General features: G+C 43.8%; 2 protein-coding genes and 1 pseudogene across 2 annotated transcripts; 1 reads left to right on the top strand and 2 right to left on the bottom strand.

Annotated features, from left to right (window-relative positions):
• Nucleotides 1-10,771: 10,771 nt before the first annotated feature.
• LOC112267081 lies at nt 10,772-15,436 on the top strand. The gene is made up of 4 exons (XM_024445144.2): nt 10,772-11,399; nt 11,532-11,664; nt 11,850-11,984; nt 12,823-15,436. The coding sequence occupies exons 1-4, from the start codon at nt 10,829-10,831 to the stop codon at nt 14,717-14,719; spliced, it is 2,736 nt and encodes a 911-aa protein (XP_024300912.1). The 5' UTR covers nt 10,772-10,828; the 3' UTR covers nt 14,720-15,436.
• An 822-nt stretch (nt 15,437-16,258) lies between these two features.
• On the bottom strand, nt 16,259-47,488 carry LOC112267080 (transcription elongation factor SPT6). The gene is made up of 37 exons (XM_024445143.2): nt 47,316-47,488; nt 46,732-46,798; nt 46,401-46,580; nt 46,104-46,174; nt 45,734-45,923; nt 45,535-45,619; nt 45,026-45,278; nt 41,434-41,535; nt 39,827-39,940; nt 39,642-39,731; nt 39,406-39,548; nt 39,054-39,199; nt 38,846-38,965; nt 38,472-38,601; nt 38,138-38,288; nt 37,115-37,269; nt 36,604-36,799; nt 36,211-36,356; nt 26,827-26,944; nt 26,500-26,576; nt 26,178-26,313; nt 25,792-25,929; nt 24,491-24,658; nt 23,671-23,798; nt 23,263-23,470; nt 22,932-23,079; nt 22,594-22,736; nt 22,282-22,422; nt 22,002-22,197; nt 21,485-21,723; nt 21,179-21,292; nt 20,852-20,976; nt 18,842-18,954; nt 18,643-18,720; nt 17,978-18,156; nt 17,646-17,869; nt 16,259-17,400 (listed from the first exon to the last, which is right to left on the bottom strand). The coding sequence occupies exons 2-37, from the start codon at nt 46,787-46,789 to the stop codon at nt 17,214-17,216; spliced, it is 5,190 nt and encodes a 1,729-aa protein (XP_024300911.1). The 5' UTR covers nt 46,790-46,798; nt 47,316-47,488; the 3' UTR covers nt 16,259-17,213.
• Nucleotides 47,489-48,020: 532 nt separating this feature from the next.
• On the bottom strand, nt 48,021-53,603 carry LOC112267593 (annotated as a pseudogene).
• Between the last annotated feature and the right edge of the window lie 12,379 nt (nt 53,604-65,982).

The raw sequence follows: 65,982 nt of genomic DNA, 5'->3' as shown, positions 1-65,982 counted from the left end.
AAATACATTTCTTTAAAAATGGAAGGCATTCGAGAGTAGGCCAAATCAGGTGGGTCCATTCTAGCCAATGAGATAGCTGATATGCATGTGAACGACAGACACAACTCTGATATAAAGTGTTTTTTCTCAAAGTTGTCAGGATGTCACGCATCCTAATTATATCAGTACACTCGTAACAACCTAAGCATTACGAAACGTATAATCGATCGAATAAGTCACACCAAGCAAATAAACCATTACATGTTTATTAACCAAATTCAACATTCTCATTGACCAACAAGGAAAACAACATTGAGTCCCCTGACGCTTATGATGACTTTGTGCAATTGCACCGTCCGCAATCGCAGGGCTCTCCAGAGGGTGATGCGGTCAGCCTAACGAATCACCGGGTGCAAACTGCCTTCCCTCCAGGACATCTACAGCACTCGGTGTCACAGGAAGGCCAAGAAGATCATCAAGGACCTCAGCCACCCGAGCCATGGCCTGTTCATCACACTACAGCTACAACCCCACAGCCCCTGCGAGGCAGGGGGGTTGGAGGCCCCCTGAGCCCATGCTGGGGTGTGTGGTACACCAGTGGTAGTTCGGTGAATAGGCTGTGACTCGGGTTCGCTGCATCTACAATAACATCTGCAAATATGTGTACATGACCAATAAACTTTGATTTGATTACAAAAACTCCTCCCTTGGTGAGCTTAAAAAAATAGAAAAAATGCCACCTGCTGGAGAAGCCGAATTTTGGTTCCTGTTATCGCTCTTGCTTCGCCTCTTCCTCTCTGCCTTTCAGCATTGAGTTGCAGAGGCAGTTGCAGTGCATTCTGTGTTCTGTGGACCATAAAGATCTATCCAACGTATGCATCAAATTGTAAGCGTAGAGTTAACAGAAATAGTAGCAAAAGGTGAATGTTGAACTTCTGTTGCACACATATCCAATAACAATTTTGGATTACATAATGAAAAAAGTTTGACTTCAGAATTTATTAGGCAGCATTGATGCAATTATGCTGTTGGTCTGATCGAAGCGTGACTTCAAGAGACTGGCGAGGGAGATCAACAAGCCTTTACTATTCTGCTAGCGTCACTTTTCTATGGTAATGAGGAAACCTTCAAAATGAAAGCCAGCATTTCAAAACATCTGTCACGCCCTGGTCTTAGTATTTTGTGTTTTCTTTATTATTTTGGTCAGGCCAGGGTGTGACATGGGTTTATTATGTGGTGTGTTTAGTCTTGTTTTTTTTTGTAGGTATCGGGATTGTGGTATAGTGGGGTTTTCTAGAAAAGTCTATGGTTGCCTGAAGTGGTTCTCAATCAGAGGCAGGTGTTTATCGTTGTCTCTGATTGGGAACCATATTTAGGCAGCCATATTCTTTGAGTGTTTCGTGGGTGATTGTTCCTGTCTCTGTGTTAGTTTGCACCACATTAGTCTGTTTAGGTTTTACATTTATTGTTTTTGTACTGTTCGTGTTCTTATTCTGAAGCAAGCTTCCAGAAAATTGGAACGGAAATGGCGCCACACCAAACTGGAAGTCTTCCGACTAGCTTGGAAAGACAGTACCGTGCAGTACCGAAGAGCCCTTACTGCTGCTCGATCATCCTATTTTTCTAACTTAATTGAGGAAAATAAGAACAATCCGAAATTCCTTTTTGATACTGTCGCAAAGCTAACTAAAAAGCAGCATTCCCCAAGAGAGGATGACTTTCACTTTAGCAGTGATAAATTCATGAACTTCTTTGAGGAAAAGATTATGATTATTAGAAAGCAAATTACGGACTCCTCTTTAAACCTGCGTATTCCTCCAAACCTCAGTTGTCCTGAGTCTGCACAACTCTGCCAGGACCTAGGATCAAGAGAGACGCTCAAGTGTTTTAGTACTATATCTCTTGACACAATGATGAAAATAATCATGGCCTCTAAACCTTCAAGCTGCATACTGGACCCTATTCCAACTAAACTACTGAAAGAGCTGCTTCCTGTGCTTGGCCCTCCTATGTTGAACATAATAAACGGCTCTCTATCCACTGGATGTGTACCAAACTCACTAAAAGTGGCAGTAATAAAGCCTCTCTTGAAAAAGCCAAACCTTGACCCAGAAAATATAAAAAACTATCGGCCTATATCGAATCTTCCATTCCTCTCAAAAATTTTAGAGAAGGCTGTTGCTCAGCAACTCACTGCCTTCCTGAAGACAAACAATGTATACGAAATGCTTCAGTCTGGTTTTAGACCCCATCATAGCACTGAGACGGCACTTGTGAAGGTGGTAAATGACATTTTAATGGCATCGGACCGAGGCTCTGCATCTGTCCTCGTGCTCCTAGACCTTAGTGCCGCTTTTGATACCATCGATCACCACATTCTTTTGGAGAGATTGGAAACCCAAATTGGTCTACACGGACATGTTCTGGCCTGGTTTAGATCTTATCTGTCGGAAAGATATCAGTTTGTCTCTGTGAATGGTTTGTCCTCTGACAAATCAACTGTAAATTTCGGTGTTCCTCAAGGTTCCGTTTTAGGACCACTATTGTTCTCACTATATATTTTACCTCTTGGGGATGTTATTCGAAAACATAATGCAAACTTTCACTGCTATGCGGATGACACACAGCTGTACATTTCAATGAAACATGGTGAAGCCCCAAAATTGCCCTCGCTAGAAGCATGTGTTTCAGACATAAGGAAGTGGATGGCTGCAAACTTTCTACTATTAAACTCGGACAAAACAGAGATGCTTGTTCTAGGTCCCAAGAAACAAAGAGATCTTCTGTTGAATCTGACAATTAATCTTAATGGTTGTACAGTCGTCTCAAATAAAACTGTGAAGGACCTCGGCGTTACTCTGGACCCTGATCTCTCTTTTGAAGAACATATCAAGACCATTTCAAGGACATCTTTTTTCCATCTACGTAACATTGCAAAAATCAGAAACTTTCTGTCCAAAAATTATGCAGAAAAATTAATCCATGCTTTTGTCACTTCTAGGTTAGACTACTGCAATGCTCTATTTTCCGGCTACCCGGATAAAGCACTAAATAAACTTCAGTTAGTGCTAAATACGGCTGCTAGAATCCTGACTAGAACCAAAAAATTTGATCATATTACTCCAGTGCTAGCCTCTCTACACTGGCTTCCTGTCAAAGCAAGGGCTGATTTCAAGGTTTTACTGCTAACCTACAAAGCATTACATGGGCTTGCTCCTACCTATCTCTCTGATTTGGTCCTGCCGTACATACCTACACGTACGCTACGGTCACAAGACGCAGGCCTCCTAATTGTCCCTAGAATTTCTAAGCAAACAGCTGGAGGCAGGGCTTTCTCCTATAGAGCTCCATTTTTATGGAACGGTCTGCCTACCCATGTCAGAGACGCAAACTCGGTCTCAACCTTTAAGTCTTTACTGAAGACTCATCTCTTCAGTGGGTCATATGATTGAGTGTAGTCTGGCCCAGGAGTGGGAAGGTGAACGGAAAGGCTCTGGAGCAACGAACCGCCCTTGCTGTCTCTGCCTGGCCGGTTCCCCTCTTTCCACTGGGATTCTCTGCCTCTAACCCTATTACAGGGGCTGGGTCACTGGCTTACTGGGGCTCTCTCATGCCGTCCCTGGAGGGTGCGTCACCTGAGTGGGTTGATTCACTGTTGTGGTCATCCTGTCTGGGTTGGCGCCCCCCTTGGGTTGTGCCGTGGCGGAGATCTTTGTGGGCTATACTCAGCCTTGTCTCAGGATGGTAAGTTGGTGGTTGAAGATATCCCTCTAGTGGTGTGGGGGCTGTGCTTTGGCAAAGTGGGTGGGGTTATATCCTTCCTGTTTGGCCCTGTCCGGGGTGACCTCGGATGGGGCCACAGTGTCTCCTGACCCCTCCTGTCTCAGCCTCCAGTATTTATGCTGCAGTAGTTTATGTGTCGGGGGCTGGGGTCAGTTTGTTATATCTGGAGTACTTCTCCTGTCCTATTCGGTGTCCTGTGTGAATCTAAGTGTGCGTTCTCTAATTCTCTCCTTCTCTCTTTCTTTCTCTCTCTCGGAGGACCTGAGCCCTAGGACCTGAGCTCCAGGACTACCTGACATGATGACTCCTTGCTGTCCCCAGTCCACCTGGCCATGCTGCTGTTCCAGTTTCAACTGACCTGAGCCCTAGGACCATGCCCCAGGACTACCTGACATGATGACTCCTTGCTGTCCCCAGTCCACCTGGCCATGCTGCTGTTCCAGTTTCAACTGACCTGAGCCACCATGCCCCAGGACTGTGATGACTGCTGTCCCCAGTCCACCTGGCCGTTTCAGTTTCACTGTTCTGCCTTATTATTATTCGACCATGCTGGTCATTTATGAACATTTGAACATCTTGGCCATGTTCTGTTATAATCTCCACCCGGCACAGCCAGAAGAGGACTGGCCACCCCACATAGCCTGGTTCCTCTCTAGGTTTCTTCCTAGGTTTTGGCCTTTCTAGGGAGTTTTTCCTAGCCACCGTGCTTCTACACCTGCATTGCTTGCTGTTTGGGGTTTTAGGCTGGGTTTCTGTACAGCACTTTGAGATATCAGCTGATGTACGAAGGGCTATATAAATAAATTTGATTTGATTTGATTTGATTTATTCATTAAACATGAATCTAAATAACCACGCTGTGTTTTGGTCCTCCTCTCCTTCACCGCAAGAAAACCGTAACAACATCGCAGGGTGGATAACGCATTAAAAACGATATTACATTATAATCAATTTAGATTTTTATTGTGCTTAATAGCAAATGCAAAAAGGAATTTATGGAGAATTTAAGGAATTTTAAGACCACTTGAGAAATACAATGTTCTGACTGGTATGTTGACAATATTGGGCTTATAGTGAAAAACATGTTTTCATTGTGCCCATATAAAAATGGGGTTGGGAGTACACAGTAGGGTCTGTATAATCTATATATGGTGTTATTTCATGGGGCACTGAATAATAAGCCAGTACGAAAGAGAATTTTTGAGGATAAACAACTTCCAATTCAGAAATACCTGTCATTACAGTATCTGGCAATGCATGGGGGTTGTTGTGGTGGATGTGACACTATACTATGAATTTTCTCATCAATGCCCCCATAATAGGAAACAGTCAGATGGTAGTAATTGTGGTGTTTATGTGTGTTTGTTTTCTAAAGCAGTCAATGTGAATACACTTTGTCACGGCATACAAGACTATGTTTTACATTAGTTATCAGACAGGAAATGTCTTTATTCATAGAAGTTAAGGTTTTAAGCTTTAAGAATATAACAGACTCATGTAATGTATTTTAAACTGTACATAAAATACCTTTGCTGACCTTGATAGATAATCATCACAATATAACATGAAAATAATGTTGTCTTTGTTATTGTTTTTGAAATATAGTTAATAGGCGTATGCCTGTACTCTACACAATAGCTGTGAACATACCAGTATTGGTGTAAACTTTCTAAAGAAATGCTGGTATAAATGATTGGTTGCAATGCTGTATAAAACAGTTTTTTTCCGATATTCACAAAGTTTAGCATGTCTTTGGAGGGGAACCTAACAAGATATACATTTCAGTAACAGTTAAACATCTTAGGCTTTTGTGTGGCTGCTCGGCCATAGAAATCCATTTAATGAAGCTCCTGACCAACAGTTACTGTGCTGACCTTGCTTCAAGAGGCAGCTAGGAACTCTGTAGTGAGTGTTGCAACTGAGGACAGATGATATTTACGCACTACCCACTTCAGCACTCGGGTGGTCCAGTTCTGTGAGCTTGTGTGGCCTACCACTTTGCGGCTGAGTCGTTGTTGCTCCTAGATGTTTCCACTTCACAATAACAGCACTTACAATTGACTAGGGCAGCTCTAGCAGGGCAGAAATGTGACAAACTGACTTGTTGGAAAGTTGGCATCCTATGACGGTACCACATTAAAAGTCACTGAGCTTTTCAGTAAGGCCATTATAATTTCAATGTTTGTCTATGGAGATTGCATGTCTGTTTGCTGGATTTTATACACCTGTCAGCAACAGATGTGGCTGAAATAGCCAAATCCACCAAATTGAAGGGGTGTATTTCTGTGTTTTTTATTTTGCTAGGCAAATTCTTATTTTCAATGACAGCCTAGGACCAGTGGATTTACTGCCTTGTTCAGGGATAGAACAACAGATTTTTATATTGTCAACTCGGGGATTCGATCTTGCAACCTTTCAGTTATAAGTCCAACACTCTAACCACTACTAACCACTAACCACTATTCCTGCCGTTGGGATAGCATTTTGCTCTGGAGCCTGCAGCCTTGCTGGCTTGGTCAGAGGCTGTCGAAGGGCCTAATTAGCCCATACGCATGCAATAATTTTCATTCCCTCAGCTTTGGGACATTTGTGCAAATGGTGGGGCATGTGAACAAGCAAATGGAGGCCCGAAGTGCCTGAGGAAGGAGAAGGGGGTCATTTGGGTCTCAGCCTAAATTCTCTTACTTATACTTTGGTTTAAGAATGTTTCATTTTCATTAACTCGAAAGTTATTAAGACTGCAAAACCCCTTTTGGTGAGTGAACCAACCCTCTTGCGTTTTTTTATATAATAGTAACCCCTTTAACTTTATCACACACATCATAAATTGATTATGGATGGGGGAAAGAGCAATCATATAAACTGTGAGGCAATAAGGTCAAACATATACTGACAGAAGTAACATTTCAAAGAAATGTATAAAAAAATGCATTAAATGTCAAGCAACACTCATCTTCTCTCCGTTGTGTCAAGCAGGGTTGTATTAGTGATGTCTCTGAGCTTTGATGAGGAGGCGCATCTGACTCCTCCTTGACACATCATGTCTTCATCTGGATGCTCAGGAATAGTCTGGACATTTGGTACCTGCAATACCATGTGTAAATATACTGTAGGTCAAAACCATTGGTAGAAATGTGAAAATATGAATTAATGAAAATGGTAATGCCATAGAGATCCTATTAATCTACTAGAGGGGCTTTGTCATACACCCTCAAAGTTCTAGAATGAAGTGAAACTGGCAGCCGTATTGGTCAGGGAGATATCCAAACCAGTCTAATTGGAATGAATGGCAGTGGAGGCATAATCCAGATTTTACTAATGCAGGGAGGAAACAAGTAAGGCGTGCGATATATCAGAATGTATGTCATATAATTATTGACACCCTAAAATATTGTCATATAATTATAAATACAGTTCATACAGATTTTATACCAATGTTCTGTATAAATAGCCTTTATAATATACGTAAACAGGCCATAAATGTTTTTTTTTCATTCTTGGAACACTTTGAGTGCTACTATACATTATATTTACAAAAGTATGTGGACACCCCTTCAAATTAGTGGATTAAGCTATTTAAGCCGTTGCTGACAGGTGTATAAAATCGAGCACACAGCCATGAAATCTCCATAGACAAACATTGGCAGTAGAATGGCCTCACTGAAGAACTCAGTGACTTTCCAACAAGTTAGTTCGTAAAATTTCTGGCCTGCCTAGCTGCCCCAGTCAACTGTAAGTGCTGTTATTGTGAAGAGGAAACGTCTAGGAGCAACACAAGTAGGACACACAAGCTCACAGAACAGGACCGTCGCCTAGTGCTGAAGCGCGTAGTGCGTAAAAATCGTCTGTCCTCGGTTGTAACACTCACTACGGAGTTCCAAACTGCCTCTGGAAGCAACGTCAGCACAAGAACTGTTCGTCAGGAGCTTCATGAAATGGGTTTCCATGGCCGAGCAGCCTCACACAAGCCTAAGATCACCATGCGCAATGCCAAACATTGTCTGGAGTGGTGTAAAGCTTGCCGCCATTGGACCCTGGAGCAGTGGAAACGCGTTCTCTGGAGGGATGAATCACGCTTCACCATCTGGCAGTCCGATGGACGAATCTGAGTTTGGCAGATGCCAGGAGAACGCGATCTGCCGCAATCGATAGTGCCAATTGTAAAGTTTGGTGGAGGAGGAATAATGGTCTGGAGCTGTTTTTCATGGTTTGGGGTAGACCCATTAGTTCCATTGACGGGAAATCTTAACGCAACAGCATACAATGACGTTCTAGATGATTCTGTGCTGCCAACTTTGTGGCAAGAGCTTGGGGAAGGCCCTTTCCTGTTTCAGCATGACAATGCTCCCGTGCACAAAGCGAGGTCCATACAGAAATGGTTTGTTGAGATCGGTGTGGAAGAACTTGACTGGCCTGCACAGAGCCCTGACCTCAACCCCATCGAACTCCTTTGGGATGAATTGGAACGCAGACTGCGAGCCAGGCCTAATCTCCCAACATCATTGACCGACCTCACTAATGCTCTTGTGGCTGAATGGAAGCAAGTCCCAGCAGTTATGTTCCAACATCTAGTGGAAAGCCTTATCAGAAGAGTGGAAACTGTTATAGCAGCTAAGGTGGGACCAACTCCATATTAATACCCATGATTTTGGAATGAGATTGTCCACATACTTTTGGTCATGTGGTGTATGATACAATATCACTACTTGTTGCATTTACAACTTGTCTAAGTCCTATCATCAACTGATTTCAGCCAGTGTATGACTGGGGGTTGACTGCATTTTTGCAAATAGAATGTTGGCATATTGGCAGTTAATTTGAAAGATTTATGGAATCTTCCCTCTAAAACTGACTGGCTAGCTAGCTAACAAATGTACAGTGCAGATAAATTCTTTAAATTAATTATTTTACACAATATCACAGCACTAGCAAACCATGGTTGACTAACCCCCTGACCAAAATGGCTGGCCTTTATGCCATCATAAGGTCCATGTCCATTCTAGTATTTTAGTCATTCCTAATTCTATGCCTAATAATGCCATCTTGTCAATAATGTTCCCTCACCTGAGAAAATATCCTTTTGCATCTCCATGGACAGTCCCTTATCAATCTCAACTCCTCCTCTCTGCTCACAGTCAAAGAGTGTCCTGAAGGTACACATCCCATTAGACTATCAGAGTATGAGAAGAAGATAGAATTCATTAACTCATTCATAAGGGGGTTTAGGTAGGCAGGCTGCACCTGTGCTATGCGTGTCTATGTGAGTATACACAGCCAAAGGGTGAGTGTCTCTAGGCCTACTCAGTTGTTTGCCTACTCTGTGACGCCATAGTAAGAATGGAGAAATCGACAGAACCTTCCATTTAATACAATTCAATTTAATAGAAAGATAAATAAATGTTTGTTGTAGGCAGATTGTATTACCGTGTCTCTTTTGTTTGTGCGTAACAGTGTGAACGTTTTGTAATACAACGTGTGCGTATTAGTGTGAATAATTTCGTTTTATCAATCATTTATTATTGTCACTTTCTATTAAAACTCTTATTCTGATAATACCAACTGTAACTATTTGCCTATTAAAAATGGATTATAAAGGCTTTGTTATATAGTCAATGGAAAGGTCCCAAGGCTATCCAAACGGATTACCAGCATATATGCAGACTTTTATCAATGTCAAAATGTAATACCAATGGAAACAAGCTATTTGATTTATAATATCTGGAGCACAGAAGAATTATTATTTTCCACCCACTTAATCTTTACAGTAATGAGCATTCAATTAACCCAGGGGCTTTTCCAAGGTTTAGTCGAATGTTGCCTCAGGTGATTTTGCATCATTTCTCTCCACCTTCTAATAACAATCCGATTCCAGTGCATTTGCGGAGAATACAAAAGGCATAACACTGGGCTGATTAGAACTCACCGCGGATTTTTGTCTTGACTACTGACTGCACATGCAGACCCAGCTAATTGGGTGAAATATTTAATAGTTCATAAAACCTAATAAAATGTTGCCAAAGAAGTATATGTTGCAATATTCAAAATGCATAGTCCGTTTTTGTCAAAAGAGTTCCATTACATAGTTAGCTACTTTAATAGATGAATTACCTGCCCGTACCACCATGCAGTGCCAGTCCAAGGGCAACATTTACGCTTGGCCCGGATACAGTAGTGCACCCTCTGACATGACCTCAACCTCAGCTCTCCATCCTCCATCGTTAGTAGGTTTCAACCCCCGAAAGAACATGATTTAAACCCAGCTTGCTCATACATGCTGCTGAGAGAGCGCGGATTGCGTGCACGATTTGCAAACCTTTCCATTCTAGAAAAAGAAAGACGTTTGTTTCGACATTCTAATTTAGGTCACCACCAATGCCTTTTGTGGAATCTAAAAGATGTCAAATCTCTTGGGTTGCAAGAATCACGCCATCCTTTTTACCATGGAAAGCGCCAGAATAACCTCCTCCTTGCTTGCAGCGTCACCAAATTTAAATCTCGATTATTTGTTTAATGAAAAGGGGAACGGGAAGGTAACTTGCGGTCAACGCACCGCAGAGTAGCCTAGGCTGGCAGCAGTAGTTCACCCCATCCTATTAACCCTATCGGTTCTGCTTTCTTTGATTATTCGCCTATAAATAAATTGAATGCGTATAAGAGACAAATACGCAAGCAAAAATGTGCCTTGTTAATATACCTTCCTGTAGTTATTGTCTCATTTGGATGTAACAAAATGCAGGCGCAAGTAGACTGATTATTTTCGTGTTGAACTTCTAGTAATTGTAGATTAGCCTTGTTTTTATGTTTAAATTACTAAACATCAATCTACGCACATTCTGAAATTAGACTGACCACACAGTCTCAATGAATTCTGTTGAAATAATGGAAAGTGTTTAATCGTCCACTCAAGGGGTACATTTTATGTGTCAGACCCCTCCCATTATTGTCAGTCATCGTATTAATAATCGCGCCACTAGAAGTGTCATTATAAAGCCGGTTTTGGCGAGAGCCCGGGAACAGTAGTGGTGCTCTCTCAGTGCGCGTGGTGCTGAAAGTGCCATCTGAAGTAATGTGGTCGGTATTTTTTTTCTTTCTGTCTTATCTGGACAGAAACTTTGTCAAAGGAGAATTCCCCAATTATTCCCTAGATGCAGAGAAACAGAGTAAAGATGTGTTTTTCATGCTCAACAGCACATTCTGTGCCAAAATGTCAGGCATGGGGGGAAATTGCTTTTACCAAGTGTCAGACGGAATTGAGGAGGTGCGCTCCGTGCGTGACCCGGCAGGTAAACTGGTGGATTGCTCAGTAACCATCAACCAGATGCAGGTGAAGTCGTTCATGCATGTGTGCAGATTAGGACTGAAGCACCAGAGAAATAACCCAGGAGATATGGAGTTTAGTTTTACAGACATGGCAGAAGCCAAATACAACTGTCAAGCGTTCCAAAGGACATCAAAGCGCACGACGGTCACCACGGAGAGGATAGCCGCGCCAACAGCACATACACCGAAGGAGACAAGAGAGAATTCTGTCCAGGAGGATGGCAAGCAGGTGATACGGAGATCCAAGCGAGGATTCACTTATCCTGGAACCCTGTGGTGTGGAGCTGGCAACATGGCTGATAATTATGACCATTTGGGTAGGTTGCGTGAAGTTTGATATTATTCTGCATTCTAGATGCATGATTAACTATTCTGAACTCATTTAGCCATTCAACTGTTTCTCTGATGCTGGTTTGTTGTGTTTTTTAATATACACTCTCTATTTGTAGGAGAGTTCACAGCGACTGACAGTTGTTGCCGCGTTCATGACTACTGTCCCTACGTCATCCATGCGTTTTCCTCAAAGTACGGCTATACCAATTTCAAGTGGCATCCCCTTAGTCACTGTGACTGCGATAATGCGTGAGTTGCCTACACTATAGTTGGAACGCATTTTTTTGTTTATGAGCTTCATACACTTGAGTAATTATATGTTAGACAGTTAAAAGGCTGAAACCAATTATATGATGTACTGACTGTCAAACCATCCAAACAGGTTACAGTAAGCTGGAGTGGCACATTTTCTCTTTGTCACACTGTCTGTGCAGGTTGAAGGAGTGTCTGAGGAAAGTCAATGACACCTCCTCCAGGGTGGTTGGTCAGGCTTTCTTCAATGTCATTGAGGTGCCCTGTTTCCAGTTCATATATGAAGAGCAATGTGTGGAGCGCCACTGGTATGGCGTGTAAGTACAGTATTTACTGTAGATTCCAATAATGCGCTTACAAATCAAATCAAAGTTTATTGGTCAGATACACAGATTTGCCGGTGTTATGGCAGGTGCAGTGAAATGCTTATGTTTCTAGCGCTAACATGCTGACCAGACCGGACACGTCACATGCGCGAGCGTCGCAAAATAAATTTAGAAATCCATATTATTTAATTATTGCACCCACACTGCTCTGCGATGCCAAGGGCTAAAATAGAACTCCTTTCTATTTCTATTTCTGAAAGTCCTGCCTCTCCCATCTCCTCATTGGTTTATAGACGCAGGTACCCACGTGCCATCTCCTCATTGGTTATACCCACGTGGGCGATTGAAAGTCGAAATGTTTTGCCGGTAGTCGTGGTAAAAGGGTAAGTTAGATGTCAACCACCATGTAAGTTCAAAGATAAAAAAAGCTGGAAGGAGGAGCGATGACTAGAAACGATTCGGCTAGGTAATTAACGTTAGCTAGCAAGTGTAAGCTAACAGGCTAAATTGCCATACACGTTTAATGCTTTTCGACCTGTTCCCAAATTAATGTCATTGGTTCAGAGTTTGTTTTGATATTTTAACCTGCCTGTCATGATCGCGTTTGGTGTGGGGGGGCAGAATACATTTATGCACGATAGCGCACGACCGCGCACGCGCGCAGCCAGTTTGGGTTCCGTGTAACAGTGAACTAGAATGTCTTGCAAATACAATTCAAATAATACAAAAAATCAAACAAGAAATAACAATCCAAGCATTTTTAAGTGGCTTTGTAGTACACTACAGGGAGCACATCTTAAACCTCTCTCCATCTCTGTTATCCACACAGGTGTAAAAAGTATGACAAGCTCCTGGTTGCAGTGCCCAGAGAGTCCATCCTGTATGATTTCGGAGGCATTGACGTTATTGATGTGCTGACGGTGGCTCCTCTGGTACAGAAAGAGACAAAGAAAACAGGCATAGAGCAGGACAATCCTGAAAGCACAACACAGTCCACTGTGTCCGGCTCCCAGACCACTGGCCCCGAGGAGCCCTCTCTCAGCAACATGGTCACCGCAGCTGAAGACTTCATCAAATTTCTGGCCACCGTCTCCACCTCTCAGGGCTCGGCTACAGACACCACCAAAGGAGAGACACAGACCTCAGAGAAGAAGAAGAGGAAGAACACTGCAGGGAAAAATAAGAAAAATAACAAGAAGAGGAAAGGGAAAGGAAAAGGGAGAAAGAGGAAGCAGAAAATCAACTCAGTCTCAAAAGGAGCAGAGGAAGGGACAATGGTTAGTCCTACCAAAGCAGCGGAAGCTGTCGACAAGAGTAACTTTGTGAATGGGCCTGAGAATGTTGACCAGTTGAACAGAAATGTCAACCGTTTCAGTGATGGTGAAGTAGATCGTGGAGGGAAAGAGGAGCTTTCTAATGATGTCATGAGAGATGAACCACATGTAGATGAAGAAAGTGCTGCAGATGCCTCTGTCACCTCAGTCACTGCTGTCAAGAAGGAGCAGACAATGCTGGAAATCCCGGCTCTGATGGATCCCACAGAAGCAGCGTCACTCTCTGCAACCACTGGCACACCCATTGTGACCACACAGAAATCCAAAAGGATGAGGTCAAGAAAGGGGGAAGGGAGGAAAAAACAGAGCAACGTAACGCCAACTGTCACCCCTGAAGGAGTTGCACACCATACCGCCATTAAACAGGTCCTCCCAACTTCCACAACAGAGAGCTCTGGCACCCAGACCATCCCTACCAGCACTTCCATAATCTCTGCAGATCAGTCTGTGCAACAAAGGTTAGAGAACCACAGTGAAAAGGGCCCTGTTACGACTACTGCCGGCACCCCCATTGTGACTTTTATCAAAAGCAAATGGCACAGGTCAAAGGAGAGAAAGGAAAGAAATAAAAGGAGGAAAATCACTTCCACTCTTCCCATGGTGGCTGTTACTTTCAGAAACCTCACTGAAGAGCATTTTGCAGTGATCACTACTGAGAGCACAAGTGCTCCAGCCATCACCACCATCACTACTGTTAGCACTGCAGGGCAGCCAGTGTCACACAGACCAGAAAGTCACAATGAGAAGAGGTCCAATACCACTACGACTGTAAGCTCGACTTTGAGTGAGACCAAAAGGCACAGGCCGAAAGAGAGAGAGAGAAGAAAGATGAGGGGAAAAATCATACCACCTCTTTTGGCTGCGGGAACATCTCTGCAGAATCCCACTGAAGATGCCCTTCGTACAGTTACTACTGACAGCACTGGTGTACTGAACATCCCCACAACCACCACTGTAGTCACTGCAGAGCAGGCAGAGACACTAACGCCACAGAGCATAGGGAGTCACAGTGAAAAGGGACTTCTCACCACAACAGCCAGCGTCCCAGTTGTGACTGGGAGAAGACAACGCTCAAAAGAGAGGGAGGGTAGAAATAAAAGTAAAAAAGAGGCCATAACCACTGTTGTCAAGGATGAGGTTCCCATCCATAATGAGAATGAAACTAAACTTGAAGAAATAATGACAAGTATAAGTCTGACACCCTCAGCGTCAGCAATTTCATCCAAAGTTGACGAAGTAGGAGAGTTCAATCTACAGGAATCTGAGAACTACAGAGAACAGGCCCTCTTCCCTGTACAGACCAGCACACCCACTGTAAGTCCAATAAATTCCACTGTCCAGAAAATAGGAGAGAGACTAGGTAGAAAGAAAAGGAGAAAACCACCACAATGAGACTCATACTAACTATATTTCTAGTATAGATTAAAAAAATGCAATGATGTCCTAGATGACTAGCCTAGCTCTTGACTATCAGAAAAACCTGCTATGCAGACTCAGACATAGGTGTATTATGTGTTAGTCATCATCTTGTGTGTTTTGTCAAATCAACATTTGTGCCACTATTCAACAGGAATTGTAACAAGTGCATGAAGGATCAGGATAATGTTTTGTAATAATGTATATGCATTTAAACACCAATGATTAATAAAATATTGGAAAGAAGCATATATTGAGTGCAATGAATTCTAAAAGTGATGATTTCATTAATAACACATTCCCTTTTGTACATGTAGGCATATACTGTACTGTACTCCCAAGACAACAGGGAATATTTAATAAGGAAGAAATTAAAGAATTCCAAGTTCAGGGAGTTTGCCATTTCATCTGCTTACCCGTAAACTGCTTACTTGTACTTTTCTGCAAACAATGCTTGCCATATTGTATACACAGACAGGCTCCAAGCCAAGAAAGCTGAGCCTTCTTCCAGGTTTAAATACTATTTCCTTTGTTCTGTGTGGGACTTTGGACCTCTAGTCTCTTCCAATGCGATATAAGGCATTTTGATGAAAGGGGTCACATTCTTCAAAAAGGATTACGTGCTCACTGTGAACTCTATTCTCCCCACCTAAATTAGGGTTGTAAAGAGCCTGTAACACTGAGGCTCAAATCCCTCAGCTGATTCTCACATGCTACTCTGAGGAGTTTTACAGAATGAGATTGACATATTATACTGTAGCTTACTTTAGAGAGTACAGACACATATGTTTAGAATAACTTCTGTAATTATGTCCAGCAGTTTATGGAAGGTGCACATCCTTTTTTGGTATTTCCCACTTAAAGAAAATGAACATAAACAGCGTTAGGCTTTCAAACATGCCATTTCTGTTTCTGTTGTTTGTTTCTTGTCTGTTGTTTCTTGATTTAATTGAGCTAATTTACAATAAATTGCCAGGATATGTTACAGACTGAAAACACCAGCTAGGGTAATAGTAAAACTGTTGGAGACTTCAGGAAGCAGTGACTGGTATTCAAAGATTAATAACAAAGGGGACTTTGATGCTACTGATGGTGTTCCAGACTGGGACTAGACCCAAGCATTCAGACCAGCTTGGTTTGGGGGGGAGGGGGCAGAATGTTTAAGCAGTACTGGCAACGTAGTAGGCTAGTTGGATCTGAGACAGTATAATCATTTCTCACCTCATACCACATAATATTAAATCATCTGCATTGTCTGTTTTTTTTCAATGGTCTTTTGAACGGAATCATACTGTATTTTGTATGGTCTACCTACTTGTGAGTAACAATTGTTCTCAGTTGGCAAAGAAACAAGAGGGTCTTCTGTATTAAACATTTTTATGAAGGAAAGGCATTCAACAATGCTAACATACAGCTTTAATTCGTACTGCAGGCTGGCACTGATAGATCTCTTCTTTGTTATGGCCTCATTTTGTTAATGGATTACATGAGAACATGATGAATACTGAAACTGACTGACACTTCTTACATGACTTTAATTCAACTACAGGAAGTGAATTTGATAGGTTTAAAATACATTCATATGGATTAAATGTTGATAGAGGATAACATTTAAGTGTACTGTATATTACAGGACAGTAGCTGTAATGTGAAGAGGCTGATGTAGCACAGTAAGCACAGACCGCAGTCGGCAATGCATTTAAAAGTACTAAAAACATTCTAAAAAAATAATACAATTAGTAAAAGTGCTTGAGGTCCTATACCTATTTTGTTCAACACGTCCAATTAAATACTGTCAATGTTCTCCATTGTGTTACACAGACTAGACATGTAGCTTGTATAGCTACTGTAGGCTAAAACCTATAACCAGTCGAGCTCTCATGCAATACACTAAGCAGCAACTTCATATGAATCCAGAAACTAACAAGATAGCTATTAAAATGGCCTAAGACCCATGTGACAAAGATAAAATAGTATACAGTAGATATAATATACATGGTACTAGAAATTGCCTTTTAAAACCCATACTGAGAGATGGTTAATATTCATATAGCATGTTACAGTAACCTCGTGTGTGATTCAGAAATACATAGTTTTCATTGGTTTTTGTTGCATCACATGCATTTGAAGTTAATACGCTTAAAACCTGGTTTAAAGAAGGCATGCAGTTGTCATTGTTCCCAGTACATTCCACAAAAATTGCAAGTGAGGAACAGTGCTACCAAAGAAGTGATAGTCAACATTTACAACCATCTTCTTTAGGTGAATTTGAAACAAACCACTGTTATCAAATACATTTTCCATGTGCAATTCAGTCATCCATGTTGGTCACCATCATCTTATCCTTCAATCTGACCAACTGAAGCAGTGAAGTGTATGCAGTATTATACAGTATAATGAGTCCAGTTCATATACAGTACAGTAGGGGTGAGTAACAGTGGGATCGGGAGAAGGAAAGTCTCCTCTGGACCTAGCGATCCATCTCATCCAGCAGCGGTGTGGCGTCTCCAGCGAGGGACATGGGCGTGCTCTCAATCATGGGGCTTGGAGAAGGTCGTGGGGTCATTCTGGGCCTCGTCTTCTTGCGCTCTGCCTCTTTCTCCTGGAGCCACTGCTCGGCCATCTTGCCCCAGTCCACTGCTGTGTGGGAAGTTGCCCTGAGGGTTGGGAACATGGAGAGACGATAAATCACTATTTACTTACTCACTCACAATGTAGCAGTTGTATGCTTCCTGAATAATTAGAGCTAAGTTATCGGCGGTTGGAAACTTCCGTAAGAAATCCTCTCTAAGTGCCCAGCTACATACATGAACTATAGTCTCTCCATTTGAATTACCCAAATTGAAATAGTTTCTCTATTTGGATAATTCTGTCTAAGAGTTAGTTTTGAGAAGTGACTTACTTTGGTGTTGGTGTCCTGTGGTGGCGGGAAGAGGATGATGATGTTGGTGTGGAGGAGGAAGGGCGGTGTCCATGTCCTTGTGAGCCGTGTGAGGACTGGGGAGTGCTGCTGGGGTATTGGGGTGTGGTGATAGTCTGCTGCTGGCTAGGGGTGGGGGTGGTGTATGAATAGCTTGGCGTCAGAAGGGGAGTAGCAATGGGCTGCTGAGCTGGTGTGGCAAACACCTGGGACAGAAAAAAGAAGGGCTCATGTTGAACAGAAACATGAAAAACTGATAGAGATTTGTGATGACATTCAGATATACAGTAAGCATCTGTGTATTCCAAACGTACGTGATAGGCGCTGCTGCTGCCCCCCCCACCGCTGCTGTCCCCAGTGTAGCCGTACTGGCTGGATGCCCAACCGGCAGGTGTGGTGTTGGGGTTCTGGCCCTGGCCCGTTACAGCGGCAATGGCACTGAACATCTGAGAGGTCATGTTCTGAGGGAGGGCGTTCACTGCACGAGTCAGATCTGAGTGACAGAGACATAGGGCATACACAACACATGCAACTTTATACATTAGGAGAAGATTAAACAGAGAAACTGCTTCTTAAAAGTTCTTAAACTGTTGATGATTCCAACCTTAGGATGCATGAAATGATAAAAACCAATTGAGGTAACATATAGTATATTATAGCCATAGAGATCCTGGTGAGTAAGTATACACAGTAACTGACCTAGGGCCTGGACGATACCACTATCACGATACTCGGTAGTATCATGGCAAGAAACAAAACACAAAGCGGATATAAGTTCTTTAGGAAAACAGCCCTGATGTTGGAAACAAACATCATGTTGACATCCAGAGTCACATGTATTTATTTTTCTAGCTATATCACACAATATTTTACTTACAGCATGTTTTTAAAGGACCAAAGAGTAAGATCTACTATGTGTTTTCATTTTTGCCATGGAAAAAATATGGAGATACTAGTATCATCCCGGCTCTAAACTGACCTGCAATGTTAATATTGGCTGGCGTGGCATTGACAGAGGCTGGGGTTCGTGTTCTACTGCTGCTGCTGGGAGTAATCCCTGTAGGAGAAATACCAGAAATCAGATAACAGAAGTGGATGTGTCGTTAGAGCACGATTACCCTGGACTGTATGTTTAATTGTGAAGCATTTCAAAGGCAGCATTCTGTATATGCTCTGACCTGCCACTGGATCCTGGAAATGATCTTTGAACCATCGGAAAAGTCCATTAACTGTGGGAAAAATCTGTCCTCTGTATCTGAACCCCTCAGGCGTGACAGTCACAAACTCAACCCTGCATGCCAGAGAAAAGTCATGACATTTTGATTATGACATTCTAACAATAAGACTATAGTGCATTCAGAAAGTATTAAGAACCCTTGACCTTTTCCACATTTCGTTCCATTACAGCCTTACTCTAAAATTGATCAAATTGTTTTTTCCCTCCCCCTCATCAATCTTCACATAATGCACCATACTAAAAAATTCTTGCAAATTTAGAAATCCCCCTCCTTTACTCCATACTTTGTTGAAGCACCTTTGGCAGTGATCACAGCCTTGAGTTTTCTTGGGTATGACGCTACAAGCTTGGCACACCTGTATTTGGGGAGTTTCTCCCATTCTTCATGCAGATCCTCTCCAGCTCTGTCAGGTTGGATGGGGTGCGTTGCTGCACAGCTATTTTCAGGTCTCTCCAGAGATGTTCCATTGGGTTCAAGTCCGGGCTCTGGCCACTCAAGGACATTTAGAGACCCGAAGCCACTCCTGCGTTGTCTTGGATGTGTGCTTAGGGTCATTGTCCTGTTAGAAGGTGAACCTTTGCCCGAGTCTGAGGTCCTTTTAATCAAGGATCTCTCTGTACTTTGCTCCGTTCATCTTTCCATCGATCCTGACTATTCTCCCAGTCCCTGCCGCTGAAAAACAACCCCACAGCATGATGCTGCCACCACCATGTTTCACCGTAGGGATGGTGCCAGGTTTCCTCCAGATGTTACAAGTTCAATCTTGTTTTCATCAGGCCAGAGAATCTTGTTTTTCATGGTCTGAGAGCCCTTTAGGTGCCTTTTGGCAAACTCCAAGCGGGCTGTCATGTGCCTTTTACTGAGGAGTGGCTACGTCTGGCCACTATACCATAAAGGCCTGATTGGTGGAGTGTTGCAGAGATGGTTGTCCATCTGGAAAGTTCTCCCATCTCCACAGAGGCTCTGTCAGAGTGACCATTGGGTTCTTGGTCACCTCCCTGATCAAGGCCCTTCTCCCCCTATTGTTCAGTTTGACTGGGCGGTCAGCTCTACACTCTTGGTGGTCCAAACTTCTTCCATTTAAGAATGATGGAGGCCACTGTTTTCTTGGGGACCTTCGGTGCTGTAGACATTTTTGGCACCCTTCCCCAGATCTGTGCCTTGACACAATCCTGTCTCTGAGCTCTATGGATAATTCCTTCCACTTCATGGCTTGGTTTTTGCTCTGACAACTGTGGGACCTTATATACTCCAATCAAGTTGAAGAAACATCTCAAGGATGATCAATGGAAACAGGATGCACCTGAGCTCAATTTTGAGTCTCATAGCAAAGGGTCTGAATACTTATGTAAATAAGGTATTTCTGTTTTCACTTTGTCATTATGGGGTATTGTGTGTAGATTGATGAAGGAAAGAAATATATTTTATCCATTTTAGAATAGGGCTGTAATGTAACAAAATGTGGGAAAAGTCAAGGGGTCTGAATACTTTCCTATTGAACTGTACATTATGTGACATTACAACACCACATTACTGTAGTTATGAAGGTTCACTGAACAGTGATGATTACTGTGGATAATGTGACAAACCCTCCTGAGCGAGTGAGAGAGAGGTAAGTAAGAGTTAATGTTTATGTTCATGTTCTGTCATGTCTCTAAGCAAGCACCAATAATCACTCTTGCTCTTGGCAGGCAACAGCGGCAGAGACAAACAGGCGCTTCATGCTTCCCCAACTGTCCTGGCACACATTCTGTGTTTGGGTTTGGGTGGGGCAGTTCCATTTCAAACACAAGAGCTTTTCTATTTAGGGTGTCAATTGCACATGGAAAAAAATGAAGCCAAGCGCATCTCCAGCATTTGTATTTCTATGCAAATTCATGCATCCTATGAATGGGTGTTGATTTAAATGACAAAAGCAGTGGGAGGTGTGGTTGGCAGTCCTGAGGTAACCTTGGCTTTGCACGGGGCTGGTAACCGAGCAGAAACTTCCCTGGCAGCTCTCTACAGGCAGACACATAGTAGGGGATGAATGTAGGCTTCTCCTTCTTGCTTTTCACCAAGACCTCCTCCATTTTCTGCAATTCAAAAAACAGGGACGGCAGCTGATGATCAATTGAAGAAAATTGAAAAGGTTTCTATCCCATCTGTCTCTTTGTATCTCTTATTCCCCCACTCTCTCAAACACACACAAACTGGCAGATAGACTGATGCACACAGAAAAACATATCCATACACAATGATACTGTGAATTGAAAGAAAGTATATCCTTGTTCCTACCTTTCGGTCTCCACCATTGCATTCTTGAAAATACTTGTGACCGAGCAGATCGCGAGCAAACGCAGCCATTGGTTGAACGTATCTGGCTGTGATTTCATCCAGATCTTCAAATTCCTGAGAAAAAGGTCACACAACCTACTAAAAAAGTGAAACACATTGGTATCGTGCCAAATGGCGCCCTATTCCCTACATCGTGCACTACTTCTGTGGATTAAACAGGGAAAGGGTGCCATTTTGGATGCACATATTTTTATTCATACAGGCATATACTGCTTCATAATGAAGAAGCCTGTGAATGGAGCTGACCTCAGTGTTGATCCACAGGGTATGTCCCAGGCTGAAGGCGTTCTCCTTGCCCTCCTCTCGTACGTCAATGTGCTGGTAGATGCTATCAGCAACCTTCCAAGTAACAGTCAGGTGGTTCTCTCCCTTACTACTGGGCCTGATGATCACATCTCCCTGGTCCATGGACTCCATCATCTTCTCTGCCTGCTTGAAGTTGATGTTATGGAACGATGGGTGGGCTATCACCCTCTTAATGTAGGCTATAGGGAGTTGAAATCTGTATTTTAGAGTTTGGTATTATATTATTAGGGTTGGTTTCCCGGACACATAGCCTTGGACTAAAAACACTTTAAATGGAGAATCTCCAAAGAACATGCATCTTATTCTAGGACAAGGCTTAATCTGTGTCCTGGAAACCGGCCCAAAAACTACTCTTACTACCATTACCACAATCAACCAATAATAAAAGATGAATCAAAAATGCCATTTATCAACTCCAGCTATGTTCTCCATCTAGAGATCTCAGACAGGTACACACTTGTTCTCTGCTGTTTCTTCTTGGCCTCCTCCTCCTGCTTCACATCCTCTGTCTCAGTGTCAAAGTCGTAGTAGGTGTCCTTGGGAAGCTTCCAGTCGTTGTTCTTATCCGACAGGTCTGACGTCCGACAGGTCAGATCCACACTGAGCTTCTCAATGTCAATCTTCATGATCCTGCAGTGCACTGTCATGCCCACCTACAGCAGGTTCAAGTTAAAGTGTTATATGACTGTTAGTTATACTGAAATTGAGAGATATTTTGGGGGAAACTACCGTGATACCTTAACCCTTTCTTCAGGGTGCTTGACCACTTTGTCACTGAGGAACTTGGTAGGGATAAAGCCGGTGACTCCGTTGTCCATGCGACAGCGGACCCCAATAGCTTGGCCAGGGCAGGAGCCACTATCAAAATGATTCCACACCTGCCAGAGAGACCAGAGGCTATGTCAGACTTTGTTGATCAAAAAGACAGCTGTGGCCAATATAAATATAGCCACAAATAATAATCTAGGAATTTAAAACCCATAACACACCACTCTTCAGAGTAACTGTCAGTATAGATTGCAGCAGAATATGGAGCATATGATTCTCACCTCACTGAGCTCAGGAAAGTTGTCCTGCTGACAGAAAGGACACTGCCACAGACCTGTCTCATCATTCCTTATGGCCTGGTCATAACTCTCCCCCTGGGGGCGCCGGTGAGCAATGCCTGTCACCACACTGGTAATAAGTTTACCTAAAGAGGCAGGACAGGACAGGACAGGACAGACAGTGTTGAGTTTCCAGTTAAAAGGATTTATACATGTTTCTACTATGTCAACTTTGGGGCTGTGACTCCCTGCACCAAAATAAACCCTGGCAGTGTGCGTATTAACACATCACTTTGAAAGAGATATCAATAATGCCCTGGTTGAGAAGGAACAGTATGGACCGATGTAGAAGGTCTCTGGTGTCTCCTTGGTGAGCAGGTTGAAGATCTCCTCTGTGTTAGGTCCTCTGTAGGTGGACCTCAGGTCTTTGTACCTGCAGCTCAGCTCAGCACGGATGTCATACAGGGTGATGCCCTTGTTACCATAACCCTGTGTACACAGAGAGTCTCAAACAGTGAGCACTACAATGTCCTCAGATCAGGAGGAGTATGCAAGAGTATGCAAGCTCTTCATAACTAAACCAGAGTAGGACAACGGGTGTGTTCAAAATGGCACTCTATTCCCTATATAGTGCACTACTTCAGAGACGCAGCCTACATCTCCCACACTGACCTGTCTTTCCAGCTCCTCAGCGAAGGCATCCAAGTCCAGGTCTTTGAGCCGCTCTGGGTTTTCCAGGATCTCCTCCAGTGCTCCGGCCGGGTTGGCGTCCTCCGCTGACTCATCGTACTCCAGAGCATCCACGGCCATCTTCCTGGCCCACTCATAGGTCTCTGGGTGCACCCGTGACCCATCCAGAACCTCAATATAGGAGTCAGTACTGCAGGTAGGGAGACACTTGATGTCAATGATTCAGTTATTTAGTGAATTGGGTGTGTGATGATGTCAACAAAAGTACTTTTGTCAAGTTATTCACTGTTACTATTATGAGTTGAATTTCGAATAGAAATATGTTTTTTTAGTCTCAGGTATTTTCTGCACTATTGGATGAATGACCATGCCCAATGTTCTGAGACTGACCTATCTCCCAGAGAAGCTGTGTCAATCTTTATGAAACCAGCACAGTTGATGAAAACCTTGGGGCCCATGTGACACATGGTGACCAGCTGAGTGCGGTTCTCCAGACGAGTGTTATTTTGCTTCAGGATCTGTAAACAGAGAGGGATAAATGTACATGCAAAGGTATCTGTTCAGAAGTCAGTACAGTAGAGCAGTGGTTCCCAAACTATAGGGTTGTAATAGTAGAAGCACAAGGTGCAATTAAAAAATTGGGAAGTGCATCATCAGTTTTTCTCTTGTCATGTCTGTCATTGCATACCTTAGAGAGCTATTTATAACTTCACCAGTTCATCAACTAGCCCATGTCAGCTAACGTTTTTAGCAAATTTCTTTAGCTCATAGACTTTGTTGTCATGTTTGAGTCACTCAGATATCACATGAATACACATTAGGCAAGGCAAAATGTATAGATTTGCATGAAAATGAGCTTTAAACCTGAAATGTTCTCTCCGCCAACAAGAGGGGTGTGAACTGTTTGTGTCATGAACAGTGCTTGCACCCATAGAAATAGACGTGGTGCGCGCGTGTGTGCAGAGGGGGGGCACGGGATGTTCCACAATGCTGGAAGGGGGCCTGAGTGAAAAAGTTTGCAGTAGAGTACTGAATTATTCTAAGATACTGTAATAATAAAAACATATAGGTACATACTGCTACTGTACATCGATAAATTCTATCTGGTAACACTTGGTATATTGTTTCTCTTATATATGTGTAGTAACACTGTAATTACATTGTATTAACATGTTGGCAATCTAGATGCCTCAAGTGATCTATGTCTTACCCTGAGCAGGTGGGATCCCTTCCTGGGCCCTAGGCCACAGACGTACTGCAACAGGCTCTGGGTGTAGGGGTGGGCCATGGCCCGGTTCACATCCACACCCACTTCATTCACCCGGTTGATGAACTCACAGTACAGAGCATTCAGCAGGTCCTCCTTCACTACATGCTCCTGTGTGGGAAGCGAACAGAGAGCAGTCCGACTCACTCTTTACAGACACATTGATTCACAGACTTTGATTCAAACCAGACTATGATTATCATGTACCGTCAACTACACTTCTGCATTTGGGAGATTCCACGCCAGCATTGCCCGAAAATATTTATTTTATCACAGATTTTTGGCTGAATTCTCACATAAAAACTTAATTGGTGGAAATATGTTTAACAAACTTTTTACATTTGTATCACAAATATTTGTTTAGAACCATTTTAAGAGCTATACCTGCCTCCTGTAAGACCCTATGGTCAGTGAACCATACATGTTACAGACAACATCTTGGTGTTTGGAACAATATACTCGTCAAACACATAACATTTTAAAAGTGGTCTCTCTGCTACTTTTGAAGAAATTATCCATTTTATACATTGACATTCTAGGTCATTAACCAACCACAGCCATCCTGTAGGATTGCACATTCAGCAAGTCACCAGCAGAGGAAGTTCCCTTTGAATCCATTTTCCCATTCACTGTGTTGGCGGTGCTCATAATCATAATTGTAACTCACTCTGGAAATGTGATGTACTTGTAGAGTATATTGTTTAAAACAATCAAATCAAAAAGGGTACTTTTGAGGCATAAATATGAATAGTTATGTTTAATAAATTCACATGTAAAATTGTATTTCAGAATGTAGCAATACTCCATATTTTAGAGCACAATGTTAGGAGTATAATGACACCAAAATGTTGTCTGTATCATGTATGGTTCACGGATACAGTAGGTTTAAAAAGGGCCTAAAATGGCCACTTTCATGATTTTATAAAAAATGGTTTGTTAAAAATCAAATCAAATTGTATTTGTCCCATGTGCCGAATACAACAGGTGTAGTAGACCTTACCGTGAAATGCTTACTTACAAGCCCTCAACCAACAATGCAGTTCAAGAAAGGGGTTTCTAAAGGATCTCTGTAAACCACCTGCGTGTTTTCATCAGAGCCGCTGCTCGGTGATGATGATCTCCCAAACATGCCTGGCCAAATGGAGACAGGGGTTGCGTCCTGAATGGCACCCTAGTCACTATATAGTGCGCTACTTTTGATCAGAGTCCTATTAGGAACTGATTCTGGATGATGTGATTAGTACCTGCAAAGGGTGCAACTTGAGGCAGAGGATGTCATCGTCACTGCTGCACACCTGAGCATACTCCACCAGGGGATCCTGGATCTTCCTGGCCACAGACACAGCCTGTCTCAGGAGAGGGGGGTAGTCCCGGAAATCTGCCTGTGGATTGGAGAAATAGAAAAATACGTAGAGTTAAGAGAAAATCTATTTAAGTGTCACTCACTCCACAATATTAAAGTCATTGGCAATACATATTACAGATTTAAAACCGCATTGTGGACCACTCAGAGAGTTATGGGAGGTACAGTATGTAGAATACATCCAATGTAGAACAAATTGAGATGAGGAAATGTTTGTCTTGTGAGAATAAAAAAGACATGTTTAGGGAAAAGAGGGCAGGACTTGACCTCTGACTTCTTGCTGTTCATGTAGAGCATGGCCAGTTCATTGTCAACCAGCTCCACCCCAATGGTGGGGAAAGAGGACTCCTGCTCCAGCTCACTGGCAGTGCGTTTAATGTCCTCAATCACCATCTGGGCATCCCTGCACAAGGAGTGGAGGAAGGAACGTTACAAATATTCAGGATAAGTCTTAAATGGCACTCAAGTAGTACACTACTATAGGGAATAGGGTGCAGTTTGGAATACATCCTCAGTCATGTTAGTAACCTTCTTCAAACAGCAGTCTAAGAAGGCCACAGGTGAAAGCAAGCAGGAGAGTGTTGCAAACCTGTTCTCCCCAGCTATAGCGATGATGTGAGGCTTCTTGCTGTTCAGAAACTTCTTCAGGGTTTCAATATCGTGGATCTAAAGGTATGGTAGGACAAATATTAGAACATGGACAAATATTAGTCAACATTGGATGGTATGGTTATCTGAGCTTCAACAAAACTCTTGCCCTGTGTCCCAAATGGACACTATTCCCTACATAGCGCACAACATTTTACCAGTATGCACTCACTACTAGATGTTGCTCTGGATAAGAGCGTCTGCTAAATGACTAAAATGTAAATAGGGTGCCATTTAGGACGCGCCCTTGGTTTGGTTTCATAAATACCTTTTTCTCCCTTTCATCCTCCCTCCATGCGTTCCTCCTCTTCAGGAAGTAAGGAAGCCTGAGGAAATCCCCCACTTCTCCGTCACCATTCACCAGGGCGCAGAACACTGGGGTGTCTCTGCGGACAAAGAGGTTTGCAGTGAATAATAACTAAGTCATAAACACAGAAATCATATTAAATTACTAGAGGGGCCATGTCATAAACCCTCAAAGTTCCAGAATGGGGTGCAAATTACAGCCATATTGGCCAGGGAGAAATACAAACCAGTCAAATTCGAATTAATGGCAGTAGAGGCATAATCATGATTATATATATTTTTTTAATTAAAAAATTAAATGTAAAAAAATGTCCTCCCCAATTTCATGGTATCCAATTGTTAGTAGCTACTATCTTGTCTCATCGCTACAACTCCCGTATGGTCTCGGGAGAGACGAAGGTCATGCGTCCTCTGATACACAACCCAACCAAGCCGCACTGCTTCTTAACACAGCACGCATCCAACCCGGAAGCCAGCCGCACCAATGTGTCGGAGGAAACACCGTGCACCTGGCAACCTTGGATAGCGTGCACTGCGCCCAGCCCGCCACAGGGGTCACTGGTGCGTGATGAGGCAAGGATATCCCTACCGGCCAAGCCCTCCCTAACCCGGGCAACGCTATGCCAATTGTGCATCACCCCATGGACCCGCGAACCCAGAGTCTCTGGTGGCACAGCTAGCGCTGCAGTACAGTGCCCTTAACCACTGCGCCACCCAGGAGGCCCAACCCTAATTATACTTATGCAGTAAAATTAAAGAAAGGCATGTGATATATAAAAAATTGTGTAATAGAATTATTGTCAACCTAAAATATTGTCATATACAGTATTTAGTCAGCCACCAATTGTGCAAGTTCTCCCACTTAAAAAGATGAGAGAGGCCTGTAATTTTCATCATAGGTACACTTCAACTATGACAGACAAAATGAGAAAAAAATCAAGAAAATCACATTGTAGGATTTTTAATGAATTTATTTGCAAATTACAGTTTAATACCAACTGTCTGTATAAATAGCCTCTAAAATATATGTACAGTGTCTTGCAAAAGTATTCACCCCCCTTGGCATTTTTCTATTTTGTTGCATTACAACCAGTGAAACAGTGCAAAGTACAATTTACTTAATATTGGTGTGTGATAAATCAAAAATATCACAGAGTGAAGTAATAGTCTATGGAATCAGTGATCATTTTATTACATTTTGGACAAGGAGGATTTTTAAAGATATATTTAAGTGTCACAAAACCGTTAGAATCAGAGGACTCAAAAAATACTGTGTAGAAAAGTTGAGGAGGGAGTGGGTAAAATTGACTGGTCACCTGTGCTAGATAGTGTAGCGGTAGACAGTGCCTGGGAAGCCTTTAAATGTAGATTCCTTGATGTGGTGAATGTGATGGCTCCCTTTAGACGGGTCAGGGTAAAGCAGAGATCTTGCCCTTGGTTTAATCATGAGATTCTAGAATCTATCCAAGCCAGGAATAAGGCCTTTAAGAAATTTAAGAACTCTCAAGAGCAGCATGATTTTGTCCTATATAAACGTCACAGAAATGAAGCACAGAGCAGGATGGATGAAGCACAGAGCAGGATGGATGAAGCACAGAGTAGGATGGATGAAGCTAAGAGGGGTTACTTTGCTGGGAAAATAATTGAAAACAAAAATGACCCTAAAAAGCTTTGGAAATCATTTAAGGAACTAGGCTGTAGTAGTACTACCAAAAACAAACTAAACAGTATTGGAGTGAACATCAAAGGGGAGATGGTATATGAAAAAGCAGTGGTTGAAAATGAATTCAACTATTTTTTTTACTTCTGTTGCCAGCAAGCTGGTTAGCAAGCTGCCCACCAGTTCTGGTTTGTATGGAAGCAACCAAGTCAAGAAGTATTATGTAGAGTTAGGGGTTCAGCCAAACTCTTTTTCTTTTGCAAAGGTAGCAACAGCCAAAAAGGTCAGTATGCTGGCAGAGCTTAAATGCTCCAATGCCACAGGCCTGGATAATATTCCTGCAAGGTTTCTAATCGATTCTGCTGAGCAAATTGGCCCTTGTATTACGCATATTGTTAATCTCTCTCTTGAACAAGGCACCTTTCCCAGGGACATGAAACAAGCTAAAGTTATACCTCTGTATAAGAAGGGGATAACGTCTGACCCTGGGAATTATAGGCCTGTATCTATCCTGTGTAACATCAAAGATCCTGGACAGAATTGTACATGAGCAAACGTATAAATATGTTAACAAACAGGCTCTAATGTATGATTTTCAGTCGGGTTTTAGAAAAACATACTCCACTGATTCATGTCTACTTTACTTGACTGACTTCATCAGGAAAGAGATTGATGAGGGAAATCTGTGTGGAATGGTACTGCTTGACCTACAGAAGGCCTTTGATACAGTTAACCACTGTCTCCTAATCTCCAAACTGGAGGCACTGGGGTTAAGCAGTATCCCTCTAGGCTGGGTAAAGTCCTATTTATCAGGAAGTAGTAGAGGTTAATGGTTCACTGTCTCAGGCAAAACCAATGAGTTGTGGCATTCCGCAGGGGAGCGTGCTCGGGCCTTATTGTATATTAATGATATGAAAGATGCTTGTTCTTGCCGTCTTTTTCTTTATGCGGATGACTCTACACTTCTGGTGTCTCACAAAAGTAAAACTATGTTGGAGAGCATACTTAGCACAGAGCTTACTAACATTGGCAAATGGCTTGGAGATAATAAGCTATCTCTGCACTTAGGGAAAACTGAAGCAATTCTTTTTGGATCCAGACCTAAATTGTGTAGGTTGTCTGAAATCAGAGTGGAGTTAGGGGGTGAGGAGCTGACTACTAAAACCTATGTTAGCTACTTGGGATGTATCCTTAATGGAAGCTTGGGAGGTGTTAGCATGGCCAATAACGTGCTAGGGAAGGTTAATACCAGGACTAAGTTTTTGGCTAGAAAGTCCAAGCTAAGGACTCCATGAAAGTGCTAGCTACTGCCCTCATTCAATGCCATTTGACTATGCTAGTACTTCCTGGTTTGGTGGCTTATCTAAATTTATGAAGGGGAGGCTCCAGATTAGAGGTTGACAGATTAATCGGAATGGCCGATTAATAAGGGCCGATTTCAAGTTTTCATAACAATCGGAAATCGGTATTTTTGGGTGCCGATTTTGACGATTTAAAAAAATATTTGTTAATTTTTTTTTAACCTTTATTTAACTAGGCAAGTCAGTTTAAGAACACATTCTTATTTTCAATGATAGCCTAGGAACGGTGGGTTAACTGCCTTGTTCAGATTTTCACCTTGTCAGCTCGGGGGATCCAATCTTGCAAACTTACAGTTAACAAGTCCAACGCTCTAACCACCTGCCTCTCATTGCACTCCACAAGGAGCCTGCCTGTTACGCGAAGCAGTAGAAGCCAAGGTAAGTTGCTAGCTAGCATTAAACTTATCTCATAAAAAACAATCAATCAATCATAATCACTAGTTATAACTACACATGGCTGATGATATTACTAGTTTATCTAGCGTGTCCTGCGTTGCATATAATCGATGCAATGCTGGAGGATGATTTAACAAAAGCGCATTTGCGAAAAAAGCACAATCGTTGGACGACTGTACCTAACCATAAACACCAATGCCTTTCTTAAAACCAATACACAGAAGTATATATTTTTAAACCTGCATATTTAGCTAAAAGAAATCCAGGTTAGCAGGTAATAGTGACCAGGTGAAATTGTGTCACTTGTCTTGTGTTTATTCCACGCAGAGTCAGGGTATATGCAGCAGTTTGGGCAGAATTTTACATAATTATGACATAACATTGAAGGTTATGCAATGTAACAAGAATATTTAGATTTAGGGATGCCACCCGTTAGATACAATACCGAATGGTTCCGTATTTCACTGAAATAATAAACATTTTGTTTTCAAACTGATAGTTTCCGGATTCGACCATATTAATGACCAAAGGCTCGTATTTCTGTGTGTTATGTTATAATTAAGTCTATGATTTGATAGAGCAGTCTGACTGAGCGGTGGTAGGCAGCAGCAGGCTCGTAAGCATTCATTCAAACAGCACTTTAGTGCGTTTTGCCAGCAGCTCTTCGCAAGCACAGCGCTGTTTATGACTTCAAGCCTATCAGCCTAATGGCTGGTGTAAGCGATATGAAATGGCTAGCTAGTTAGCTGGGTGCGTGCTAATAGCGTTTCAAACGTCACTCGCTCTGAGACTTGGAGTAGTTGTTCCCCTTGCTATGCAAGGGCCGCGGCTTTTGTGGAGTGATGGGTAACGTTGCTTCGAGTGTGGCTATTGTCGATGTGTTCCTGGTTCGAGCCCAGGCAGGGGCGAGGAGAGGGACAGAAGCTATACTGTTACACTGGCAATACTATAGTGCTTATAAGAACATCCAATAGTCAAAGGTATATGAAATACAAATGGTATAGAAAGAAATAATCCTATAAATACTATATTAACTAAAACCTCTTACCTTAGAATATTGAAGTCTCATGTTAAGGAGCCACCAACTTTCATATGTTCTCATGTTCTGAGCAAGGAACTCAAACGTTAGCTCTTTTACATGGCACATATTGCACTTTTACTTCTCCAACACTTTGTTTTTGCATTATTTAAACCAAATTGAACATGTTTCATTATTTATTTGAGGCTAAATAGATTTTTATTGATGTATTATATTAAGTTAAAATAAGTGTTCATTCAGTATTCTTGTAATTGTCATTATTACAAATAAATAAATGTAAAATCGTCCGATTAATCGGTATCGCCTTTTGGGGGGGGTCCACCAATAATCGGTATCGGTGTTGAAAAATCATAATCGGCCGACCTCTACTCCAGATAGCCCAGAATAAGTTGATCAGGGTAGTAGTGAAGGTGAGTCCACGTACTCACATAGGCAGGAGCTGTTTTCAGGAACAAACCGGCTGCCTGTTGAGCCTAGGGTGTCCCAGATTAGACTAGGTTTGGTTTACAGGAGTATTTAAGGTCCTGCGCCCAGATATTTAAGTGATTACTTTCCTCGTGTTAGGGATGCACGCAAACAAAAGCACCAGGGTAGCCTAGTGGTTAAAGCATTGGACTTGTAACTGGAAGGTTGCAAGTTCAAACCCCCGAGCTGACAAGGTACAAATCTGTCGTTCTGCCCTTGAACAGGCAGTTAACCCACTGTTCCTAGGCTGTCATTGAAAATAAGAATTTGTTCTTAACTGACTTGCCTGGTTAAATAAAGGTACATTTAAAAAAAAAAAGATCAGGTGTTGCTGATGTGTGCTTATACAGGTTCAGGAGTAATGCTGGGAAAGGTACAGTACTTTCTTGTATACTGGAGCCTCAGAATGGAATGAGTTGCCTCTGCCTATAAAAACAACGTCCTCTCTGGACAGCTGTAGAAATAAAGTAAAACTATGTTTGATGTCTTCTGTGCCCATATGAATAACCCCTATGATGAGATATATGTTCTTCTTTTATGTTTTTGTTTTATTATTTCTCTGCCATTCTGTGTTCCATCTTGTCTAAAGAGGACCACAATGGAAATAAGTCCCAGACTTTATTGTGTGTTATCCTTGATGATTTTATTCATGTGCATGTATGGCTTTTAAGTTTTATGTGTGCTTGTTTTTTTTTAAATGGTCAAATTAATAAACTAAACTAAACTAAAAAGAAACTGCAATTGAAATGGATTTCTCTTTGGATTTCATGCAATGGACATACACAAAATAGTCCAAATTGGTGAAGTGAAATGGAAAAAATAACTTTTTTCAAAAAATTCCCCCAAATTAAAAACGAAAAAGTGGTGCGTGCATATGTATTCACCCCCTCAGCGCATAATAAGATCTGGTGCAACCAATTACCTTCAGAAGTCACCCGTGTGCAATCTAAGTGTCACATGATCTCAGTATATATACACCTGTTCTGAAAGGCCCCAGAGTCTGCAACACCACTAAGCAAGGGGCACCACCAAGTAAGCAGCACCATGAAGACCAAGGAGGGACAAAGTTGTGGAGAAGTACAGATCAGGGTTGAGTTATAAGAAAATATCAGAAACTTTGAACATCCCACAGAGCACCATTAAATCCATTTAAAAAAATGGAAAGAATATGACACCACAACAAACCTGCCAAAACTCACGGACCAGGCAAGGAGGGCATTAATCAGAGAGGCAACAAAGAGACCAAAGATAACCATGAAGGAGTTGCAAAGCTCAACAGCGGAGATTGGAGCATCTGTCCACAATGACTACTTTAAGCCGTACACCTCACAGAGCTGGGTTTTAGGGAAGAGTGGCCAGAAAAAAAAGCTATTGCTTAAAGAAAAAAATAAGAAAACAAGTTTGGCGTTAGCTAATAGGCAAGTGGGAGAAGGTACTCTGGTCAGATGAGACTAAAATTGAGCTTTTTGGCCATCAAGGAAAACGCACCTCTCACCTACTCCAGCAGAACCCATCCAACTTGAAGGAACTGGAGCAGTTTTGCCTTGAAGAATGGGCAAAAATCCCATTGGCTAGATGTGCCAAGCTTATAAAGACATAATCCAAGAGACTTGCAGCTGTAATTGCTGCAAAAAGTGGCTCTACAAAGTATTGACTTTGGAAAACTTTGAGTGATATTATATGATACTTGCTGCATTTAAAAGTCCTATCATCAACTGATTTCAGCCAGTGTATGGCTGTGGATTGACTGCATACATGTGGTAAAGAGGTCATTGTAACTACCAAAATAATGAAAATGCCATGGAAACACGTAGGGTGAAAGATGCCGTGGGGGTAACGGGAGTTAGCATAGCAGTCACTCAACTCTTATAAACCTGAGAAGGAACTACTTCTAAATGTTAATGCACTATATACTGTATACAAAAGCATGTGGACATCCCTTTAGTAGATTTGGCTATTTCAGCCACACTCGTTGATGACAGGTGTATAAAATCGAGCACACAGCCATGCAACCTCCATAGACAAACATTGGAAGTAGATTTCCCTATATTGAACAGCTCTGTGACTTTCAATGTGGCACCATCATAGGATGCCACCATTCCAACAAGTCAGTTTGTAAAATTTCAGCCCTGCTAGAGCTGCCCGGGTCAACTGTAAGTAAAATCAAATCAAATCAATTGTTATTTGTCGCATGCTCCAAATATAACAAACCTTATCATGAAATGCCTACTAACATGCCCTTAACCAACAATGCAGTTAAAAAAAAAATACTTTAAAAAATAAGAAATAAAAGTAACAAATAATTAAAGAGCAGCAGTAAAATAGCAATAGCGAGGTTATAAACAGGGGGTACCGGTACAGAGTCAATGTGCGAGGGCACCGGTTAGTCGGGGTAATTGAGATAATATGTACATGTAGGTAGAGTTATTAAAGTGACTATGTATAGATAATAAACAGAGAGTAGTAGCAGAATTAAAGGGGGGGGGGGGCATGCAGGCAATGCAAATAGTCTGGGTGGCCATTTGATTAGATGTTCAGGAGTCTTATGGCTTGGGAGTAGAAGCTGTTTAGAAGCCTCTTGGACCTAGACTTGGCTTTCTGGTACAGCTTGCCATGCGGTAGCAGAGAGAACAGTCTATGACTAGGGTAACTAGGGTGGCAAAAGTCTTTGAAAACCGCCTTTGACAACCGCTGGTGTCTTTGACATAGATAGAGGTCCTGGATGACAGGAAGCTTGGCCCCAGTGATGTACTGGTCTGTACGCACTACCCTTTGTAGTGCCTTGTGGTCGGAGGCCGAGCAGTTGTCATACCAGGCAGTGATGCAACCAGTAAGGATGCTCTCAATGTGCAGCAATAGAACCTTTTGAGGATCTGAGGACCCATGCCAAATCTTTTCAGTCTCCTGAGGGGGAATAGGTTTTGTTGTGTTCTCTTCACGACTGTCTTGGTGTGCTTGGATCATGTTAGTTTGTTGGTGATGTGGACACCAAGGAACTTGACGCTCTCAACCTGCTCCACTACAGCCCTGTCGATGAAAATGGGGGAGTGCTCAGTCCTCCTTTCCTGCAGTCCACAATCATCTCCTTTGTCTTGATCACGTTGAGGGAGAGGTTGTTGCCCTGGCACCACACGGTCAGGTCTCTGACCTACTCTCTATAGGCTGTCTCGTCGTTGTTGGTGATCAGGCCTACCACTACCACTGTTGTGTCATCGGCAAACTTAATGATGGTGTTGGAGTCATGCCTGGCCATGCAGTCATGAGTGAACATGGAGTACAGGAGGGGACTGAGCACGCACCCGAGGGGCCCCTGTGTTGAGGATCAGCGTGGCGGATGTGTTGTTACCTACCCTTACCACCTGGGGGCGGCCCGTCAGGAAGTCCAGGATCCAGTTGCAGAGGGAGGTGTTTAGGCCCAGGATCTTTAGCTTAGTGATGAGCTTTGAGGGCACTGTTATTGTGAAGTGACAACAATAGCAACAATAGCTCAGTCGCAAAGTGGTAGCTCACAGAACGGGACCGCCGAGTGCTGAAGTGAGTAAAAATCGTCTGTCCTCGGTTGCAACACTCACTACCGAGTTCCAAACTGCCTCTGGAAGCAACATTAGCACAATAACTGTTCGTTGGGAGAGTCATGAAATGGGTTTTCATGGCCAAGCAGCTGCACATAAGCCTACAATCACCATGAGCAATGCCAAGCGTTGGCTGGAGTGGTGTAAAGCTCACCGCCATTAGACTCTGGAGCAGTGGAAACGTGTTTTCTGGAGTGATGAATCACGCTTCACCATCTGGCAGTCCAACGGACTAATCTGGGTTTGGCGAATGCTAGGAGAACGCTACCTGCCCAAATGCATAGTGCCAACTAAAGTTTGGTGGAGGAGGAATTGTGGGCTGGATTTTACAAATATGTCCTTTGTTTGATCAGATTTGTTGAATGTGTGCCAATCCGTTGTCCTTCGATCCACCACAGTCTGTGTTCCATTGACCTCTTTACCACATCTATTGATTGAATGCAATGTTGGTATATTGGCAGTTCATTTGAAAAATGTATGGAATCATTCCTCTAAAACGTGCTGGCTAGCTTGCTAACAAACATACATATTTTATCACAGCACTGGCAAACCATGGTTGAACAACTCCATAACCAAAATGGCTGACCTTTATCCCACCATAATTAGATCCAGTCCATTCTTGTATTATAATTCCTAATTCTATGGTCACAAACACATTAAATAAATAGGTCATTCAATTTAGCTGACTGTAAAAGTGGTAAAGACAATTTACTGAAGTTAAACCCTTTATTCCCTATATGGTGAACTATTTTTGCCAAGAGCCCAAAGAGTCTAGTCAAAAGTAGTGCACTACATAGGGAATAGGGTGCCATTTGGGACACAACCAAAGTGAAGTCAGTGTGCAGTAGTCTACCTGCTGGATGAGAAGGCCACTCCCAGCACGCGGATCCCTTTGCCCTGGGCCTCAGACATGAGCTCCTCGTCCTCCTCCTCCTCCACTTGTTGGTCGGGGCGATAGGGCGCCACCTTCAGCCAGTTATACAGCTTCCTGCTGCAGGCCTGAGGGGCAGGCAACCACTATCACAACACTGTAGCAGGCTCAACATACATCAGTGCTCTGTGCCACCTGCTTTGGAAAGTCAATACCGGAATAAGAAAATAAGTAATCAATACCACAGTAGCAACGACGTCACATCAACGTAATGAAAAGAAGATCTAATGAAATGTTGAGATAATAATGAAAGTTGCTGTAGAATATTTATCCTCCTCGTTGGGTGTGTGTGTGTGTGGAGGGGGGGTGGGGTACCTTGATGATGTTCTCCTTTGCTTCTGCAATAAGTTTGTTCTTCAGCTCTTTCGCCATCTGCGGGTAAAGGAACTGTTTGAGGGAGCGCTCGATGGCCAGAGTGCGCTGTCTGTTCCACTCCTGAACCTGGTGGCTGAACTCATCTCTGTAGTAAAACTGCTTTATCTCTTCATAGTATGCCTGGTCACCTCCGTACCTGCTCAACAAACATAGTGATAGCATGGATACTTGACTGACTCAGGACAGTATACATGTAAACAGAGCACATTTTGGAACATGTTATTACGTGTTATTAATATGTTATTACATGTTATTAATGTTATTACACATCATTAATATGTTATTACACAAAACTCAGCGGCATCGTCGCAAATGGCACCATATTCCCTACATAATGCACTACAATCGACCAGAGCGTAGTGCACTATTTAGTGAATATGCTGCCATTTGGGATGCAGACTATAATGATATTAATATGTTATTACACACTGTTATAATAACAAGACCTCACCCCTTCACTCCAATCAGGTCAATACAGACGTTAATGGTGAGCAGGCCCTCTTCCTCTGCCTGCAACATCTTGAGGAACTGGTCTCCATTCAGCTCCTTTACAGGCTTGTTTTTCAGGTATTTAAAGGAGAAGCCATAATGGGCCTCATCCACATCCTACAGGAGAGATTAGACCACATACATGTATGGTAGAGTACTCTAATCTAGATAATGACACTCTAATCTGCTAAATAACTCAAATGTAAAAATATGAGTCAATGAAAAGACATAACTTGTTAAATGTGTTTTTTCTATACAATATAAACTCATCTCTTCAGAAAGTATTCATACCCCTTGACTTATTCCACATTTGGATGTGTTACAGCCTGAATTCAAAATTGATTCAATTGATTTTGTTTCTAGACTGGGCTTTGGCTGGGCCACTCAAGGACTTTCACATTCCTGTTCTGAAGCCATTCCAGCGTTGTGTTGTCAATTTTGAATTCAGAATGTAACAACAAAATGTGGAATAAGTCAAGGGGTATGAATGGGGAAAGGGGATACCTAGTCAGTTGCACAACTGAATACATCCAACCAAAATGTGTCTTCCACATTTAACCCATCCCCTCTGAATCAGAGGAGCAGTTGTGTTGGGGTTAACGGCCTTGCTCAAGGGCAGAACGGCAGATTTTTCCACCTTGCCAGATCAGGAATTCGAACAAACAACCTTGCAGTTACAGTCCAAAGTTCAAACCGCTAAGCTACCTGTCGCCTCTGAAAGTACTGTATATCCCATGAAAGACCTAAATAAACCACTAATACAACCAACAAAGAAGTGGCGGTAATTGCTGAATAGGGTTGCAGAATTGCAGCAGTTTTTCCCAAATTCCTAGGTTTTCCAGGAATTGCTGGTAGAAAGATAAAGGACTTCTAGCTTATTCACTCCTGATTGCAGGAATCTTCCAACCAAGATTTCTGGAAAACCTGGGAATTCTTAGAAAGTTACCGTGATTTTTCAACCCTATTGCAAATAGATGGTGTATACCTTCTTTCCCTTCTTGGTGGGTTTGATGTTGATCTTGGCTCTTTCCTGGAACGTCTGTCGGAGCACATGTCTGACTAGAGGCTCCCGAGCGATCTGCATGGCGACCATGTAGCGAGTCCCCTCCAGTACTGCCTCCGCTGTGCTGAACTGGCTGCACAGGCAGAGAGAACATACTATTAGTAGTATTGTGGAAGGTATAGGTTTGCATCTCAAATGGTGCCACAAGTTTGCATATTCACCTCTCAACACCACCCCTGTTACTGCTAAAATGGTTGGGTTATCTTTATATGAAAATGTATTCTGTATACAGTGCAATAATGTGTTGCTGGTTAACCTGCAGATGTAGTCCTTAGCCAGCTCCAATGGCTCAGCAGGAAACTGCTCCGTCTCGTGACGCTGGTAACTGTCACGTAGGTTCTCTCCAAACTGCTCTGGAGTCAGACCAAACTTCTTGGCCAGGCCATCTGACGAGAGAACCCTTTAAATGGTGGACTCAAAAACTGTTGCAAATATAGTCGGCTCATGATACAGCAAGAGCACTTCGATTGGAAAACTCTGTTTAAGTACACTAGTCACTAGTCACATTACTTAGCAAGTTTTGTATTATCACGAGCTAACTGTACAGACCTGAAGATGTATGGCACACACATCTGTTTGTAAAAGGTGCTGATAGTGACACCTACTGGACACACATGATAAAGAACTCACCCAGTCCTGCACCCTGGCAGATGCTGTACATATCCCTGCGAGATGCAAGCTTCAGGTCCGGCCCCTTCGGGTGCTCCTCTTCTTCCTCTTCCTCCTCCTCTACTACTTCCTGCTCATTACCTGTAAACAGAATACATGATAATTATTCTGATGAGGGCAAAGATCCACTGTGCTTTCACAATCTTACAATATATAATCTAAATCGTACCATCTTCATCCACTTCTTTGATCTTCTTCAGCTTCTTCTTGCTGGACCTGGCTGCATTCTGCATCTTTGGGATATCCCGGCCATAGTACAGCAGGAAATGGTTGTAGACGTCGCCCAGTTCATCACTAGACTGGACATCCTTCAGCCTTGTCAGACAAACATAATCAGGTCAGCACTCTGATACAACAAAGATAATAAAGGTGTCATAACATGACTAGGGTCCTGTCCAGGGGGTGTACTTGTACATCAAGGTGCCTCACACTACAGAAACAGGAGATAGGCTCCTGCCCTATGGGCCATTCTGGCTCAGACAAGGCTTATTTACAAACATGTTGGACATGACAAGCCTTACCGCTCTAAATCTGAAGTGTCTAATGGTCGAATGCCATCAGCCAGTGGCTTATCTGGGTCTGCTGAGATCTGTTCAAACTGGTATCCCTGCATCTTCTGGAACAGGCGTCTCAGGTTCTGTTTGCGGGTTTTCAACTGGGTCCACTGAGGAGGAAAGACAGTCCCAGATTAAACAGTAATTAAACAGAGAGAATAAGAGGAGGAAGTTAACAAAAATCCAATGCTACAGTATATTACCTTCTCATCCCACTGCCAAACTTTCCACAGATCATTGATATTGAGTTCAGGTTCCACATACTCTTTCCTGTAGAACGCTATGAACGGAACCTTGCGGTGAAACAACAAATACAGTTGTATTAACTAAGTAAAATTATATTGAAGAACTCAACATTACCTACAGTGATAGAGGAACTGTGTAATACCTCAAAGTGTTGGTTTCTCATGAAATTCAAAGCCTCTTTAATCTTCTGGATGGTGCTGGGGCCTTTTCTGCTAAATGTAGTGGCTGGACCTCTGTCCAAATAGTCTGCGTTCTCCTGAAAACACAGAATATTTTATTTAAAAAACACAAGCATTTTAAAAACAGACCTACAGCCTTATTCTAAAATGGAATAAATAAATGTTTTCCCTCATCTATTTACACACAATGCCCCATAATGACAAAGCGAAAACAGGTTTTTAGAAAAATCTGAAATACCTTATTTACATAAGTATTCAGACCATTTGCTATTACACTCTATATTTGGCTCAGGTACATCCTGCTTCCAATGATCATCCTTGAAATGTTTCTACAACTCAATGTTTCTACAATTCAATAGATTGGACATGATTTGGATAGACACACACCTGTCCATATAAGGTCCCACAGTTGACAGTGTATGTCAGAGCAAAACCAAGCCCTGAGGTCTAAGGAATTATCCATAGAGCTCTGAGACAGGATTGTGCCTAGGCACAGATCTGGGGAGGGGTACCAGAGCATTCCTGCAGCATTGAAGGTCATCAAGAAAACAGTGGCCTCCATCATTCTTAAATGGAAGACGTTTGGAACATCCAAGACTCTTCTTAAAGCTGGCTGCCCGGCTAAACTCAGCAATCGGGGGAGAAGAGCCCCGAGCTCTGACAGAGCTCTAGTTCCTCTGTGGAGATGGGAGAACCTGCCAGAAGGTTAACCATCGCTGCAGCACTCCACTAATCAGGCCTTTATCGTAGAATGTCCAGACGGAAGCCACTCCTCAGTAAAAGGCACATGACAGCCCGCTTGGAGTTTGCCAAAAAGCATCTAAAGGACTCAGACCATGAAAAACAAGATTCTCTGGTCTGATGAAACCAAGATTGAACTCTTTGGCCTGAATTCAAAGTGTAAAATCTGGAGGAAACCAGGCACTGCTCATCACCTGTCTAATACCATCCTCACAGTGAAGCATGGTGGTGGCATCATCATGCTATGGGGATGTTTTTCAGCGGCAGGGGACTGGGAGACTAGTCAGGATCGAGGGTAAGATGAATGGAGCAAAGTACAGAGACATCCTTGATGAAAACCTGCTCCAGAGCGCTCAGGACCTCAGACTGGGGTTAAGATGCACTTTCCAACAGGACAACGCAGTAGTGGCTTCGGGACAAGTCTCTGAATGTCCTTGAGTGGCCCAGCCAGAGCCCGGACTTGAACCTGATCTAACATCTCTGGAGAGACCTGAAAATAGCTGTGCAGCAACGCTCCACATCCAGCCTGACAGAGATTGAGAGGATCTGCAGAGAAGAATGGGAGAAACTCCCCAAATACAGGTGTGCCAAGCTTGTGGCCTCATACCCAAGAAGAGTCGAGCCTGCAATCGATGCCAAAGGTGATTCAACAAAGTACTGAGTACCAATTTAAACCAATTTAATCAATTTTAGAAATAGGTCTATAAAAGTAACAAAAATGTGAAAAAAGTTAAGGGGTCTGAATACTTTCCGAATGCACTGTAGACTGTAGCATCAGCTTGAACTAATTGTCTTATGAGACCCAGCTAAAATATCCTCACTCCAGTACCTGCATGGAGATGGTGAGAGTAGAGAAGGCATTCCTATAGATCCACTCAGCCTCCTGTTCCAACTCATCATCCTCTGCAGGCTTCACACAAGTGGAGCGCAACTAAAAACAACAAGACCACACACATAGAAAAGGGTATGGGCTACAGCAGTGGTATTCAAAGTCAATGTTATTCAAAGTAAGTGGTATTCAAAGTCGGGGTCGTGGGGGAACTAGAGTGAGGTAGACCCAAAAAATGAAATAAGTACAGCACCAGTCAAAAGTTTGGACACACCTACTTAGTCAAGGATTTTTCTTTATTTTTACTATTTTCTACATTGTAGAATAACAGTGAAGACATCTAAACTATGAAATAACACAAATGGAATCATGTAGTAAACATAAAAGTGTTAAACAAATCAAAATATACTGCATAGTTGATTCTTCAAAGTAGCCACCCTTTGCCTTGATTACAGCTTTGCACACTCTTAGTAAACATTTAAATAAACCCTTGTGTCACGTTCTGACCTTTATTTCCTTTGTTTTGTATTTATTTAGTATGGTCAGGGCGTGAGTTGGGTGGGCAGTCTATGTTTGTTTTTCTATGTTTTGGGGCATTTCTATGTTTTCGGCCTAGTATGGTTCTCAATCAGAGGCAGGTGTCATTAGTTGTCTCTGATTGAGAATCATACTTAGGTAGCCTGGGTTGCACTGTTTGTTTGTGGGTGATTGTCTATGTTGTAGCTTCACGGTTGTCATTTGTTTATTGTTTTGTATACAGTGTCCGTATTTTCTTTATTAAAGATTTACCATGGACACTTACCACGCCGCATTTTGGTCCGACTCTTTATCACCACTAGAAAACCGTGACAGAATCACCCACCACCAACGGACCAAGCGGCGTGGTAAACAGCAGCGACGACAGCAGCAGCAGCAGCAACAACAGCTGCCGGCATCACAGGACTACACAACTTGGGAGGAGATAGACAGGTGGGCGGTCGACCCAGGGAGAGTGCCGGAACCCGCCTGGGATTCAATGGAGCAGTGCAAGGAGGGTTACAGGAGGATGAGGTTGGCGAAGCCAGCACGGCAGTGCGACAGGTACGAGAGGCAGCCCCAAATTTTTTTTTTGGGGGGCAGACGAGGTGTGGTACTAAGCCAGGTAGCAGACCTGAGCTCACTCCTCGTGCTTATGATAAGCAGCGCATTACTGGTCAGGCACCGTGTTATGCGGTTAAGCGCACGGTGTCGCCAGTGCGTGCCCATAGCCCGGTGCGCTATAGGGCAGCCCCCGAAAGTGCCATGCGAGTGTGGGCATTGAGCCAGGGCGTATGGTGCCTGCTCAGCGGGTCTGGTCGCCGGTACGCAGTTTTGGTCCAGGTTATCCTGCGCCGGCTCTGCGTGCTGTGTCTCCGGGGCGCTGGGAGGGTGCAGTGCGTCCTCTGCCTGCACTCCGCTCGTGCCGGGCAAATGTGGGAGTGGAGCCTAAGGGAGAGGTGCGTGTAGTAAGCACTAGATCTCCCGTGCTTACCCACAGCCCGGTTCAACCTGTGCCTGCACTCTGGAGGGTCCGGGCTAGAGTAGTTGTCCAGCCTGGGGAAGTGGTGCCAAGGTTGCGCACCAGAGCTCCAGTGCTCCCCCACAGCCCGGTCCTTCAGGTGCCTCCTAACACCAAGCCTCCTGAGGGTCTCCCCAGCCTGGTGGTTCCTGTGGCAGCCCCACGCACCAGGCTGTCTCTCTGTCTCCTCCCTGCAGGTGGTCCTGTCTGTCCGGCGCTGCTGCCGGAGTCTCCCGCCTGTCCGGGCGCTGCTGCCGGAGTCTCCCGCCTGTCCGGCGCTGCTGCCGGAGCCTCCCGCCTGTCCGGCGCTGCTGCCGGAGCCTCCCGCCTGTCCGGAGCCTCCCGCCTGTCCGGCGCCGCTGCCGGAGCCTCCCGCCTGTCCGGCGCCGCTGCCGGAGCCTCCCGCCTGTCCGGAGCCTCCCGCCTGTCCGGCGCCGCTGCCGGAGCCTCCCGCCTGTCCGGCGCTGCTGCCGGAGCCTCCCGCCTGTCCGGCGCTGCTGCCGGAGCCTCCCGCCTGTCCGGCGCCGCTGCCGGAGCCTCCCGCCTGTCCGGCGACGCTGCCGGAGCCTCCCGCCTGTCCGGAGCCTCCCGCCTGTCCGGCGCCGCTGCCGGAGCCTCCCGCCTGTCCGGCGCCGCTGCCGGAGCCTCCCGCCTGTCCGGAGCCTCCCGCCTGTCCGGCGCCGCTGCCGGAGCCTCCCGCCTGTCCGGCGCCGCTGCCGGAGCCTCCCGCCTGTCCGGCGCCGCTGCCGGAGCCTCCCGCCTGTCCGGCGCCGCTGCCGGAGCCTCCCGCCTGTCCGGAGCCTCCCGCCTGTCCGGCGCTGCTGCCGGAGCCTCCCGCCTGTCCGGAGCCTCCCGCCTGTCCGGCGCTGCTGCCGGAGTCTCCCGCCTGTCCGGCGCCGCTGCCGGAATCTGAGGCGCCAGAGCCCGTCAGCCCAGAGGCGCCAGAGCCCCTCTGTCCAGAGGTTCTGCCCCTCTGTCCAGAGCTTCTGCCCCTCTGTCCAGAGCTTCTGCCCCTCTGTCCAGAGCTTCTGCCCCTCTGTCCAGAGCTTCTGCCCCTCTGTCCAGTGGGGTCATTGAGAGGGGTGGCCATGGTGAGAAAGCCACGGAGGCGGACAATAAGGCGGACTAAGACAATGGTGAAGTGGGGTCCGCGTCCTGCGCCAGAGCCGCCACCGCGGACAGACGCCCACCCAGACCCTCCCCTATAGGTCAAGGTTTTGCGGCCGGAGTCCGCACCTTTGGGGGGGGGTACTGTCACGTTCTGACCTTTATTTCCTTTGTTTTGTATTTATTTAGTATGGTCAGGGCGTGAGTTGGGTGGGCAGTCTATGTTTGTTTTTCTATGTTTTGGGGCATTTCTATGTTTTCGGCCTAGTATGGTTCTCAATCAGAGGCAGGTGTCATTAGTTGTCTCTGATTGAGAATCATACTTAGGTAGCCTGGGTTGCACTGTTTGTTTGTGGGTGATTGTCTATGTTGTAGCTTCACGGTTGTCATTTGTTTATTGTTTTGTATACAGTGTCCGTATTTTCTTTATTAAAGATTTACCATGGACACTTACCACGCCGCATTTTGGTCCGACTCTTTATCACCACTAGAAAACCGTGACACCTTGAATGAGTAAGTGTCCAAACTTTTGACTGGTACTTATATATCTATATATATATTTTTTTAAATTATATATATATATATATTTTTTTAAAATTTTGATAATAGATTACAATGTTTTGAATTGAAGGTTATTTGTTGATGTGAACATCAAAGTGTGCCGATTTTAAGGTTGTGTTATTATATTTGGGGTGGTGTGGGGTCACACAAAATTATTGTGAAAAGAATGTGGTCCCCAGAAATACTGACTGAAGAAATTGTTTGAATACCAATGGGCTACAGAGTCAAGCCCATAACACTTATAGGTGAATTTCAGGTGCTCACATGTCCCTATGACTATGGCTGTGTTCCAAATGTTACCCTATTCCCTTTATAGTGCCCTACATTTGACCAGAGCTCTATGGGTCCGAGTGCCATTTGGGACGCATCCTATAGAAGTATACACACCTGGAACCTCTCTGGCATGTCAGTGGAACGGATCTCATTGTCCTGGTCCGTCATGTGACTGCTCTCCAGCTCACTGGGCTCATAGATCTCAAAGATACTGCGTCGGCCCACCCTCTTCTTGGTCTGCTTCTTGGGCCGGTCCCATGACTCTTCATCTGCATCCTCCTCCTCCTCTGCATCTTCATAGGCTTCAGTGTCAAACTCGGCAAAGTCAAAGTCCCCTCCGAATATCTCCTGGGCCTCCTGAAGTGCTCTGTAAAAAAAGGAGTGGTGCTCAATACTAAATACTGCAGGTGAGTAAAGGTAAACATGATTCCATCCCAAATGGCATCCTATTCCCTTTATAGTGCACTACATTTGACCAGGGCCTATAGGGGAATAGAATGCCATTTGGGACACACTTAACATATCAAATTCTATTGCACAGATAGGACTTCATACTTTTGTTTGAGGTGGAGAGGCTACTAATTGAGATCTAAGTGATTCAATTAAATGTCAGAATCACTTACGCATCTGTATATCCTGGCAGCTTCTTCCTCCACTTGGGTTTCTTCAAGGGCTGTCCGTCATCATCCACAATAAAGTCATCGATATCTGAGAAAAAAATTAAAATAGCTATGACTCAAAGATTTTGAAATGGCTTTTAAAAATCTGCTAACTCAAAACAATTCCACTGTTTATAGATGAAGTATCTCAAATGTTTCATACCAGACTCTTCATCGTCCTCCTGCTCATCCTCCCCGGGATGCAAAGGCACATCCAATGCCTCGCCCTCATCCGCTCCCGTCCCCATGAAGATCTCATCCGCTATCATGTCCTTCTCATGGGCCTCCCTGACGTCATCATCTCCCTCCTCATCCTCATCGTCCGACATGTCTCGCAAACGACGGAACTTTTGCTGTTTATGGGGATAAGGAAGGAGCAGAGGTATCAGGAAAACATTTTAGTCTATCTCCTTTTACATACTATTTTTAGAGAGTGGGACTATGGGACATGACATGAGACCTCAGCTGCGTGCTATACAATGTCCATGATGCCAATGCATTTTGCTTGTCATTAATGGCATCAAAATACTTACCCTTTTCACTTTCACTCCCAAATTCTCCTCAATGAGATCAATATCATCATCATCCAAGCGGTCGTCAAAGCCTGTAGACAGAAAACACAAGATACTCAAACACCAAAGGTGATTATTGTTGTATGCATGGTTCTGCTGCACACTGTTAGGTGTCACATATCAAAATAGAATCAAAGAGTTCACACCATTATAGTTTATTCAAAGCCCGAAGAAACAGCCTACAACGTGGCTAGGAAGCAATCACAGTGCAGCCCAGACAGGAATAAATATTGGAACAATTTATGAATGACCACTTACTTCTCTTCCTCTTATGGTGTCCAATTTCCTCCCCAGAGTCACTATCTCCTTCCTTATCTTTCTTCCCTTCCTTCTCCTCCTCTTCCTCTCCTTCCCTTTCATCCACACCATCATCAATCAGACCACTGAGGTTTCCATCCTCATCTTGGTCCTCGGTATTCTCCCGTTCCTCCTCCTCATCTAAGTCACAAATCAAGAAGTTGTACATCAAGTAAGATTACACATGACATTGTGTGCAGCCTGCACATTGTTACCATGGTTCTTATTTAGAGTAGTTGTGAGGATAAACTCTGTCAAGGGACATCTTTGAAATAAAATCAAAATTATTCACATGCTGTACTCCCAAATTCCTCCTCAGACTCCTCTGCTTCGCTCTCGATGAAATCCATGTTTAGGGGCTGTTGAAGAGATAATAAACAACAGGATTTTCATTAGCTGGTTTTGTGTCAAAGAACAGTCTTTGGAAATAATGTTATGGGACATGACATAGGACAAAATTATTCCATAATTTTACATGTTTAAAGTATGGCTATGTCATAAGAAAATCTTATTGTAAACAATTAAATATTAGTCTACAATAAACTATGATGATAAAACGCTTCTGTCTGCTATGGCTGACTGGGAAAGATGCAGCACATTACTATAGCCAGGGGGCGAGGACATTGCTAGGTTTAGCTAGCTAGCGAAGATAAAAATGCATATGACTTTGAAAATAATCAAAGGTAGCCTTAGCTATCCAACGGATATCAGGATGGAGATGCAGGTAGCAATCTTCTTAGCTAGAACAAGATAGCTAGCTAGCATAACAACAATGGAAGGAGATGGCTACCGAGCTAGCCACATCTATTGTTGCTATCATACAGCTGTATTGTCAGAAACAGCTGGCTGACTCCCATTGCCCATATCGGTACATACCTATGTGATGGGAGTCAGGACTGGCTCCTTTTTAAGTTGACTGATTAGCAAAGCGGGATATGGAAAATAGATTCATTTCACAACGACCAGAATGTGTTAGCTAGCAAGGCGCAAGTACATTTACAAGACTGGAACAGAAAAATCCCTCAAACTCTACGAAAGCGAGGTACGTCACAGATTTACATAGCTCTCCTTGGATTGTAAGAGTGCAATCCTTGCATTATACTTCGTGTATTCTTTTTCTAGTGTTATGGTATGCAACATAAGACATTTAGTTTTTTCATTACTTTTCAATGCCTTCTTTTTGTAATATTTTTTATGTTTCCTAGAACATGTTATTCAGTTTAATTGGACCTTGTGTTTACTGTATTATACAATTAACTTCCGAACCCAAAATTCACTTCAAATATAACCAATCTTTTTTTTAAACACATTCATTAAAAAAATATCTAAATACTGATGGAAAATTGTAATAGTGTTGTTCCACAATGTCACAGAAAATGTACTTTATTTAAACTCATAATCTCAAGTATCAGATTGTAAAGGGGCTGCAGTATAGCCTACAATAATTTTCATGGCAAATATTTATTTTCAAATCAGACCCCAAATCACAATTCAAAACCTCCACAATGCTACAGCTTTAAGACAACTTTCAATCCTCTTTGAGATGATCGAGGTGCATGAGATTCCTCCTGCAGGACTGCTTTATGACACTTGCTCCACAGGTCGCATTTGAACATCTACAATCAAGATATGCAAAGACGGGAGAACAGTAGTTATAATTTGTTAAATTATGGTAAACTTTTCCCACGTTCATTCAAACATTGATGGAAGTGATGTGCAGAGAATACTGAGACAGACATAAGTTAGACAAGTGTCCTACTTACGTGAACATGTGGCGGGATGTGCCTAAGACATCAGTTACAGCACTGGCAATGTCCACTGCTTCCAAAAACTGTAGGAAGGCAGTAGAATTATAACATACACATTCAAAAACAATCGTATGCACAGATATCATTATTATTGTTATTATTCACCTTCATACTGTCGTAGGTAGCAGCAGCCTTCTCTGAATGGAGGCTGTGAAGCCGGAAAACATATTCTGTTTCCACCATTCCAGGAGATATACACTGTCCAAAGGAAAACAGAACCACTGGGTTAGTGTTAGATGGCTCTAACGATTACATTGTGACATAGCTAGATAAATATGTTGATTTTAAACATCAATGTGGTCCGTCATGAGGACACAATGACCTGCTATTGTGGAATGTTGCCAATAATAGAACACTATTGTATTCAGTAGAGTACCGTTGGTGCATTGTACTCACAGTATGATAAATCAGCACAATTCAGTGCTGGGTGGTTATGAATGATTGATCATCTAATTTACAATAGAATTATATATTTCTAATAAGAACACTAGGAATCAATAACTTACCGTGGCTTGAATGTGGGTTTTAGCCCCTCGCAGCTCTTGCCTCTGCCCCTCTGTCAGGGCAGTCACAGCTGTTTATGTTGATGATGTGTCCATCATCCACCTTCCTCTCCCTCTTAGACTGGTATGCCTCTCGTGTGCAGATAGACAATGTAATCAATCAAATAAATCAATCAAATGTATTTATATAGCCCTTCTTACATTAGCCATTTATACAAAGTGCTGTACAGAAACCCAGCCTAAACCCCCAAACAGCAAGCAATGCAGGTGTAGAAGCACGGTGGCTAGGAAAAACTCCCTAGAAAGGCCGGAACTTAGGAAGAACATGGCCAAGATGTTCAAATGTTCATAGATGACTAGCACAGTCAAATAATAATAATAATCACAGTGGTTGTAGAGGGTGCAACAGGTCAGCACCTCAGGAGTAAATGTCAGTTGGCTTTTCATAGCCGATCATTCAGAGTATCTCTACCGCTCCTGCTGTCTCTAGAGAGTTGAAAACAGCAGGTCTGGGACAAGGTAGCACGTCCCGTGAACAGGTCATGGTTCCATAGCCGCAGGCAGAACAGTTGAAACTGGAGCAGTAGCACGACCAGGTGGACTGTGGACAGCAAGGAGTCATCAGGCCAGGTAGTCCTGAGGCATGGTCCTAGGACTCAGGATCTCAGAGAGAGAGAGAGAGAGAGAGAGAGAGAGAGAGAGAGAATGAGAGAGAGAGAGAGAGAAAGAGAGAGAGAAGGAGAGAGAGAGAGCGAGAGAGGGAGGGAAAAAAAGAGAGAATTAGAGAGAGCATACTTAAATTCATACAGGACACCAGATAAGACAGGAGAACTACTCCAGATGTAACAGACTGACCCTAGCCCCCCGACACATAAAGTATTGCAGCATAAGTACTGGGGGCTGAGACAGGAGAGGTCGGGAGACACTGTGGCCCTGTCCGACGATACCCCCGGACAGGGCCAAACAGTCAGGATATAACCCACCCACCATGCCAAAGCACAGCCCCCACACCACAAGAGGGATATCTTCAACCACCAACTTACTATTCTGAGACAAGGCTGAGTATAACCCACGAAGATCTCCTCCATGGCACGAACCCAAGGGCGGCCTCATCCCGGACAGGAAGATAATGTCAATGACTCAACCCACTCAAGTGGCGCACCCCTCCCAGGGACAGCATGGAAGAGCACCAGTAAGTCAGTGACTCAGCCCCTGTAATAGGTTTTGAGCCAGAGAACCCCAGTGGAGAGAGGGGAACCAGCCAGGCAGAGACATCAAGGGCGGTTCGTTGCTCCAGTGCCTTTCTGTTATTTTTCACACTCCTGGGCCAGACTACACTCAATCATAGGACCTGCTGAAGAGATGAGTCTTCAATTAAGACTTAAAGGTTGAGACCGAGTCTGCGTCTCTCACATGGATAGGCAGACCATTCCATAAAAATGTAGCTCTATAGGAGAAAGCCCTGCCTCCAGCTGTTTGCTTAGAAATTCTAGGGACAGTAAGGAGGCCTGTGTCTTGTGACCGTAGAGTATGTGTAGGTATGAACAGTCGTGGCCAAAAGTTTTGAGAATGACACAAAAATGTATTTTCACAAAGTCTGCTGCCTCAGTTTGTATGATGGCAATTTGCATATACTCCAGAATGTTATGAAGAGTGATCAGATGAATTGCAAAGTCCCTCTTTGCCATGCAAATGAACTGAATCCCCCAAAAACATTTCCAATGCATTTCAGCCCTGCACACAAAAGGGCCAGCTGACATCATGTCAGTGATTCTCTCGTTAACACAGGTGTAAGTCTTGACGAGGACAAGGCTGGAGATCACTCTTTCATGCTGATTGAGTTCGAATAACAGAGTGGAAGCTTCAAAAGGAGGGTGGTGCTTGGAATCATTGTTCTTCCTCTGTCAACCACGGTACCTGCAAGGAAACACGTGCCGTCATCATTGCTTTGCACAAAAAGGGCTTCACAGGCAAGGATATTGCTGCCAGTAAGATTGCACCTAAATCAACCATTTATCGGATCATCAAGAACTTCAAGGAGAGCGGTTCAATTGTTGTGAAGAAGGCTTCAGGGCGCCCAAGAAAGTCCAGCAAGCGCCAGGACCGTCTCCTAAAGTTGATTCAGCTGCGGGATCGGGGCACCACCAGTACAGAGCTTGCTCAGGAATGGCAGCAGGCAGGTGTGAGTACATCTGCACGCACAGTGAGGCGAAGACTTTTGGAGGATGGCCTGGGGTCAAGAAGGGCAGCAAAGAAGCCACTTCTCTCCAGGAAAAACATCAGGGACAGACTGATATTCTGCCAAATGTACAGGGATTGGACTGCTGAGGACTGGGGAAGTCATTTTCTCTGATGAATTCCCTTTCCTATTGTTTGGGGCATCCTGAAAAAAGCTTGTCCGGCAAAGACAATGTGAGCGCTACCATGTGTCATGCCAACAGTAAAGCATCCTAAGACCATTCATGTGTGGGGTTGTTTCTCAGCCAAGGGAGTGGACTCACTCACAATTTTGCCTAAGAACACAGCCATAAATTAAGAATGGTACCAACACATCCTCCGAGAGCAACTAATCCCAACCATCCGGGAACAGTTTGATGATGAACAATGCCTTTTCCAGCACGATGGAGCACCTTGCCATAAGGCAAAAGTGATAACTAAGTGGCTCGGGAAACCCAACATTGATATTTTGGGTCCATGGCCAGGGAACTCCCCAGACCTTAATCCCATTGAGAACTTGTGGTCAATCCACAAGTCAATCCTCAAGAGTCAGGTGGACAAAAAGCCACAAATTCTGACAAACTCCAAGCATTGATTATGCAAGAATGGGCTGCCATCAGTCAGGATGTGGCCCAGAAGTGAATTGATAGCATGCCAGGGCGGATTGCAGAGGTCTTGAAAAAGAAGGCTCAACACTGCAAATATTGACTCTTTGCATCAACTTCATGTAATTGTCAATAAAAGCCTTTGACACTTATGAAATGATTGTAATTATACTTCAGTATTCCATAGTAACTTCTGACAAAAAATATCTAAAGACACTGAAGCAGCAAACTTTGTAGAAATTAATATTTGTGTCATTCTCAAAACGCCCACGATTTTACAGCAGGACCAAATCGGAGAGATAGGTAGGAGCAAGCCCATGCAATGCTTTGTAGGTTAGCAGTAAAACCTTGAAATCAGCCCTAGCCTTAACAGGAAGCCAGTGTAGAAAGTCTAACACTGGAGTAATATGATCATCTTTTTCTAGCAGCCGTGTTTAGCTCTAACTGAAGTTTATTTAGTGCTTTATCCGGGTAGCCGGAAAGTAGAGCTTTGCAGTAGTCTAACCTGGAAGTGACAAAAGCATGGATACATTTTTCTGCATCATTTTTGGACAAAAAGTTTCAGATTTTTGCAATATTACATAGATGGAAAAAGCTGTCCTTGAAACAGTCTTCATATGTTCATCAAAAGTGTAACGCCGAGGTCCTTCACAGTTTTATTTGAGACGACTGTACAACCATCAAGATTAATTGTCATGTTCAACAGAAGATCTCTTTGTTTCTTGGGACCTAGAACTAGCATCTCTGTTTTGTCCGAGTTTAAAAGAAGAACATTTGCCGCCGTCTGAAACACAGGCTTCCAGGGAGGGCAATTTTGCAGCTTCACCATGTTTCATCGAAATATACAGCTGTGTGTAGTCCGCATAGCAGTGAAGGTTAACATTATGTTTCTGAATGACATCACCAAGAGGTCAAATATATAGTGAAAGCAATAGTGGTCTAAAACGGAGCCTTGAGAAACACCAACCTTTACAGTTGATTTGTGAGAGGACAAACCATCTACAGAGACAAACTGATATCTTTCCAACATATGAGATCTAAACCAGGCCATAACTTGTCTGTGTAGACCCATTTGGGTTTTTCCAATCTCTCCAAAAGAATGTGGTGATCGATGGTATCAAAAGCAGCACTACGGTCTAGGAGCACGAGGACAGATGCAGAGCATCAGTCTGATGCCATTTTAAAGGTCATTTACCACCTTCACAAGTGCAGTCTCAGTGCTATGATGGGGTCTAAACCAGACTGAAGTGTTTCGTATACATTGTTTGTCTTCAGGGAGGCAGTGAGTTTCTGCGCAACAGTTTTTGCAAAAAGAATTGAGAGGAATGGGATAGCCGATAGTTTTAAAAATATTTTCTGGATCAAGGTTTGGCTTTTTCAAGTGAGGCTTTATTACTGCCACTTTTAGTGAGTTTGGTACACAACCGGTGGATAGAGAGACTTTTATTATGTTCAACATAGGAGGCCCAAACACAGAAAGCAGCTCTTTCAGTAGTTTAGTTGGAATAGTGGAATAGGGTCCAGTATGATTTTCACATCGGTTAAATATCAATGTGATATTAACTGATGGAGTGCATGACACAGAATGTGTCACCCATCCCGTGTTTCTTTTTTATTAATATGGATAGTGACATTAACACAGAGATTGAAACACACATCAATAACAAATGCTATTAAATGACAGAGAGCATGACACAGAATAGAGACAATCATCCCTTGTTTCTTGACTGTAAGTCAAATCTTCTAAATGACTAAAATTTAAAATAAACAAATGTAGAAATATGGACAGCAGTTGACATAAACACAGAGATCATTGTCAATGGCACCTACATGAATCATTGTCCTCCAGCCATCGATTTTGCCATTCAACAGTGACTCTAGATGGGCCAGGCCAGCATTGCTGATGCACACATCCCCTTCATGATAAAGGGTCTTGATGGCAGAGAACATGGAAACGATCTCCCTTCCTTTGACAGGTCACATTTGTAGGGAACAAGGGTGCCCAGCGCAACAAGGGTGCCCAGCGCTCTGACACTGCTGCCAGTTTCTAAAATAAAGAGGTAAGAGGACTTCATGCACAATGTTCCATAGGTTAAAACACCATGGTGAAGTCATTTGAGAGTAATTCACAAATGTGCTTCATTTGACACAGAATGTTTTCTACAAGATCATATTCTACTGTGAGGACTGTGGAACACATCATTAAAATAATGAAGCAGTTTGCAAAGAATACTTCAGAGTTGACATAAATCAGGTGTCAAGCTATAATAGGCGTAAGTGCAAACCTTGTGCCAGAATGCAGGTGACTTGTCAATTATTTATTTGTTTGCTCATAGGCTACATATGAAACAGTGCAGTAAGTGTTTATTTTGAATTTGCTCAATTATTTCTGTGTGATATGAAAGTAGAATGATCTATGTTTCTAGAACGGTACCGCAATTGAAAATCGATTCACATTTAGACTGAGTATTTGGCTGCTTTGGCATCCAATATTGGGCTAAGATAATAGACGGTTAGCCTAGTCATCACAGAGCAAATAATTGCAACAACAAATAGGCTACACTAACGCTTTACGTCACATCACACGGCCACAGCCGACAACCTTCATGCAGTGCTGGACAAGAACCAAATCTTGCTTAGGGCCCCCAAAAGGCTACTGCTGACCTTTTGGGGGTGACTCTATTTCTGCCTCAAAGGTCAGTACCCAGCTAGCACATAACGTTCTGAGAACCATATGTTTCTTCTTTCTGTGAATGGTGCAGGATAGTTCCTTGGCTTTGGGAACATTCTCAGTACGTTTAACCTTTCTTTTCTTCTTTTTTTTACATATATATTCTGTTCTCAGCATCAACAAAACTCTCTCTATTCTCTATCTTGTCAAGTGTGTTCAGGTTTGTTGGCCACACTCACTAATTGGACACACCTGATCGTAATAAGTGCTTGTTTCCTTTGAAATGGGGTCTGTTTGAAAAGACTAAAATAAACAGCTTTGTATGTGTAAAAACATTGCATGCTAGCACCATCCTGGTGGTGCAGTGGACTAATTACAACAGATAGAAAACAGAAGACAATACGTTTGAATCTCACTGATGCCATGTCACAAGAAGAAATACATGTGTTAGCATGATTAATGCCTAAGGAAATTCATTTCCAAGTGTCCTGTCTGTGCTTGGAGTTAAACAATTATTAAATGTTTTATTGAAACATTCAGTGAAAGTTTTAAGAAAGTTATTCAAAAACCTCTAAATAAATAATAATTTCCATTCTAATAAAACCTCCCAGAGTAAACTGTTCTCAGAACTTCCCTGCAACAAAAAAAAAAAAATTCACAGAACAGGCAAAATGTTCACTTCCATTCTCAGAATGTTCAAAAACATTATATTTATCAGTCAGGAGACTTATGGCTTCGTTCCCAGAACCAATGGGAAAACAAAGGCATACGTTCCCACAACTTCCAAGGAACTAAATGTGCTAGCTGGGTACTGTTTACTCCTCATGTGAAAGTACACCACATCTCAAATCATAAAATTATATGCCAACTATCTAGTCAGAGTAGTACTGACGAAATAGCCAACAAGGAGTGTCTCACTAATATATTCAATAGTTTTGACTCATATCTATCTATAAATCACTCTTGACTGGGGTAATTGACATTTGTTAACAAATGCCTGTCAATTTATAGATACCAACAGCCCTATGCTATGTAAATAAATCTTATCAACAGGCATGGATATAACCTAGTGGGAGAGGTTGCCTTTTCCAGACGAACTTTCCACCCAACATTTATGAACCAGGTGCTCTGCTTATTGGAATCCCAGTCCCTCCCTCGGCGTACACATCACAGACAAAATTAAATGGTCCACCCACACAGACAGTGTGGTGAAGGAGGCGCAACAGCACCTCTTCAACCTCAGGATGCTTTAGAAATCAGGCTTTTCACCTAAAACACTCACAAACTTTTACAGATGCACAATCGAGAGCATCCTGTCGGGCTGTATCACCGCCTGGTACGGCAACTGCTCTGCCCACAACCGCAAGGCTCTCCAGAGGGTAATGAGGTCTGCACAACGCATCACCGGGCAAACTACCTGCCCTCCAGGACACCTACACTACCCGATGTCACAGGAAGGCCAAAAAGATCATCAAGGACAACAACCTCCCGAGCCATTGCCTATTCACCCTGCTATCATCCAGAATGCGAGGTCAGTACAGGTGCATCAAGAGACTGAGAGACTGAAAAACAGCTTCTATCTCAAGGCCATCAGACTGTTAAACAGCCATCACTAACATAGAGTGGCTGCTGTCAACATACAGACTCAATTCACTGGCCATTTTAATAAGTTTAATAATTGTATCACTAGTCACTTTAAATAACGGCACTTTTATGATGTCTACATATCCTACATTACGCATTTCATTTGTACAGAGCCTTGCAAAAAGTATTCATCCCCCTTGGTGTTTTTCCTATTTTGTTGCATTACAACCTGTAATTTAAATGGATTTTTATTTGTATTTCATGTAATGAACATACACAAAATAGTCCAAATTGGTGAAGTGAAATGAAAAAAAAGTACTTATTTCCAAAAATACCCAAAACATTTTTTTGGGGAAAAGTGGTGCGTGCATATGTATTCACCCCCTTTGCTATGAAGCCTCTAAATAAAATATGGTGCAACCAATTACCTTCAGAAGTCACATAATTTGTTAAATAAAGTCCACCTGTGTGCAATCTAAGTGCCACATGATCTGTCACATGATCTCAGTATATATACACCTGTTCTGAAAGGCCAAGGAGTCTGCAACACCACTAAGCAAGGGGCACCACCAAGCAAGCGGCACTATGAAGACCAAGGAGCTCTCTAAACAGGTCAGGGACAAAGTTGTGGAGAAGTACAGATTAGGGTTGGGTTATAAAAACATATCCAAAACTTTGAATATCCCACAGAGCACCATTAAATCCATTATTAAAAAATTTAAAGATTATGACACCACAACAAAACTGCCAAGAGTGGGTTGCTCACCAAAACTCACGGACCAGGCAAGGAGGGCATTAGTCAGAGAGGCAACAAAGAGACCAAAGATAGCCCTGAAGGAGCTGCAACACTCCACAGTGGCGATCGGAGTATCTGTCCGTAGGACCACTTTAAGCTGTACTCTCCACAGAGCTGGACTTTACGGAAGAGTGGCCAGAAAAAGCCATTGCTTAAAGACAAAAATAAGCAAACACGTTTGGTGTCAGCCAATAGGCATGTGCTCCCGAACCGGAGCCGCCACCGAGGATAGATGCCCACCGGACCCCCCTATAGATTCAGGTTTTGCGCACCTTTGGGGGGGAAGTACTGTCACGCCCTGACCTGAGAGAGCCTTTTTATTTCTCTATTTGGTTAGGTCAGGGTGTGATTTGGGTGGGAATTCTAGTTTGTCTGTTTCTTTGTTGGCCGGGTATGGTTCCCAATCGGAGGCCGCTGTCTATCGTTGTCTCTGATTGGGAATCATACTTAGGCAACCTTTTTCCCACCTGTGTCTGTGGGTAATTATTTATTTTCTATGTGTGTTTGTGTGCGACACGGTTTGCGTCACGTTCGGTTTCTGTTTACCTGTTTTTTGTGAAGGTTTCACTTTATTAAAGATGTGGAATTACATACACCCTGCGCCTTGGCTCATTTATGACAGGGAGGTTGAAGACAACGAACGTGACAATGATGGAGGGGACATAATACAGGGAATTTCTTGAGGGAAACCTGTTTCAAAATATTTTGCATCTTTAAAGTGGTAGGCATGTTGTATAAATCGAATGATACAAACCCCCCCAAAAACTATTTTAATTCCAGGTAATAAGGCAACAAAATAGGACAAATGCCAAGGGGGTGAATACGTTTTTTCGCAAGCCACTGTAGCTAGCTAGGTCTGGCCCAGCTCTGGTACATGGCGTAAATAGTACTTAGCCAGCTCTGGACTGCACTAACTAGCTCTGGTCCAGGGTGTTCAGACTGACTAACTTAGATTGCTTCAATAAAGTTTTATGCTGCAATTTACCACAGTCACTAATAATACCACTACTATTGCATTAACTACCACTACAACAACTACTACCACCACCACTGACACAGTCACCACTACTTGGTCCCTCCTTCTCAGTGATTGTTTGTGATATTTAAGGGCAAAAATAGTTGATTTTACTACGGCAACTCTGACATTTTGCATGGCAATATGAGATGATTTTGTAAAAATGTTCACGAAAATGGAATCTAAAGGGGCTCTTCAAAGGGTTCTCCTAGGGAGACAACCGAATAATCCTTTTAGGTTCAAGATCGCACCTTCTTTTCTAAGAGTGTACCACTCCTATTACTACCACTACCATTACTATAACCCACTATAATACATCTACAAAACCACCCCAAAATAGGTCACTATACCTAACCCATTAAAACCCTATTACTACCATTAGTACTACTACTATTACTACTGCTGTCATTACCACTACAATGTATTTAATTACCATGAGAAACACTTAAAGAGGAGCAAGCACAACAAAGTTTCTTCAGGAAATGTCCTTTTCTATTTTATTAATGAATTTCTATGGTATTTGTTGTACAGCTTCAAAATAGCAAGCGTTTATTTTGTAGTATATTTAGCTAGTTACTTTCCACATAGCTTTACTGTAGTTTAACTTATTCCAATGAGGAATAACTAGGGTTTAGCTAACTACATATCTAACTACATACCAGTAAATATTTTGAGATGCTGTTTACCCTCACATGAGTAAACAGTAACTATTTCAACTGTGATGAATACTACTAGCTATGATATTTCACAGATTTTACTGTCACGCCCTGGTCAAAGTATTTTGTGTTTATCTTTATGTATTTGGTCAGGCCAGGGTGTGGCATGGGGTTTTTGTAATTATGGTATGTTTGTCTTGGGGTTTTGGTGGTGGTATTGGGATTGTAGCTTAGTGGGTTGTCTAGCAAAGTCTATGGCTGTCTGGAGTGGTTCTCAATCAGAGCCAGGTGCTTATCGTTGTCTCTGATTGGGAACCATATTTAGGCAGCCATATTCTTTGAGTTTGTCGTGGGTGATTGTCCTTAGTGTCTTATGTGTACTCTCTGTTAGTTTGCACCAGATAGGCTGTTTCGGTTTCGTTTATTGTTTTTTTTGTAAGTTCGTGTTTCTTTGTTGTATTAAACATGGATCGCAATCGACACGCTGCATTTTGGTCCGACTCTCCTTCATCACCACTAGAAAACCGTTACAGAATCACCCACCACCAACGGACCAAGCAGCGTGTCAACAGGCAGGAGCAGCAGGAGAGGCAACAGGTGCAGCAGGAGAGGAGGCAACAGGAGCAGCCCAAAGAGGAGTACAGTATGGACTATACTTATTGGGAGGAGATAGACAGGTGGGCGGTCGACCCAGGGAGAGTGCCGGAGCCCGCCTGGGATTCGATGGAGCAGTGCGCGGAAGGTTATCGGAGAATGAGGTTGGCGAAGCAAGCACGGCGGCGCGGACGGAATCCCGAGAGTCAGCCCCAAAAAATTTATTGGGGGGCTCACAGGGAGTATGGCTATGCCAGGTAGGAGACCTGTGCAAACTTCCTGTGGTTACCGGGGGGCTAAAGAGACCGGGCAGGCACCGTGTTATGCAGTGGTGCGCACGGTGTCCCCAGTGCGGGTGCATAGCCCGGTGCGGTATATTCCAGCTCCTCGTATCGGCCGGCCGGGCTAGAGTGGGCATCGAGCCAGGTAAGGTTGGGCAGGCTCGGTGCTCAAGAGCTCCAGTGCGCCTGCACGGTCCGGTCTATGCAGTACCACCTCCACACCCCAGCCCTCCGGTAGCAGCTCCCAGCACCAGGCTTCCTGTGCGTGTCCTCGGTCCAGTACCACCAGTACCAGCACCACGCACCAGGCCTTCAGTGCGCCTCGCCTCTCCAGCGCTGTCGGAGCCTTTCTCCTCTCCTGCGCTGCCGGAGTCTCCCGCCTATCTAGCGCTGTTAGAGCTTTCCTCATCTCCAGCGCTGCCGGAGTCTCCCGCCTGTTCAGCGCAGCCAGAGCCTTCCTCCGACACAGCGCTGCAGGAGTCTCCCGCCTGTTCAGCGCAGCCAGAGCTGCCAGTCTGCATGAAGCAGCCAGAGCTGTCAGTCTGCATGGAGCAGTCAGAGCTGTCAGTCTGCATGGAGCAGTCAGAGCTGTCAGTCTGCATGGAGCAGCCCGAGCTCAGTCTGCAGCTCTACATGGAGCAGCCAGAGCTGTCAGTCTGCATGGAGCAGCCAGAGCTGTCAGTCTACATGAAGCAGCCCGAGCTGCCAGTCTGCATGAAGCAGCCAGTCTACATGGAGCAGCCAGAGCTGTCAGTCTGCATGAAGCAGCCAGAGCTGTCAGTCTGCATGGAGCAGCCAGTCTGCAAGGAGCTGCCAGTGGAGCTGCCAGTCTGCAAGGAGCTGTCAGTCTGCAAGGAGCTGTCAGTCTGCACGGAGCTGTCAGTCTGCACTGAGCTGTCAGTCTGCACGGAGCTGTCAGTCTGCACGGAGCTGTCAGTCTGCAAGGAGCTGTCAGTCTGTAAGGAGCTGCCAGTCAGCACGGAGCCGCCAGAGCTGTCAGTCTGCAAGGAGCTGCCAGTCTGCAAGGAGCTGCCAGTCTGCAAGGAGCTGCCAGTCTGCACGGAGCTGCCAGTCTGCACGGAGCTGCCAGTCTGCAGCTGTCAGTCTGTAAGGAGCTGTCAGTCTGTAAGGAGCTGCCAGTCTGCAAGGAGCTGCCAGTCAGCACGGAGCCGCCAGAGCTGTCAGTCTGTAAGAAGCCGCCAGAGCTGTCAGCCTATATGGAGCAGCTAGTGCCCCCAGTCTGCCCAGCGCCGCCAGTGCCCCCAGTCTGCCCAGCGTCGCCGGTCTGCCCAGCGTCGCCAGTCTGCCCAGCGTCGCCAGTCTGCCCAGCGTCGCCAGTCTGCCCAGCGTCGCCAGTCTGCCCAGCACCGCCAGTCTGCCAGACTCTTCCAGATCTGCCCAGTCACCCAGACTCTTCCAGATCTGCCAGTCAACCAGACTCTTCCAGATCTGCCAGTCAACCAGACTCTTCCAGATCTGCCAGTCAACCAGACTCTTCCAGATCTGCCAGTCAACCAGACTCTTCCAGATCTGCCAGTCAACCAGACTCTTCCAGATCTGCCAGTCAACCAGACTCTTCCAGATCTGCCAGTCAACCAGACTCTTCCAGATCTGCCAGTCAACCAGACTCTTCCAGATCTGCCAGTCAACCAGACTCTTCCAGATCTGCCAGTCAGCCAGAACCGCCAGTCGGCCAGGATCCGCCAGATCCGCCAGTCGGCCAGGATCTGCCAGTCAGCCAGGATCTGCTGAAACCACCAGCCAGCCAGGATCTGGTAGATCTACCTACCTGCCTGAGCTTCTCTCACTCCCGAGCTTCCTCTCACTCCCGAGCTTCCTCTCACTCCCGAGCTTCCTCTCACTCCCGAGCTTCCTCTCACTCCCGAGCTTCCTCTCACTCCCGAGCTTCCTCTCACTCCCGAGCTTCCTCTCACTCCCGAGCTGCCTCAGTCCCGAGCTGTCCTTCAGTCCCGATCTGCTCCTCAGTCCAGTGGGGTTCTGGGTGAGGACTACTAGGCCATGGTCGGCGGCGAGGGTGGACTATCCAGGGACGAAGGGAGAGGGGACTAAGACATTAACCGAGTGGGGTCCACGTCCCGCGCCGGAGCCGCCACCATGGACAGACGCCCACCCGGACCCTCCCTATTGTTTTGAGGTGCGTTCGGGAGTCCGCACCTTAGGGGGGGGGGTTCTGTCACGCCCTGGTCAAAGTATTTTGTGTTTATCTTTATGTATTTGGTCAGGCCAGGGTGTGGCATGGGGTTTTTGTAATTATGGTATGTTTGTCTTGGGGTTTTGGTGGTGGTATTGGGATTGTAGCTTAGTGGGTTGTCTAGCAAAGTCTATGGCTGTCTGGAGTGGTTCTCAATCAGAGCCAGGTGCTTATCGTTGTCTCTGATTGGGAACCATATTTAGGCAGCCATATTCTTTGAGTTTGTCGTGGGTGATTGTCCTTAGTGTCCTATGTGTACTCTCTGTTAGTTTGCACCAGATAGGCTGTTTCGTTTATTGTTTTTTGTAAGTTCGTGTTTCTTTGTTGTATTAAACATGGATTGCAATCGACACGCTGCAGTTTGGTCCGACTCTCCTTCATCACCACTAGAAAACCGTTACATTTACTGAAGAATTAATTCATCACCAGGCTAAGCTACTCTTTAGAAGTAACATGTCACATGTAGCCTATGGGCCACAAAATTAATAATTGACAAGGACACCTGAATTCTGTCACAAGGTTTGCATCACACAACGTTTTACTGCACTTAGGCGTATTATAGCTTACTACAGTCTAATGACATTGACACCTCTTGACCTTGGGACATTAAGGTTCTATCTGACTTTTTCCTGAAAAATAATTAATTCCCATATTGGCCGATTCAGACCAAAGTTATACGCGCATAAATGGAACTTAATTCCCTTTAATGCACTTTTGTGGAAGATGTGTGTCTACGGATATGTTGTATTCTGACCTTGACTTAATTCCCTCATAAATCCAAGACCTTACCGGGCCATGAAACAATGAATAAAGTCTAGCAACCTGTCGGTTCCAAGTGGAACAGTGTCTACTTTCTTTTTCCTGATTGAAATAACACCATTCTCCATGCACTGTAATTTACAACTTGATAGGAGCTATTGATAAGACCTAGGTAAAAGAGTAAGCCATTTGGATAACGGATTGTAAATATAAATTACAATTGTTTTAGATACATTTTACGTTATGATCGCTGGAGACAAATGTGAAACCAGTCATATAGCAACAAACTGAAGCCTATCAACATTAAGCATACCTCTGTAAAGTTTATGAAATGCTGGCCTTAAAACTTGCAGGAATGAAATTTGGAGACAAAAGCTATAGGCTTCTGTAGCCATGCACAAATGACAGTATAGTGTCCAAACCTACAAATAACCAAGTGCACTTATGTTTTCTATAATGTTTTAATTAAATTCCCAGACTTTTCACTGTATTTAAAAAAAATTGTATTGATGTTACAATTTAGCCGGTATCGGTAGCCACTGTCAGTTATACCCACACACATTTATAACTGTCACTTTACTTATATTTTGCCTCATTCCATTCCATTGTCGGTTTACCTTTCTTTCCTTTGTCACGTTGATCTGGTTATTCCTGAGGATCACTACAGTAGCATTAGTGGATCATAGTATTACAACTTGTGCAATAATTTGGAATATGTAGCCTATTTGAATCATTATGGAACGCAGACCAAATGAGTGAGGATTGTTAGGGTAGATTTATAGGACTACTGTTCAACCCCTATTGTTGACTTTTCTAACTTTCTAATTGAACAATTGAATATGACAACTTTCAGGATGAATAAAACCACTGTATTTTTGTTTCACCAATATATTTTGTGTGTAAAGGCTCTCAAAACCTATTTTTGTATTATTCATGAATACTTTCCTAACCCTAAATAACATACAAATCTATTGGTGCTGAAAAGGAGACTAATATGTGTGTATTTATTTACATGGCTTTTTTTAATTGATCCTTAATATTCTGAACCGTATTCTGAGTCTGTTGAGAACATTTAAATTAAAGGTACACCACATTTAAAGGGATGGCTTTAGATAAATGTACTGAAAACCCTATTGAATTGAAAACTTGACACGAAAATATTGGCCAGCAAGTGGGAGGGTTTTCAGCAGTTTAATTAAATCTATTCAGGGCACGTAAGTGAACCACACCTGCAAAGCCCGTTGCGGACCTGCAAAAGGTAAGTCTGAATGCCAACTACTCAAATCAAATCAAAAATCAAATCAAATGTATTTATATAGCCCTTCGCACATCAGCTGATATCTCAAAGTGCTGTACAGAAACCCAGCCTAAAACCCCAAACAGCAAGCAATGCAGGTGTAGAAGCACGGTGGCTAGGAAAATCTCCCTAGAAAGGCCAAAACCTAGGAAGAAACCTAGAGAGGAACCAGGCTATGTGGGGTGGCCAGTCCTCTTCTGGCTGTGCCGGGTGGAGATTATAACAGAACATGGCCAAGATGTTCAAATGTTCATAAATGACCAGCATGGTCGTATAATAATAAGGCAGAACAGTTGAAACTGGAGCAGCAGCACGGTCAGGTGGACTGGGGACAGCAAGGAGTCATCATGTCAGGTAGTCCTGGGGCATGGTCCTAGGGCTCAGGTCCTCCGAGAGAGAGAAAGAAAGAGAGAATTAGAGAGAGCATATGTGGGGTGGCCAGTCCTCTTCTGGCTGTGCCGGGTGGAGATTATAACAGAGCATGGCCAAGATGTTCAAATGTTCATAAATGACCAGCATGGTCAAATAATAATAAGGCAGAACAGTTGAAACTGGAGCAGCAGCACGGCCAGGTGGACTGGGGACAGCAAGGAGTCATCATGTCAGGTAGTCCTGGGGCATGGTCCTAGGGCTCAGGTCAGTTGAAACTGGAGCAGCAGCACGGCCAGGTGGACTGGGGACAGCAAGGAGTCATCATGTCAGGTAGTCCTGGGGCATGGTCCTAGGGCTCAGGTCCTCCGAGAGAGAGAGAGAAAGAGAGAATTAGAGAACGCACACTTAGATTCACACAGGACACCGAATAGGACAGGAGAGGTACTCCAGATATAACAAACTGACCCTAGCCCCCCGACACATAAACTACTGCAGCATAAATACTGGAGGCTGAGACAGGAGGGGTCAGGAGACACTGTGGCCCCATCCGAGGACACCCCCGGACAGGGCCAAACAGGAAGGATACAACCCCACCCACTCTGCCAAAGCACAGCCCCCACACCACTAGAGGGATATCTTCAACCACCAACTTACCATCCTGAGACAAGGCCGAGTATAGCCCACAAAGATCTCCGCCATGGCACAACCCAAGGGGGGGCGCCAACCCAGACAGGATGACCACAACAGTGAATCAACCCACTCAGGTGACGCACCCCCTCCAGGGACGGCATGAGAGAGCCCGAGTAAGCCAGTGACTCAGCCCCTGTAATAGGGTTAGAGGCAGAGAATCCCAGTGGAAAGAGGGACTGAGAAGTGCGTAGGAAAGGCGTACATAGGAAAGGCCAACCAGGTAGCTAGGTCCAGCTGGCAAGATAGCTAGGTCTGGCCGACCGACCAGCCAGATAGCTAGGTCCAGCCGACCGACCAGCCAGATAGCTTGGTCCGGCCGACCGACCAGCCAGATAGCTAGGTCCGGCCGACCGACCAGCCAGATAGCTAGGTCCGGCCGACCGACCAGCCAGATAGCCAGGTCCGGCCGACCGACCAGCCAGATAGCTAGGTCCGGCCGGCAGGATAGTTAGGTCCGGCCGGCCGGCAAGATAGCTAGGTCCGTCCAGCCAGCTAGGTCCGTCCAGCCAGACAGCTAGATAGCCCAGTTTTTCTTTAGTTGGTCATTTACATGTGAGATGTGTCAGATTTTTTTTTAAAGGAAAGTAAAACTCAGAATGTTCTCTCTGCGTAAACACCAATTAACTTGGTGGTATCAGGTTCTATCTTCAATCCAATCAAACAATCCTGGGTTGTCAATAAAAAATGATTGAATGTAAGGTGATTTACTGTACTTATTGATTCATGAAAAAGGCACTCCACCACTGCTGCTTCATCATCCTATTTTTCCAACTTAATTGAGGAGAATAAGAACAATCCTAACTAAAAAGCAGCATTCCTCAAGAGAGGATGGCTTTCACTTCAGCAATGATAAATTCATGAACTTCTTTGACGAAAAGATCATGATCATTAGAAAGCAAATTCTCTTTAAATCTGCGTGTTTCTCCAAAACGCAGTTGTCCTGAGTCTGCACAACACTGCCAGGACCTAGGATCTAGGGAGACACTTAATCCTATATCTCTTGACACATTCATGAAAATAGTAATGACCTCTAAACCTTCAATCTGCATACTGGACCCTATTCCAACTAAACTACTGAAAGAGTTGCTTCCTGTGCTTGGCCCTCCTATGTAGAACATAATAAATGGCTACCTATCCACCAGATGTGTACCCAACTTACTAAAAGTGGCAGTAATAAAGCCTCTCTTGAAAAAGACAAACGTTGACCCAGAAAATATAAAAAAACTATCGGCCTATATCGTATCTGCCATTCCACTAAAACATTTTTGAAAAAGCTGTTGCATCTCACTGCCTTCCTAAAGACAAACAATGTATACGACACGCTTCAGTCTGATTTCAGACCCCATCATAGCATTGAGACTGCAATCGTGAAGATGGTAAATGTTGATGGTTTGTCCAAATCAACTGTAAATTTCGGTGTTTCCTGTTTTAGGACCACTATTGTTTTCACTATATATTTTACCTCTTTGTGTTCAGAAAACAT

The sequence above is a fragment of the Oncorhynchus tshawytscha genome, linkage group LG14, assembly GCF_018296145.1.
Source record: "Oncorhynchus tshawytscha isolate Ot180627B linkage group LG14, Otsh_v2.0, whole genome shotgun sequence".
NCBI lineage: Eukaryota > Metazoa > Chordata > Actinopteri > Salmoniformes > Salmonidae > Oncorhynchus > Oncorhynchus tshawytscha.
The sequence above is the reverse complement of the archived record's forward strand: the minus strand, read 5'-3'. Positions and strand labels throughout refer to the sequence as shown.

What these genes read in the sequence shown, in the direction of transcription:
- LOC112267080 (XM_024445143.2), bottom strand. Translation starts at nt 46,789, where the DNA reads ATGGATTTCATCGAGAGCGAAGCAGAGGAGTCTGAGGAGGAATTTGGG. An exon ending in ACCCTGAAGAAAGGGTTAAG is followed by an intron (nt 22,198 to 22,281) that starts GTATCACGGTAG and finishes AACCTGCTGTAG; the next exon opens with GTGGGCATGACAGTGCACTG. An exon ending in GCAGCAGCAGCGCCTATCAC is followed by an intron (nt 17,870 to 17,977) that starts GTACGTTTGGAA and finishes TTTCTGTCCCAG; the next exon opens with GTGTTTGCCACACCAGCTCA.
- LOC112267081 (XM_024445144.2), top strand. Translation starts at nt 10,829, where the DNA reads ATGTGGTCGGTATTTTTTTTCTTTCTGTCTTATCTGGACAGAAACTTT. An exon ending in TGATAATTATGACCATTTGG is followed by an intron (nt 11,400 to 11,531) that starts GTAGGTTGCGTG and finishes CTCTATTTGTAG; the next exon opens with GAGAGTTCACAGCGACTGAC. An exon ending in GAGCGCCACTGGTATGGCGT is followed by an intron (nt 11,985 to 12,822) that starts GTAAGTACAGTA and finishes TTATCCACACAG; the next exon opens with GTGTAAAAAGTATGACAAGC.